Genomic DNA, 72,089 nt, shown 5'->3' on the forward strand with positions numbered 1-72,089 from the left:
TAAAATGAGAAGAATGATCTTTCCAAAACAAGAAAAAAAAAACTGTCTTTTTTTCTTGTAAAATCCTAAATGATTTCTAGCATGTTTTCATATCCAGGTATAAATGGAAATTATTATAACTGATTTCCTCAACCTACTTCTCTAAGAAAGTAAGATCTAAATAATCCCCATCTGCATGTCCATCTGACTGTGTCGTGTCTTTCTTTTTTTTTCCTTTCTCCCCTTAACCAGTAACCTATGAAATTCTTAAGCTATTTAAGAAATGCCTTAGAGAGGGGTGGAGAATTTGAGATATATTGTGTTCTTATAATTGCAATTAAAATAAGATGGTAAGAAGATTAGAGATCCCCATCCATGTTCTCCCTTAGGGAAAAGGGTAGGCATAGAAAAGAGGTAGTGGTTGGTAGGCCAGTCAGGAACGTCGTGTCTAAACTACTGACTTGGCATGCTGCCTCTTGCTCAGCTAGAGAGCAGAAGAATATGCTTAGGGGTTATGATACTAAGATGAAAGCATTGTGGGGGTGGTTGCTGGAATCACATGAGGAAGCTGACCGTTGTGTTGCAGGCTCTCGGAGAAGCAGGGAGAAGGGCTGGTAAGAGGGAAGGATGGTCCCACAGGAACCAGGTTTTCTTAGTTCTGCTACTCAGGCAGTCACTGGAGGATACTTGTAACTGGTTTTGTTTTCTTTTTTAATTAGCCTGACTTAACTGCATTCATGTTCAAGAACTGGTTTATTTCAGATAAGAGGACAAAATAACAGATAAAAGTGAAGAGGAAAAGTACATAAGTAAAATTACCATCTGATGGAAATAACTTCCAGGAACGTATTTGTCAAATGCTTAAAATTCTAGTAAATGCTGCCATTCTGGGCATTTTTTGTGCCTAAATTGTGTATCTACAACTGCCTGTGTATTTCACAAAGACATAAGAAAATTGTAATCTTAATTAGATCAAGAGTGCAAAATGAAAATCTAGTTGCAACTATGAATGTCGGGAAACAACTTGAGATACAGATCATGCTGAGATGATTCATTTGACAAGTTATCTAATTTAAATAAATATTGCTATGTTGCAAAAGTAATTTGAAGGAAAATACAGAGCTGTTAGTTATAGTCGCCTTAGGGAAAAGGTATATGAGTGATAACTGTCTTCATACTCCTACTCACTCTGCCCTCTGTGAAAATATTTACATTGTCTGTTTTGCAGTCTTGGTTCATATAATATATTTTTACTGTGTTTTGTTGAAAATCACATATTTTACACAATGTGAAATATATACACTTTTATATACAACATATATATATGTAGATATATATTTACACTGAGAGAGAAAGGAAGAAAAAGAGAGAATGTGTGTTACCAAAGCAAAGATAATCAGCTTTTCTGGCTTATGTAACGAAAACAATAGAAACATTTTTTATACTGAGGTCTGAAAAAATATCTTCTTTCAGTTATTAATGTCTCAGCTGGCTGTTTTCTGTGAATGAATGTCTAAACTGGGCAGAACCACAGGAAATTCAAACAGCTATTATAAACCATCATGTGTAAAAATAGTTCCAATTATACATGGGTGGAAGATTCGACTTGACTGCTATGTCACGGCTCATGCCTATCCTACAGAATCCATTTTGCAATGATTTTGTTTCTTTTCAAATGCTTATTTTTTTATTTACTGCTCATCCCCTTACCGTGTCTTCCATGAAAGCTGTTTTCCCTTGGTTTCAGGTGCTGCTCTGAATTAATGCAAGCAGACGTACAGTAGTTAAGATTTTAACACTTACAGTATTACAGTTTTGCATGCAACAGTGGAGGTTTCTTTGCCACTGGTGATATACAGAGCTAGACACCCTGTTAGGAGACCATCAAGGGGGAAATCCAGAGGTTGCTAGTCCTAGAACCCATACCACCTTAGAAAAGATTATTGGGGGAGAAAAAAAACCCCAAAACATTTAAAATGCTGAGTCACTGCTACTTTCAGCAGTTAAATACCAGAAACTGAAGAAAATGTCCATATATCTAAAAATCGTAACTAAGCTGTGAGTAGCATACAGTATTGTTGTGACCTAAGAGACAGAGTATTCATTTACATTGATATTTAGGATTTATCATGTCCCTTTTCAATCTCTAACTGAAAATGATACTTTTCTTCCTAAATTTGAGACTGAATCATCCAGCCCATTTCAGCAGCTGTATGGGAAACAAAGAACCTTTTATTCTGGTAGTTGTAATAGATTCATAAGTGAACAGCATATAACCCAAATGAATCTAATAGCATTTTTATTAGGTTTATTTGTTCTATGGAAGTTCTGGCTAGTCCAAAAAGACCTTTACTGAGTTATGCAAAGATGGAAAAGGTTGTGTCATAGTTCCCATTATAGAGCCTATTTTCATGAGTTTATAGTAAATTTATAATAAAGTTATAATTTTTTTTACAAATTAAACTGCAGTTATTTGTTTTCCTAAATATAATAATCTTCAGGCCAAGTGATAGGATTACTGTAAGATACTGTAAATAAAGTATCAAAAATTTCCAAGTTAATATGCATCTGAATCATTTGAAGTGGCACAAAATCTTCTACAGGAAATGAACATTAACTTCATTTAATTAAGAAATAATATTTGTATAATCAGCATGCCAAAGTATCTCAGACTGCTCTGTTGTGTGGGGCCCATGGTCTCTTTCCTTCTAGCTGGGTCAAAAAGCTATAAACCATCTCTGCAACATGTCCTTTTGCTAGATGAAAACTGTCCCAAAGGGAATTAAGGTCACAGCTTAGGAAGAAGCGTAACCAAAGATTGAAAAAGCAAAGGGGAAAAACAGAACTTACAGATCTGCCTTTTATGCCCATAAAATAGATAAAAGCTAACATGAATGAATGGCCCTCTGTAGCAAAGTAATCCTATTTGAGGAGATCCCCACAGCATAAAGGTAATTTATGTCGTGAAGACCACAAGTTCTGCCTACCTAGAGGACATGTGCCCAGATTGCCTAGTCTTAATTTGATTGTATAAATTTGGAAAATAACTGGGTTAGCATAGTGCCAGGCATGAGCTAACATGTACACAGGCTTTTAAATCCAGGATGTTCACATCTGGCTGTCCTAGAGCATGGGCGAAACAGATGCATAACTTCCTCCAGCTGTTCATGTACATATGCTGTATGTGAATAAATACATTTCAGTGAAGGAGGGAAAAAGGAGAACACACTCTTTGCAGCAAAATGTGGCTGTAACCAATTTGCTTTGATTGGCAGAACCCCATTTCAAAATAGCTACCTAACCAGGTCATCAGTCTGGCCAATAAAAATTTGGACGCCAGGCTAAGACCAGAAGTCTCAAGGGAGTGAGTGTTACCACAGACCCAAGCCCCAGAGAGGAGATGCCACCAAAACCTGCTTCTCATTAAAACTATGCAATATTGCATGCTGCCCGTTTCTATCATTCTTAAGCAAATAGATTAATATATTTAAAACATGTTTGTCTTTCCTGTCTTCCAAAAAATTGTATCCTGGAAGAGAAAAGGTTTAATGTTTGATCTGGGTGCATCCATCTCGGTTTCATTCCTCTTTCTGGGAAGACATTTGGCAGAAAAGTCATCACTGCGTGCATAATATAACTATGAACAGAAAAACTTGATTCTTTCTCATTTTCATTTTATTTTCTTTTTGCTTTTGGTAGCATCTAGCTTTGCAGATAATCACTGTTTTGTGGTGCTTTGTGTTCCTAAATATCAACTAGAAAAGACATACCACTGACAGTACTGGCCAAACTGAAAAGTAAAGTAAACTTCAAAGTCTACTCGTTAAGAAGGGAAGGGTGGTGTAGGACAGGGTAGGACAGGACAGGACAAGGTAGAGGAGGGTGGGGAAGGCAAGGCAAGGCAAGGCAAGGCAAGGCAAGGCAAGGCAGGGCAGGGCAAGGCATATTCTGTTCTTTAATGTTAGCTATATTAGATGCCTATTTCAAACATTATGGTGATATACCTTCTACCTTCTATTTGCTGTAAAACCTAAACTGCTTGGTTAGCTTCCTTCATATGAAATGCATTTTTATTGAAGAAAGAATTGGCAAGTTCATGGCTATGAATCTGACTTGCTTAAGTGGCTGATAATTGTGCCACTAACTTGAGTGGACACCATGCCAGGTCCTTATGTACATGTGCTTTCTTATGTACTCACTGCATTTAAATGATAATTATCTGTAAATGCCATCTATAAAGTTGTTTTGAGGGCATTTCGGGATGTTGTGTCATACTATTGCTTATAAATTGTTGCAAAAGTTATACTGCAAGAGTCACAACATCAGGAAACAGTAGTAATGTGTGCCTAATAAAATCCAGACAGTATTCTAGAGAAACACTTTTTCTTTGTGAGATTAGTCTTTCCTCCCAAGAAAACTGAAAAAAACCACAGTGGCCTAACCACAATGCGGTCCTCAAGGAAGTTATAACACATGAAGTTCATATATCTGGGAAGAAAGCAATGTGTAATTCTGCAATCCTGTTCATCACATCTAGATAATTCAACTCTCTGTCTGATGATAAAGGAATGACATCATGAATGACTAAGATGGCGAATTGCTTTGTAAGTAGTTAAATTCTGGTGTATTACCTCTAGATACTTGGGTGAAAAAATTATTTTACTGAAATTGGATTTTAAGCTGTTTCCCCAACTTTTCCATTACATTCGTCTGTTCCTTTCTGTGGGATAATGTTTTTTTCTTTATCTTCCATGAAGTTCTGTGTAATTTTTAAGGCCAGCCTTGATCTAAAACAGGGCGTACAGAGAGGGGGATTATTTGTTTAAATCAAAATGGAATACCTTATTTTGCATATAATGTAGATTCTTGCCACAACTAGTATCCAATTGCAATAGGACCCCAAAGCTTTACCTATATGGTTAGATGAAAAGAAGTTTTAAGACTAAGGATAACTATGCCAAGACCTGGGACCCATCCATTTCCAAACACTTGCCTAGCCCCCCACTCCACTTGAGTGGGGACTCGGAGCACCCAGTCTGTGTGCAGGAAAAAGTCACCCTTGGAAATCCGTTAGCGTAAAGCACAGCGTTGCATGGCCCACCTTTCCCAGATCCAGTGTACTCACAACGCAAGAACAAGAGTTTGATCCACCACCTAAGGTGCCAAGAATGCATAGGCCACAGCACAGGCTGTCCCCACCGCTGCTCAGCAGTGCATTGGATGCAATCTGAGCTGGGGAATGAACATGTGCTTGCATGTAAATATGGCAGGTAAGGTGAGTCTAGATTGCAAAAGAAAATTACAGGTTTTACAGCATTGTCCAAGCGCTGGCAGAAGTGGAAACCATGGAAGAAAGAATGCAAAATTCCAGTGTCATATTATCCAACAGGAAACTATGAGAAAGTAACTACTTGATATATGTCAAAAACTGCTTCAATTCTTCCACAGATTTCAACAATGTTCAATAAATACACAGTGACATCCTTAAACTTCACGATTCATGATACTTCACTTATATTTGGTTTCCATTAAATTTATGGACTATCCATCTTTACTATGCTGCCATTCCCTTGACAAAAAGTATTAAATGTTAAAAAATCACAGCTGCACCTCCTGTCATTCGTCATTTTCCTGTGTATGTGTTTGAAAGCAGCTTCCTCCCCTACACTTCAAATTGCTCAATTTCCTCTCAGATAACATATACTTCCTGAAAACATGAATCTGTACCTAACTAGAGAGAAAAAGGTAAAAGCAGCAGGTTGGACTGGATCCATCTGATCACTTATATTATACAGATCTGTATTGAATGCTGAATTTAATCACTGAGTACATTGCACATATGAGAACACTGTAGCGTTAAGCAATAGAAAAGATCAACAGGGAGAAGACCACTGAACAGATATACCACAAACACGGGTCTGCTGACAAGCTTAATCTTGCCAATTAGATCTGAACCATGTTCCTTTTTTGAAAGAGAAAACATGACAAAAACAGAAGGTGGGAGCTATTCTGTCATAACAGCCACAAACCCCTACTGAAGATGAGGCAATTCTGGATGTACTGAAGTCATAATGAAATTTTTGTTGACTTTAATGGGGACAAGATTTCACCAGCAAATGTTCAGAAATCTGTGAAGGTTTAAAAAAAAATCAAGACACTCAGTCTTCTTATATTCTGAGTGATAAATAAGAGCAAGCCATGTTGTTAATCAGGTTTGTCTTTCTAAAAGGCAGTGTTTGTTGGAATCCACAATGGAGACTGTTTAATCTAAAAGATTTCTATTATGCTCTTAATTACTTGGGGTTTGGCTTTGATTCTGTCTTTTTTCTCAAGACAGACAATGCAGACTCAGCTGAACTAGTAACGGGTGCAGACAGCTCCTTCACAGGATAAGGACCTGGAAATAGGGAATGAGTGATCTTTTCTATATCACAAAAATATTTTGGGTATTCTAAATACGACAGAGCATGAGTTTTTAGTTCTGTTTTATAATTCACTTCACAGCACTAAACCTGTTCTCCTAAATTGGAAGTTTTAGTCTTATTTCAGAATAGTCAAGCAACAGAGACTGTACAGAGAAGTTTAACCTAGCACTGCCACAACCTGAAAACACTGGTTTTGTAACAGTCAAACTATATCTGTTGAACAAAGAAGTGGTACTTGATGTGGCGGGAAAATGGACTTCCAAGTCCAAGAAAAATACTGATTTTTTTCATAACTTTTTCAGTCCCAACTTAGAGTAGCCAAAAGTTTTATATTGCAGGTGGACTGCCATAGGCCTGGGGATCCTTGGAGCCTTAATTGCTCTGAGAAACCCCAGAATCAAAAAGCCTGGCACGTTATCAAGTGAGCTGCAAGAAGCCAAGAAGGTTGGGGAGATCAGGCCTCTCAAGGCTTCCATGTTCTTGGCTCAGAAATATCCCTCCAGGTGGTCTGCTGATGATCCTGTAGCTTGGAGAGGAGGCTCTGCTAAGGAGCCAAGGAGGAAGATTTTCATCCATCAGACATGTCTACATTCCTGTAAAGAGTTTCAGCAAATCAACATTTTCCAGTGAAGCAATATTCCATTAAAAAAATTGCAGTCAGTCTGAATGCTGCCTTCATGCTGCAATATAAAGGTATATGGACACTCAGGGTCCTGTTTCTCTACACCTCTTTCTCCTGCCTTCCTATGGTCTTTTCCCAATGAGCTCAGTTTAAATTCATAACAAAGTGTACTCAGGATTTATACTCTGCTTATTCTGTTTGCCTCTTCACTGTGTCTTGTACTGACTCTTTAATCCAGTGTTTTGACTGAACAAATTCTACAAACTTGGAATTTTGTTCATGTTCACAGAATCACAGAATCACTAAGGTTGGAAAGGACCTTCAAGATCATCAAGTCCAACCATTAATCCAGCGCCACCATGTCCCCTAAACCATGTCCTGAAGTGCCACATCCACACGTTTTTTGAACACTTCCAGAGATGGCGACTCCACCACCTCCCTGGGCAGCCTGCTCCAATGCCTGATCACCCTCTCAGTGAAGAAATTTTTCCTAATATCTAATCTAAACCTCCCCTGGCGCAGCTTGAGGCCATTTCCTTTTGTCCTATCACTAGTTACTTGGGAGAAGAGGCCAACACCCTCATCGCCACAACCCCCTTTCAGGTAGTTGTAGAGAGCAATAAGGTCTCCCCTCAGCCTCCTCTTCTCCAGACTAAACAACCCCAGTTTCCTCAGCTGTTCCTCATAAGACTTGTGCTCCAGCCCCCTCACCAGCTTCGTTGCCCTTCTCTGGACATGCTCCAGCACCTCAACATCCTTCTTGAAGTGAGGGGCCCAAAACTGAACACAGTATTTGAGGTGCAGCCTCACCAGTGCTGAGTACAGGGGCACGATCACTTCCCTGCTCCTGCTGGCCACACGATTTCTGATACAGGCCAGGACACTGTTGGCCTTCTTGGCCACCTGGGCACACTGCCGGCTCATGTTCAGCCGGCTGTTAACCAGCACCCCCAGGTCCCTTTCCGCTGGGCAGCTCTCCAGCTACTCCTCCCCAAGCCTGTAGCATTGCATGGGGTTGTTGTGACCCAAGTGCAGGACCCAGCACTTGGTCTTATTAAACCTCATACAGCTGACCTCTGCCCATCGATCCAGCCTGTCCAGATCCCTCTGCAGAGCCCTCTTACCCTCCAGCAGATCAACACTCCCACCCAACTTGGTGTCGTCTGCAAACTTACTGAGGGAGCACTCGATTCCCTCATCTAGATCATCTATAAAGATATGGAACAAGACCGGCCCCAGAACCGAGCCCTGGGGAACACCATTTGTGACTGGCCGCCAGCCGGATTTAATGCCGTTCAGCACAACTCTCTGGGCTCGGCCATCCAGCCAGTTCTTCACCCAGCGAAGAGTAAACCTGTCTTAGCCACGAGCCGCCAGTTTCTCCAGGAGAATGCTGTGGGAGACGCTGTCAAAGGCTTTACTAAAGTCCAGGTAGACAACATCCACAGCCTTTCCCTCATTCACTAGGCAGGTCACCTGGTCATAGAAGGAGATCAGGTTGGTCAAGCAGGACCTGCCTTTCATGAACCCATGCTGGCTGGGCCTGAGCCCTTGGTTGTCCTGCACATGCCCTGTGAGTGGCCTAAAGATGAACTGCTCCATGATCTTCCCCAGCACGGAGGGCAGGCTGACAGGCCTGTAGTTCCCAGAATCCTCCTTCCGGCCTTTCTTGTAGACAGGCGTCACATTGGCAAGCCTCCAGTCTTCTGGGACCTCCTCTGTTAACCAGGACTGCTGATAAATGATGGAGAGTGGCTTGGCAAGCTCCTCTGCCAGCTCTCTCAGTACTCTCGGGTGGATCCCATCAGGCCCCATAGACTTGTGTGTGTCCAGGTGGTTTAAGCAGGTCCTTAACTGCTTCCTCCTGGATTATGAGGAGTTTATTGTGCTCTCCATCCCCATCTTCCAGCTCAGGGGGCTGAATACCCTGTGGATACCTGGAGTGGCTATTAAAGACTGAGGCAAAGAAGGCATTAAGTACTTCAGCCTTGTCCTCGTCCTTGGAGACAATGTTCCCCGCCATATCCAGTAGGGGATGGAGATTTTCCTTGCCTCTCTTTTTGTTGTTAATATATTTGTAAAAACATTTTTTATTATCCTTTACGACTGTAGCCATGTTCTAGTAAGGTTCCCAGTTTCAGTACCTGTGTAATACACTACCTCCTTACAGTTTTTCCTTTACACTCACTCTACTGGATAAAAATACCTGCTGTATTAAGCAGACTTGCGAGATAGTCTAATGGATGTTCAGCTAAGCTAAAATTCAAGAGACCATGTTCATTTCTTTGTATTGCCACTGGCCTGGCATTCACCTTGGACATCGGACATCTGTAAAATGGAAATAGCAGAGACTTTATAAAGAGCTTTGAGATTTATGGCTGAGAATTAGTACATAATCCATATTTATGGATGAAAAGTAACAGTTTTAAAATGTTACTGTTTCATTTTTTCATAATAAATACATTATTGATTTTCATCCTGTGCTTCATGAAACTATGGAGGTACTACTCCTGTGAAAGCTATTTACAAACAGCAAATCTATTGCTGGTTGGCCAAAATTGCTTTCCAGTTCTCTGAACATCCATGAGAAAATTGTTGAAATTTCAGAACAGGAAAATGTTTTAAAATTCTGAACAGCAGAAGGAATGATAATGTGTTCATTAATTCACAGACAGCTTCATTCAGACAGTCTCAGGTAGTTTACCAACTTAGAGATCACCTAATACCTACATCTTAGATGTTGCATTCCTGTTAAAATCCAAGGCAACCATGCACCTAAAAAATCACTTGTGAAAGAAAATCCACACTTTCAAACATTGATGGGGTGAAGCTCCTAATCCAGAATGTTGTGTACTTGGTTTTCAGAAGGGCTGAAGACCAAAGATTTCCATAGTTCAAAGTGGAAATAAACCTTAGAAAACTGGGTTTAACATTTATCTTAACACCTAAATAAGAGTTAAAAGCTTTGGCCAGCTTATTTTCCACTATGGAGACATCATAGCACATCTAACTTCTCATCATAATTTGCCAGAGACTATTTGATCCCTGGGAGGCAGCACGGTACTTCTTTCAAGTCACGCAAATTGGACTGCACTACTGCTACTCCAAGCAAGAATCTTTGATATCAGGTCAAAACCTATCAGCTCTTTACCAGTTCTTCCTTAAAGAAGACATTCATTAGAAAGAAGCAGTTCTTATGAAAATCTTAAAATACTGTGAGCCTGTTTGGCAACAGGTACTCTTTATAACTGACTCCTGTACTTGATAGCCACAATGCGTGAAGTCATCTTTCTTCAGAGCTAAAACTCATTGGGCCCACAGGCAAACCATGGAGTTAATTCCTGCCTGTCATAGATGATCATGTCAACTAGAAACAATCAAGGCAAAAGCTAATAGGGTAAAAAATGCTGAACAGATACAACCATGCTTATTGGTTGTAGTTTTTAGGCACTGGATTCGGTTTCCTAAACTTGAATGTCTGAGACACCAGGGCATAAGCCACTAGCCTCCAGCCACCACTCCAGAAGTCTGGAAGTCTCCTGTGTGGTGCCCCAGCCTAGGGAGACTCAGAGTTTGTTAAACACCTAGGTCTAGTCAAATGGTTCAGCATCGTCTACGGTGCGAAAACCCAGTAATAGAGCATAGGCTGGGACTGAGGTACCCAGAACCTGATCATATCGCCCAGATTGACAGAGGACAATTAATGTGTAAGGTGGAGTTCTTCTCATTTAACTAGGGATGCTATTATTTGACATTTACAGCTAAGAGTCATCTAGCTTCCTTTGCAAGAAATGGAGAGAAACAGGCACCCTGAGGATGTGATTCATCTTATTTTAAGGAACATTTAACCTCTAGATACCTCAGCCTCTCTATATTGGCTATAAAGTGAGTCTGGGCAATTAGCTTGTTTGTACATACACACCAGCACTACAAATGGCTTCATCTGGACTTTGCAATTTTACTCTTGATTCCCACTGACGTTGAGGGTTACCTGAGGGCTAAGAAATTCAAGATATAGCCACGTGCACCAGCTTTTTGTAAATGAAGATAGTGCGTAGTCATTAGTGCAGTTATGTATAGCATTTATGTATTCCTTTGATGTTCAATATCCTTTCAGTATCAGAACAGGTGTTTTCCTGCAAAGTAGGAAGAATTACAATCCTTTATCTCTTGCTGCTGTTAGGAAGTTTGTATTTTCAGAAGCAAAGATGGAAGTTTGAGCTTGTTCTCAATTTGGGTTTTTTTATTTTTTTTACGTGGAAAATCTTAAGTGGGCTTATGCATCTCCCCAGTCTTTGCCTTTAACAGTACTGGCCTTTTGGGTGATTACTGGTGGTTGTCTATTACAACATGAAGAATGATGGTCTTTAAACTCTCAACTCTTTCACCTACTAGCTGTGACTAGAAAATACTTTCTTCCAGATGCAAATTTAAGGCCAGAATATTCTTGTCGGCTCAGTCCTCAGTGTCAGAGTCCAATACTTGCTGTCCAGGTTCTTTTGGATATTCCATACATGGAGGATGTAATGTTTAATATCAAGTTTACTCATTTGAAGACAGTTGATGTTACATGGGATTTCTGATTTAGCAGCGATGCAAAATATACTGAAAACACAATACAGTTCAAGCACAATACCAATGTGATTCCCATTACTGGTCTCAATAATCTGCTCATCATCATGATGCTGGGCGTCCCCAGTTGCCATGAAGGAATATGTTGAAGCCAGCTTAGGCCCATTCCTTTCTTCAAAATGCTTTTGCTAGTTTTTATACTCTATTTTGGGCAGAGCTATCTACTCACTTCCCCCATGCTGGTCTGCCGGAGGGAAACATTCACACACTTTTAATGAACTTATGGAGCTTGATCCACTCAACTGTTCATAGCTGTTTATTTAAACCAAAGGCCACTCTCCAGTCCTACTTTGCAACAGTTGTGATCAGTCACACCCTGCATTATTCCCTGCGCTTCACAGGCACATCCTCCTCGCCCATGTCCTCTGAGCCTTCTTTCATTTTAGGCATTTATTGGTCAGTCACACTCAGTAATCTGGTTTTAGAGCATTTTTCTATTATTGTTTCAGTTTCTAGAGGTGACGAAATGCAGCAATACCAGAAAACTCCTTCTTTGCTCCAGGTGTAACTTGATTTGTGCCAGCATGAAGCACTTCAGCCGGCCAAGTGGGATTCACCACCTGCCTGACCCACCTTACTTAACTACCACTGTAAAAAGGAGTGATTCTGATTAAATTCATTGCATGTAGGGCTAATTCTGTACCCTTGTCAAAGAGCCAGTGCAATGCCCCTGGGTTGCTTAGGCTCTACAATACATAAAGGATCTTGGGCAGAGTTTTTGACAAAATTTTCACATTCCCCAAGTGCTGGGGAAGTTGTTCTTCCGTGCAGTCTTCAAACAAGCTGACACAAAAGAAGCCTGCTGGGGTTGGCTCAATTTATCTGTAGTGAGCCCAAAAAGACAGAAGCCAATATTCCACCCTATAGCTGGAATCAGCAGCTTATCTGATTAACTATTTACAGTGTAACTGATATGCTTGAGGAAGCTGGATTTTTTTCTTTAGGGGAAAACATGTTCACTTGAGCATTGTAAGGCTGCAATTTACCCTTAGTGCAAGGCTGTTATGAAGTTACTATACTCTTATTATTTAGAAAAATCTCAAGTGACCACTTAGGGTTTTTATGGCATTTTTAGCTAAAGATGCTGCTCTCATTCCACATCACAGTGTGATGATTTCCATTTGTTAGTCAAGGGTATATTAAATCTTTAAAATATCTGAAAACATGGATAAAACTCAGGACACATCTGTAAGTTCAAAAAGCCACACTGAAATCAAACTAGTAATAGATATTCTTTGGCTGATACCTTAGATGCCAAATAGTATTCTGGAAGCATTTTTCATAACCACATTCTGAACTCTGAAATAGGGGTTTATAACGGAAACAATTACAAAAACAAGGCCAAATCCCTGCATCTGGATTCAATGGGAGCACCGTAAGGCTCGGATGTTCTACATGTAAGACCGTACGAATAAATGTTAAAAACCTTAGTAGTGTAGATACAGTAATGTAAAAGACTGTGGATGTATACTGTTCTTTCTTGGGGAAAATAAGAAAGAGGTAGAAATAAGCAAGAAATATTTTTAAATATAGCTACCTTTCAGGTTAAAAAAAAATCTTTTTTTTTCCTAAGCATTTTTTCTAAATACAGTGACATAGTACTTTAAACTCAACTTTACATCTGTACTGATAGATTTAACCCCACTCCTAAACCCATATTTAGGCTTCTAAGTGTCATTTGGGGTGTATTGCAGGAGAAAGCCTGGACTTTTGCTATGTCTGCTTATTAAAGCATCCATACACTTTGTATGCTTCTCTCGTACCAGCAGGAAGACAAATCAAATACGGGGACCTTCCTAGAAGAACCCCTGGGTTGTATACTGCATGGGGTTGTTATGGAATGGGATCTTTAGGCTGCCTGAACTTGGACTGTTCTTATAACAGCATCTTACAACTAAGGATGTGGAGAAGTAAAGTGGAGTCAGGTAGCAAATTGGCCACTCACTTTGCTCTTTGTCCCTTACTCATAGAAATAATTTGCTTGTCCTCTGGTAAATACGTGCTTGTGATGTGCGCTACAAAAATACATAAATCACACATCGTATAGAAACTCTTATTTCTAATATTCTGCTCTGCTGGATTTTATTTAGCTGTTCATATCATCACAGCATGCAGATTTGTCTGATGCTACACTATTACAAACATCTTAAAACTGTGTTAAGATACAACAAAACATAATCTAAATCTGCACTTACCTGCCCTGACCTGCTGAGCATTATGAAAACATCTTTTGTCTTTGTTCACATTCTGTTACGGTATTTACACAGCTCCCACACAAAAAATCACAACTGTTCATTCTGTAAGACCATATGTAAGGAAATTTAAAAAGCTGTTAATTGCTAAAACCCTCTAACATCTAAACATTGGTTTTGCTGCCTTCAGTTCAGTTCTTATAGAGAGTATTAAGATATTTGTGGCCTATAGGAATCTTCCATTCCATAGGAATCCTGATGGAGCGGGACATATATTTCAGAGAGTCACTTCTGCAGGGTTTGTGCTTACTAAAGTGTCATTAATTACCTGGCACCAATTATTCAAAGCCGATTTCAGTATGGCTACTCTTAGTGCTGTAATAAATACATTCAGTGACAATGCTGCTGGGCATCACTTCAGGATTTCAGGTTTGCCTTCAGGCACATAAAATCCAGTGATTCTGAAGTGTTTCTCTGTTACCGTTCAATGGAGAAATACATGTGTGAGAATACCAAAAAGGGTAGGAGAGGCACTTGTTTAAATCAAGGGAGTGTTTGCAAAAGCAAGGATGGATAAAAAATAGGAGCTGGAAAATCGTTTCTGACTTAATATGTTGGAATAGCTGTTCAGTGAAAGTAAGAGGGGGAACATCTCTGACAGTTTTGTAAAGGAGCCTGTTAAGTTTCCAGAAAAGGCTGTACACCAGGATAGCCTATGTTAATAGCAGGCTAAGTTCATCGTCCTGAGTCATACGTGCTTGTTAGTGAGGTAACGAGAAGTGGCTGCAGACTGCAACGTGTTTCAAGCGTACATCAGAAAGGGTGTCAGCAAGACTTGGATCTTAAAGGGAGGCCCGCTGTTAGGAGTTGAGTATTTGGGTCTAGGTTTCATTGGCAGAAGGGATTTTCACAGCTGAGCAGTGGATTGGCAGCAGACTTAAAAGGATAGAATTTGTTCTTCAATTTGAAAAGTTGTTCAGTATCAAACCAACAACAGTGGCTTGGAAGGTTAAAACTGAGGAAGTAGGGGAACATTTCATAATTTTCAATGCCAAATAATACAATACAAACCACAGTCACCCCAGTAAAGTGAAGGAGACTCATGTGGAGAATGTTTACTGCACACTGCTACAGATTTTTCTTGCATTCTTTTTTTTATTATTATTATTTTTTTAAATACCTTAATAACCTTGAATTCTTGGCTAAGGAAGGAAAGCAAATGAAGGAAAGCTCTCATCACCTCTTTTATTTCAGCTTTTATTTTGAAAAGAGGGAAATATTTTTCTTTCCTTGGTTAATTCTTTAGCTCACAACATAAAAAAGTAAATGTGGCTCTGTTATGCTTCATTTCATAGATGTGGAAGTAGCATAGACAATGCCCGACAACAGTTTCCATGTTATTACTCCTAGGTTATTAACAGTGTGATAGAAGTATCCTATGCAGTTGAAAGAAAAACTTCCTCTTCACACCACTTCACTGGGGAAATAGAATGAAAGGAAAAAAGAGATAAGAGCATACAGTCAGAGGAAACTAAACCTACTTCTTCTAGTGGTATCTCTCATTATAGATTGCAGCAGATTCCTTCGTTCACCCTTCTCATCACAGTGTAGCTTTATATGCCTTCACTTGTTAGTACTTTCAGGTGCCACATCATTTACTGCCCTTTTGCTTCGTCATTTAGAGCACAAAGGTAAAGCAGCACGTATCCCTCAAGGTAACAAGGGGAATGAGCTTGCCCCCCAGGTTTTTATCCAGATCACGCCCCAGATAAGGCAGATACAAATGGGCCGCGTGGATTTGGGGTAAGCCAAAAAGCCCTGTGTAGCTGCAGCAGTGTAGATAACACTGGTCTGTCCTGTGCTCAAAGGTCTCCGGATGCGAGTCAGTCTGGAGGTGCGTGATGGGCAGAAGTGTCAGTGCAGCACTGTGCTCAAGCAAACAAACTCTGCGGAAAGGCAGACATGGGATCAAGCTAACACAGCTACACAATCCCCGTCTGGAGCTGGCCTGTATCCACAGCCAGTGGGCTCCAGCCACCCACCAGACATAACCAAAAGCACTGGAAGCAAGGACAGTCTTGTGACATCTTTGTTTGCACGGGCACAAGAAACGGTTCTGTGTTGCCGATGCCAGCTGAGGGCCACCAAGCTGCAGCAGACTCGTGATACGATCTATTGCTAATTCCCTGCCTTCCCTTGTTGCCTGGGTTTCCTGCATACCTTGGTGAGTCTTGGCCTGTCATTGCTTTCCCTCCCACACTGCTGACCCTCATTTTTCTTCATTTCTTGTTAATCAGCATTTACTCCAATTAGTTTGTGATACAACTTGTCAGGCACTACAGTACAAACACGTGAAATGTCAAAAGCAAATAAAGGAAACACTGGCACTAAAGTCAGCATGCTCTCCCAATAAAAATACCTGGCGCTTGAAGACAAGTAGAGAACAAGTCATGACAGCGCATGGGTATTATTTCTGTTAACAGTTTGTTTTTCTGCATCATAAAATTGAATGCAGTCCATCAACTTTTCTAGAACTCATTTTTCTGCTGGAAGTTAAACAAGGTCCTCATTCGTCTGCAGAAATTTATTCCCTATCCTCTGCCAAATGGCAAAAGCAAGAGTTAACTTATTACCAGCTCCAACAGAAGGCATTTAAAAAGTGCTGGTTTTCACATCTGCACCAGTCATTGGATTTTAGTCTTCTGGGCTCCATCCTCTGCTCTTTGAGACAGTTGGGAAAATCAACCAGTCCATCAGGTATATTTATCAGTGGAACTGTAATGGTCTATTCCTCTCTTTGTTGACCCACAACAAATAATTCGGCTTCAGCTTCAAAAAGTCTGTCCTCTTTAATAAACAGAAGCTCAGTGTCCTCCATCTCCCTCCCTCCCCCGTTCCTCCGTGAGGCTGCTTGACAAGGGAAATCAAGAGAGAAGCGCAGCTCATTGATGGATGGCTGAGGAGGACAACACTGGATGGAGCTAGCAGGGGAGGAGGGAAGGCTGAAAGTTTAATGCTGTGTGCTGCTACTCTTTCAGCAAGGACTGTGGGATAGAGCAGTACTCTTTGATATGTCAGGAAGCAGAAGCTTGGGCAAAAAGAAGAGTAGCTAAGCGATGGAATACAACCCCAAACAGGAAGGCCTAAGGGCAAGGAGGAGATAAGTTGTCTGAAGGAGGGCACAGGGAAGGGCATTTGCTGAGGGCGGTGATATACTGGCACTGCAGCTGCAAGGAGAGAGCAGAAATGATCCTCTTCTGGGAGGTTCAGAGAATAAAGATCAGTTGGTGAACCATGGAGTCGTGGAGACACAAATCTTCCTACGCAAGCATAACCACATGGATGTACGGACACCATCTCCCTCCTTTGACACTCTCACATGTTTCAAATGATATCAATCAGTAATGACGGTGGCTCTCAGGAACCAGTAGCATTTATCTCTGAATTCAAACAAAAAGCCTTGAAAATTCCCTTGATTTTTTTTTTTTTTAATTTGGCTGTACTGATCTATACCAGTCTAGAAGAGAACAAACAGTCCTTACAATTGTTATCTGCAGTCATAATTTACGATGATACTCAGATTTCAACCTATGAAAGCCTACTGATTTTTACTTGTATACAGTTAGCAGTTCGTGTACTCCCATTTCTGTGTAAGTTGTGGGCTTTTAATACTACACTACCTTGTAAAACACGATACTTGAGATTTGAGGGAAGACTTGAAGATTTGTAAGACTATGACTTAAGTAAATGAAAATTAATTTATATTAAATTCTGTAAAATCTGAATAATACTGCATTTCCCTACTTATCCTATGCTATTACAAATGTAGCTAGTGACTTTATTGAAATGTAAATACAGAATTCCTTTTTTTTTTAGTAAAGAAATTATTCTTCAAAATGCCCAGAACCTCAAACTACTCCACCCTCACTCCAGATGTTCAGACCTGATGTCTGCAGGCCACAATTGCCTCACGGTATATATGCACTTCCCACAAACTACTATGGCATAGCTTGCTAAGCTTTGTTCCAGTCCTTGATTTGGGCTTTGAATTTGGCTCTTACTGAGAGGAGGAGGTAACTTCTGAGGCTGTAAGTGATACTGATGGAAGACTAACGATACCGATGGAAGTTTCTCTCAAATGCTGCCTATCTAAAAAAAATCAAGGAATTTCACAGTTAGTGAAGGTCAGGGAAAATAAGAAAGATAGTTCTCTATTAATACCCTTTCTCAAACTGTTATCCTTGATTTCCCTTTCACTGCCTCCCAGTCTTGTCCAAAAGCATGTCATTAGTTGTTGGCATCTCCCTCTTACAACACACAGGTTCATGTGAATAGCCTTTTACCTTCATGTTATCTTTCAGAAATGGCTGTATCAGGAGCTCAGCTGGTGGTCCCTACAGTCCCCTGGTATTTCTACTCTGCTTCTCTTGTTTCTTTGAGGAATTTTCCTACCACTTTGTAAACACTGTGTAAGCAGCAGGTACCGCAGCTTATCAGTGACGTGGATGATTACTTTCACCATTTATTTGCTCTACCTGTCCCTATCCACTGCATAAAAATTTTCACCAACATAACTAGAGTTTATAAAGACATTTTCCAAGCATTTACTGCAATGGCTACCAGACAACCTAGCATCACTTGACTGACATCAGAGAAATTATACTAACATACAACAGCTGTTAATCTAGATACCAGTAAATGTCCCTTGTTGAAATACACTTGGAACCTCAAACTGCAGAAAATACTGTGACCTCAGTGCTGCCTAGGCCTATGTAGTATCTACAAGTTCCCTATCATGGACAATCTTTTGCTGCTACCTCCTTAACTGTATCTGCTACATATTAATTTACAAAAATCCCATCCTTAATACTCTTAATTCCCATAATGGATTCCATAAAGAAAAAATTGTAAAATTTTGCAATGAGGTAAACTTATATAATAGAGCTTGGATGTGCTTTGTTGTCGAAGTAGTGTGGTTTTAGTTTGTGAACTGTTGATGTATTTATTGTTAATAAACAGTTGATATAACAGTTTCGGTTGGTATTGACATTTGCTTGTCTGAAAAATTGTTTACACTGAAGATAGTGAACATTATGTGAGTCATGTTACTTTAAAATGTTGCTGTAATATCTTCTTCACATATTTATTTATAATGTAGTACAAAAACTTGCTCTCAAACTTTAGCACATCTTTTTGAATTAAATTTCTTCTCAAATTTCAAACTCCAACTAGTGAAGGATTTACTGCATGTATCTATCAGTCTGAGCTTCTGCATCTTTTTTTTCCAGTTATAGTTGTGCAGATTTCTACTTCTGCTTGGTCCTACTATGTGATTTATTTTAATATCACTAATTTTCAGAACAAACATACCATTATGTACATTAAGTGTGAAGGGCTACCACAACTAAGTCAGCTATAACTTTCTCTGTGTATCACTAGAGTATTTAAATAGCTCTCCTCCCACTAACACATAAACTGTGCACTTAGTAATAATATTTTTGTAGCTATGAGCTATGTTGAGGAGATATTAGAGGAAACTGATGTCTACCCAAAGGTAGTAGGGTCTTAATGAGAAAATAAAAATGTTAATGGTATTAACTACAATTTTAACTATAAGGAGTGGAAAGTAATGTTTTAAGAACTGCTTAAATGAATTCACCCTGAATAATAGTAAAAGTAATAGCAATAGTAATACACTCTTCACACAGCAGTTTAAGCTTGATAAAATACCTGAGTAAAGTATTATTAGCTATGAATTAATAAAAAAAGTTTTCTTCATTTTCCAAAGTTTTAAGTCCTATAATAGGCCATCTGCAAAAGTTTTTCTGTATTTACTATGTGAAATTTCTTCAAAAACTTACTTGCATTTGGGCAAAATAATTTCTTCCTACTGTCATTATAAGTGATCAGATTATGCGTGGGGATGAAATCTTGCCTTCAAATAGACACGAGACCACTAACTACTGCTGGCTTTAGTCAGACCTTAGCGAAGTCATATTCTTCTTGGCTGCATTTAAACTGGCTCTACACACTGTAATTTCTCAGAGATAGATCGGGGGATCAAATGATACACTAGTAGAAACCAAATGATAGCACACTGAGCAAAGATGCATGGTGGAAATGTTTTCTGTAGTGCAGAACTCAGAGAGTTCTACTCTTTAAGGTAATTAAACAAAAATCATCCAGTTGTCATCAAACTAAATGACAATTTTTTTCAAAATGTACTGGTTTTGGCAGGGGTGGAGTTCATTTTCTTCATAGCAGCCTGTATATGGTTATATTTTGGATTTGTGACCAAAACAGTGCTGATAACACAGAGATGTTTTCATTATTGCTGAGCGGTGCTTGCACAGAGTCAAGACCTTTTCTGCTTGTCACCCCACCTCACCAGCAAGCAGGCTGGGGGTGCACAGGGAGCTGGGAGGGGACACAGCTGGGACAGCTGACCCCAACTGACCAAAGGAATATTCCATACCATATGATGTCATGCTCAGCATGTAAAGCTGGGGGAAGAAGGTGAAAGGGGGGACGTTCGAAGTTACAGCGTCTGTCTTCCCAAGTAACCGTTACATGTGATGGAGCCCTGCTTCCCTGGAGATGGCTGAACACCTGCCTGCCCATGGGGAGTGGTGAATAAATTCCCTGTTTTGCTTTGCTTGCGTGCGCGGCTTTTGCTTTACCTATTAAGCTGTCTTTATCTCAACTCATGAGTTTTCTCATTTCTACCCTTCTGACTCTCTCCCCTGTCCCACCGTGGAGGAGTGAGTGAGCATCTGGGTGGGGCTGAGTTGCCCACCAGGGTTAAACCATGACATGAAACAAATTCCGTAGCTAAAAGCATGGATATGAGTTTTTTTCTGAAAGTGAATCTTTATTAGTCCATTTGGAAGATATGACTTGTGCAGATTCTGATGTTAACAGCTTATCACTAACCATTGAAGAGGTTTCCCCGTCCCCAACTTTTTTTATAATCACACCTCTAACAGGTTTCAAGGCCAAAAATGGTTCATTAACTCAGATTCCAATTCTTTCTGTTAATTTGGTGATGGTACGCTTGCCACAGCTTTATGGTCTAGAACATAATGCCATTTGCTATATTTACTTATCTTGGAGACGGAATTTGAAAGCTCCATGCTCAAACTCAGAGGGATTCTTATTGTTTAAGGTGCATCTATACTGATTTCTGCAGCTCTTTTGTTCTTAGTCTTAGTTCTTTGTTTTTCTAGAATAGATGACGTAACTGTCATGTTGAATATCTAGAGAACAGAAAATTGTGTGTATCCAAGCACCACACAGTGGAACTAAGTAGATTATAGCGTATGGTCTTCCATGATACATCTGAATGATGCATTTTTCACTGGACCAGAAGTAGGGTTACTTTTGTGTACTGAAAAAATTAGTAATACAGGAGGGAAAATGAGGAGAGGGATGTTAATGACTGAATGATTCTAAATGGAAGTTTGCTTCTCTGGTGGATTTTTAAGCTAAAAGGCAATTCATGCCTGAGTGTACATTCAGCCTGGTTCATTTTATTACTGGTTGCTGCTTTTTCCTGTATTGTTTAGTCGCTATCACAGGAACACAGTGGGATGACTCACATGACTGGAGTGTTGCAACAGATGGCTATAAGCTCTTCAGAAGGCATAGGCATGGAAGGAGAGGTGGTGGGTGGTTCTGTATGTTAAGGAGTGTTTTGAGTGTATAGAAATCAATGATTGCGATGACCAAGTCAAGTGCTTATAGGTAAGGAAGAGGGGGAAGGCGAACGAGGCAGATTCCTGATGAGTGTCTGTTACAGACCACCCAACCAGGATGAAGAGGCAGCTGAAGCATTCTACAAGCGATTGCATGTCTCACAATTGCTAGCCCTTGCTCTTGCGAGGGATTTGAATTTACCAGACGTCTGCTGGAAATACAACACAGCAGAGATGAAACAGTCTAGGAGACTCCTGGAGTGTGTGGAAGAGAACTTCCTGACTTCCGGGTCCTGCACTTTGGTCACGACAACCCCATGCAACGCTACAGGCTTGGGGAGGAGTGGCTGGAGAGCTGCCACGCGGAAAAGGACTTGGAGGTGCTGGTTGACAGCCAGCTCAATATGAGCCAGCAGTGTGCCCAGGTGGCCAAGAAGGCCAACAGCATCCTGGCCTGTATCAGAAATAGTGTGGCCAGCAGGAGTAGGGAAGTGATCGCCCCCGTGTACTCGGCACTGGTGAGGCCGCACCTTGAATCCTGTGTTCAGTTTTGGGCCCCTCACTACAAGAAGGACACTGACGTGTTGGAGCGTGTCCAGAGAAGGGCAACAAAGCTGGTGAGGGGTTTGGAGTACAAGTCTTACGAGGAGCAGCTGAGGGAACTGAGGTTGTTCAGTCTGGAGAAGAGGAGGCTGAGGGGAGACCTTATTGCTCTCTACAACTACCTGAAAGGGGGTTGTGGTGAGGTGGTTGGTGGTCTTTTCTCCCAAGTAACTAATGATAGGATGAGAGGAAATGGCCTCAAGTTGCACCAGGGGAGGTTTAGATTAGATATTAGGAAAAATTTCTTTACGGAGAGAGTGGTCAAGCATTGGAACAGGCTGCCCAGGGAGGTGGTGGAGTCACCGTCACTGGAAGTGTTCAAAAAACGTGTAGACATGGCCCTTCAGGACACAGTTTAATGGGCTTGGTGGTGTTGGGTTGATGGTTGGACTTGAAGGTCTTAAAGGTCTTTTCCAACCTCAGTTATTCTGTGATTCTGTGATTCTGTTGTCATTGACTCTCCATTCCAGCTTTGAGATTTTTCTGTTCACATGCATTTATTTGAGCAGCTCTCTTTTGGTATGATGCAGATCAAATTCTCACCTACAGACTGGATACAAGTCTCTGCAGGAATATAGTTTCTGTATGCACTAAGAGTGACGGTGAGGCTAGTTCTTTGTGTAGTGATGAGGCACCTATATCACGACCAGAAGAAGAAGGAATCCAGGCTGGTTAGTCCAGTTTTGGGGTTATACGCGGGACTGGGCGGGCGGGCGGGCGCACAACGCGGAGACCTCCACATCGCAGCGTTTCAAGAGTGCTGGGTGCGCCCAGGTACCAGAAAGAACTTTCCGTGAGCTTCAGCTCCCTGACTCAGGCGTGGGCTCGGCTTCCCCCGCGGCGGCCGCAGCTCCCCCGGCCCCCCCTTCGCCGGCTCCGGCGTCCCCCTCCCGCCCCCCTCCCGCCCCCTGGCGCGGTCCCGCCTGCAGCCCCCCCCCACCCGCGGAGGGGCCGCCCACCCCGCAAGAGGAGCCGCTCCGTCGCGCCCGCCTCCTGCACAGCGCCCGGCGCGGGGAGGCGGGTGGAGCGGTGGAGCGCGGAGCCCCGGCACCCCGTGCCCCTCGTCCCCATGCCGCGGCGGGCGGCGGGAGGCTGCCGCCGCGGGAGCTGTGCGCCCAGGCAGCCCAGCAAGCGGCGCGGAGCCGCCGGCATCGCCCGCCCGCCCGCTCGCCCGTCGAGTTCCCGCAGCGCCCGGAGCGACGCGCTCGGCTCCCGCCGGGGCTGAGGGATCCCGACGTTTCGCCGGGACGCGGGGCACGCAGAGAAGGCGAGCGCTCAGAGAAAATATCAGTAACTGAAAAAAACCACCACCACCCCAGACGTTGTCCTGCCCGGCTACCGCGCATCGCTTATGCTTATTCGGGGGAACGCAGCCAGGACGGCGGACCACGCAGGATGACGGGCGATGAGGAGTCCTAAGGCGGCGTCGAGGCGGGCTGCCGCGGGCTGCCATGAGCCTCGGCGAGCCGGTGCCGGAGGGGAGGCCGGGAGCCAGGTAGCCGCCGGCCGCTCCGCGTCGCCGGCCGCCCGCAGCTCCCCGGGGCAATGGCAGCGGCGGGCAGCGCCTGCTGAGGCCGCCGCGCCCGGCTGCAGGTAAGGAGCCCGCGCACGGCCGGTGGCGGCTGCCGGGGCCCGGTTGGGGGGTGGAGGCGGTTTGAGATGGGGGGTCCCTGGCGGGTCTGTGCGGGAGGAGGACGGGAGCGGCGCGGCTGCCTGGCTGGTGGCGGTCGGGCGCCCTGCGGGCCGTGCCGCCGTGTGTCGGCGCCCGCCCTCAGCCCGTCCGCTCCTGTGGCGGAGCCCGGCGGGGACATTCTGCCCTAATGGGAAGCATCTGCCCTCGGGACGGTAAAAAGAAACACGGGGATGGGGGGGACACGCACACACGACCGCGCCTCCACCATGGCCGCGGCTGGCGCACGGCCCGGCCCGGCGGGAGGGGCAGCGCCGCGCGGGACCCGCGCAAACCTCCCCGCGGGGTGGGCGCGGTCCCGCGAGGAGCCGTGCGGGGCCGCGCCGCGTCCCGACGCCCCGCCCCGCTCTGCGCGCGCCCCGCCTCCCGGCAGGCTGCCCCCCCTCCGCGGAGGCGGTGGCGGAGCCGCAGCCCATTGGCTGGCGCGCTGCGCGGCGGCGGTGGAGACAGCCAATGCCGTTCGGGGCGCGCGGGCCGCTCGAGGGCGCCCCCGGGCGGCAGGGCGCGGCAGCGCGGAGCCGGTCCCGTCTTGCCTGCGTTTCTCCTGCCAAATCTCTGGACCAGCGGCTTCGGCGTGGGTGCTGAGGGCCCTGCACTCGGGCGTCGCTGTTTCTCAGCTGGGAGAAGCACGGGTGAGTCCCCTTGGCCTGCTCATCCCCAACCCCTCACAAGTCACTGCAGTTTCCTCTTAACCTCGGCGAGCACCAGTGCAGTGCCCCCTCCGAAAAGGAATGGAAGTGGGTAGGATGTTTTTTAAAAGGAGTTTTCATTAAAGAGAACATTAAGGAAAACAGCACCTGAATATTCTTAAACAAATTAAAAGCTATTTGTCTCATAAAGAATGGTAAACGTCTCATTAACTTGACCACAGATATTTGAGAAACCTCTTCATCCCGATGAGCCTCTCCTTTGAACTGTAATGGTTTGCACATGATGGTCTTAGGGGAAAAAAAAAAGCATGCCTCGTTGCTAGCAGATCTGAGAAAATCTGACTTTTATACTAAAAGCAATAACTAATGGAACTCATAATATCTGGTAGAACTGAATGCCTTTCCATCGTTGTCACACAGTTATTCAAGAGCAGGAACACTAAATTTCTGCTACTAATAGTAGCCTGCATTCTTGTATGGCTTTAATCTGAAGCGCTCAAATTCTTCTGATGGTAAGGATAAGAATAGGGATATTTCAAATTCATTTCTCCAAAGTTGGGCTGTGTAATCTGTAATTAGACATCTACATAGATTATTTTATCTTCAGAAATGGTTAGTGCTCAAGGTCAATAACAGTTGTGTTTTCTTGTCTGTTCTAGTACAGTGTGGATCTTTAAATGACTCTCCATGAGTCTAGCCACCCAGTTTTAGACACAGAGTTCTAAAAATGTGAACTTGAGTGCTGATAGACATGGCAAGGTGATAAACTTCCTTGCTTACATTTCCTCTGAGGTCTGTGCTTATGCTTCTAAGTAAATTGACGAGTTTTATCAATTCTGATAATTCAGAGCTTTTGTTTGCTTAAGATTACAATGTAAAAGCACATTGCACAGTAAAATTGCACAGTAATGCGTGTCAAAGGATGACAGAGTCTAGATCCATGGCCAACCAATTCTTTCGTTCACTGACTTTCTCTCCCATTTCCCATATACATTATGAATGGGATTCATTCAGCCAAATTTTACTCTCCTGGATGTTAGTAGCCTGTCTAAAAATTAGTCAGCTAGGCTAGGTGAGTTAGCTGATTAGGGACCCAATGTGGCTGATTTGTATTGCTTCTAGGTATCTGATCAGGTAGATAGATACCTGATATTATTCACCTTCAAGTGAATATAGGTAGCTTTTTTTTCTTTCACTTGACTGTAGAGGGAGCCATGGCAATTTGCTTGAAGTAGATGCTTCCCTTGAAGTTTTCTGATTTTTAGGTGAGACAAGTACTTCCCTTGGCTACAGAACAAACCTACAAAATTTATAACCCTAGGGAGACAGCATAACTTTAGTAAACTAGGTATTTAGTAGAATAGTAGAAGTGAATTATGGGGGAAAAGTTAACTTTGAAGTAGCAAATGACTTGGAGGAAAGAAAACCTCTTTCTGATGGAACTTTGCTTTGGTTGTCTACAGACCTTCTGGGACGCTGCAGAGCATCGCTGGGTATATAAAGCTTTTTAAAAGGATTGCAAAATAATGCAATATCATCGTATCTTCTCTCTTCCCTCCTCCCCCCCCCCCATGTTTCCCCCGGCCGACCCAGGAGGAGCGAGGCGAGGGGAGGCGACAAGATGGGGGATGGCTCGGCGGCGGGGGCGCTCTCCGTGGTGCTGATCCTGGCTCTGGGGCTGCCACCGGGCGCCCTGGCCTGCCCCCACCCCTGCGCCTGCTACCTCCCCACCGAAGTCCACTGCACCTTTCGGTCCTTAGCAGCTGTGCCGGCAAGGATTTCGAAACATGTGGAAAGAATCAATTTTGGGTTTGTATGGCAGTTTGTAGCAAACAGTTTTATGTTCTTGGTGCGCAATCCTGGAACGTCTCTCACACATGCGGCGTACCGAGATCACTGTGTGTGTTTTTTAAGTAGAATTGCAGAGGTGGGTGGTTACGTGCAGGTGCTGTATTTCAAATGCTACAACTACTGGCATGGAGAAAGTTTTATTGTTAGCCCTCATGTTTCAAAGAAAAGTTACTACTATTTTCAAATAAATATTTATATCATGGTGTCAGTTCTTCTTGGTAAATGGTATATGTAGTCTTTTATAGTGTATAAAAAAAATATACTGAATTAGACCTATTAATCCCTAGTATGGGATTTCTACTAAATGTTGATTATTATACCTGTGGTAAAATAATATAGCAGGAGTAAAATTCGATAATGTAGCCAGGTAGCATTTTGGAGAACAATGAGACGTAGCATATCTTAAAGCAATAGCGTAAAACCAAAGTTATTCCATTGCCTTTGGAGTTTTGGTTTTGTTCCAAGAACTTAAGTGCATTATAAGCAGACATCAATGTTTTGGGGAGAGATTGCTCAGGCCCCAACTCACTTTCCTCTGCCAGGGTATTGCCAACTCACATCTACCTGTCAGATTGTAAGACGAGAAGGCAAGGACGGTTTGCAGGCTGCATATCACAAAAGTGCTGTGTCGTGTCATTATGTGACAAGGCATGGTGCAAGAGTCGCAGTCCTCTTCTGCTCAGTATCAGAGCTGCCTCACTACCTGGTATGAACTCACCCTGACCGCCCCAAAACGTGTAACCTGCGATTGATCATGCAATGACTGACAGTAGGGACCTTGATTTTTTTTTTTTATTCTTTTCTGTAGTTAAAATGTCTATTCACCAGCACTTTATCCACCTAAAGCCAATTTTAGTGTTACAGCAAGCTGTACTTTCATGCCATTCTTGAGTCAAAAATGCTTCCCTCTCCTCCCACATTCAAAACCACGCATATTCACAGTTACATTCCCCCATAAGTCAATATTCTATGGCAAAGTCTAGCCCTAAATGCTTTTGAAAATGTGATGTAGGCTTCTAAGTTATTTAGGTGTTTTGACATTTTTTTATTAACAGTACATGATTTGATACTGCTAACATAGAAAACCTTTCCTATCTTTGTGCTTCATCACTATAAATGACATTGTCTGAGTTGTGTCCTTTCCCAGGAAGAAACAGTCTTAACAATCTGTTGTTTCATTTTTTTTCACCTTGGAAAAAAGCTTTCACCATACCTCTATTTTAAGATGCTTTATATTTATGAGGTGAAGATTATTTTCCTAACTGGAAATAATTTAGGAAAATTTCTTATTTAGAGAAGTTTAGAAGGGCTGATGTTAAAATATGTAATTTTAATAAGAAGACTCCTATAAGCCTAGTAGATCTGTGGGACTAAGGATATCAAAACAGTAGTCTAAATTTTTAGATAGATGGCATGGTGAGGATCTGAAAGTATTTCCTCCATATTCAAAGTATTCTAATTTCTCGTTGTCTCTTCCCTTCCTTTCTAGAAAGTGTTAAAAAATAGGAAAAATCTTTAAAATTTGATGCTTACATTAGAGACTTCATGCCCAGATTAGCTCATATGTTTAATTTTATGTCTACATATGGAAAACCCAAAGGTAGACTAGGCTGCCAAAATTAAGGCTTCCATATTGGCGAATAAAACCTGTTCTATTTGTTCAAAGTGAAATTGAATTGTTTTCAAAAAGTAGATTTTCTGTATTCCTTCTGTAAAAAGGAGTTTCTAGGCTCAGATTAGATAATTGGAAGGTCAGATCCTAGATTTTATGTAATTAGTTGACGTAGCCAATTACACTTTGTAACAGTAAGTGAAGCATGATGTGACTTCCTGCTTCTCATGCTGTTTGGGAGATATCAATTTTTAATATATTGTCTCCAAAACTTTATTCATTTATTGTTAGATGCTGTTTTGGCAACACTGCAGCCCATCTAGTTTGCCAGACTTTATAGCATCATTGGCTGGCTACAGGCCATTAATTTATTACCATTCCATAAACTGAGCTGCATGGAAAAACATACTGACAACTATTAGAACTTAAACGCCTATTTATTACTCTTACTCCTAAATTATGGCTAAAGTGCCACAAATTGAGTTAAAAGAAATCTTAATGTAAACATGAACTAAGTATACTTGGCCTTGTAAAAATGTTTCAGTAACTTCTGGCCCTTTGACAATGCATTAAGATCCCTCCAATTTTTCCCGAAAGTTAGCTTATACTAATTTTACATTTGCAGTCCATGACAGTCAGTGCATAAAATGTAATTGCACATGTGATTTTTTTTTCCAGGTTTAACAGTATACAGTCTATATACGAAAACTCCTTTGCAGGACTTGCAAAACTGGAATTGCTCATGATACATGGAAATGACATTCAGAGTATACCTAATGGTGCTTTGAAAGATCTTGTGTCTCTACAGGTAATGCTCACATCTTCCTAAATTTCATAAACTGTAACTTTGATGACTAACAGAAGACAAAAATAAATGTTTTTTGTAGTGCCTTTCTTACGATTAAGATACCATTTCCCCCCACAAATACACTGGAGATTTGTTAACTATGCCCGTGTCATATTTGATAAAGCCAACTCATATTCAGCTGTATTCTCCCTCTTTGACCAGCATACAATTTTTCAGTGGTGCAAAGGGTATCTGAATGAGGGAGGAAAACTTCTGCATGCTTGCTATTCTGTTTGGATTTAGATAAAAAAACAAAATTATTCTTTTTTATTCTTTTTTTTTAGGTTTTCAAAATTAGTTACAATAAATTGAAAGTCATAACTGGCCAAACTCTCCAAGGACTTTCAAGTTTAATGAGACTGCACATGGACCACAACAGAATTGAGTTTATTCATCCGAATGCTTTTAATGGATTAGCTTCTCTGAGACTGGTCCACTTAGAAGGAAATTTGCTCCAGCAGCTTCACCCCAACACCTTTTCAACATTTATGGTCCTTGGTTATTTCAAACTGTCAACAGTAAAACATCTCTACCTATCTGAAAATGCTCTTATGACCTTGCCTGAAGGGATGTTTCAAGGCTTGCCACTGCTGGAGAATCTTTACCTTCATGGGAATCCATGGGCCTGTGACTGCAGCTTAAAATGGCTTCTTGAATGGAATGAAGTTTCTGGAGGTAAAGGCAGAAATACCAATGCCTCTTCAACTCATAATATTAGATAATTTATTTTCCTTTTCTGCATTGAAAAGTGAGGGACTTTTGGGCCAGTCACTACAAGAAGGACGTTGAGGTGCTTGAGTGTGTCCAAAGAAGGGCAATGAAGCTGGTGAGAGATCTGGAACACAATTCTTATGAGGAGCGGCTGAGGGAACTGGGGTTGTTTAGTCTGGAGAAAAGGAGGCTGAGGGGAGACCTTATCACTCTCTACAACTACCTGAAAGGGAGTTGCGGCGAGGTGGGTGTTGGTCTCTTCTTCCAAGTAACTAGTGATAGGGTGAGAGGGAATGGCCTCAAGTTGCACCAGGGTAGGTTTAGATTGGATATTAGGAAACATTTCTTTATGGAGAGAGTGGTCAAACATTGGAACAGGCTGCCCAGGCAGGTGGTGGAGTCATCATCACTGGAAGTGTTCAAAAAACATGTGGACGTGGCCCTTTGGGACATGGTTTAGTGGGCTTGGTGGTGTTGGGTTGATGGTTGGACTTGATGATCTTGAAGACCTTAATAATTCTGTGTGATTCTGTGATTTTTTTTTTCCTGAGTATTGTTACTTACATGATGTCTATGTACACTATTATGTTCCATTACCTTTCAACGAATGGTTGCATTAAAAAAGCAGTGTTAGGAGGAAGAAGTTGTGTATCACTAGCTAAAAATCTGTATTCAACAACAAAGGAATTAGTCATTACATTCAAGGCACAAAAAGTGATAGTAAAGTTTATAAATGGAAGGAGCAGATAGGTTATAACATTAGTGTGTTCATTTGCACAACACTGTGCCTTTGACTAAGGACTGATGAATGTCCTCAACTAACAAAGCTACTAACTATGTGCTCTCATGGCAGGTGGGAATGTTGGATTTGAACTTGTTTGGCTAAATAAGGAACAGAAATCAGGTTTCTAAATTCCTGGATGAGTCCTTTGATTCTCTTAACATTAAGACTGTTATGGAATATTCATGCATCCTTCATGTCTATCTGTGTTTCCTCATTGACCACAACTTTTATAGTATCATAGAACCATTTAGGTTGGCAAGGACCTTTAAGAACATCTAGTCCAACCGTTAACATAACACTGCCAAATCCACCACTAAACCATGTTTCTAAGCACCACATCTACATGTCTTTTAAATACCTCCAGGGATGGTGACTCAACCACTTCCCTGGGCAGCCTGTTCCAATGCTTGACAACTCTCTCCGTAAAGAAATGTTTCCTAATAACCAGTCTAAACCTCCCCTAGTGCAACTTGAGGACATTTTGTCTTGTCCTATTGCTTGTTATTTGGGAGAAGAGACCCACACTCACCTCACTACAACCTCCTTTCAGGTAGTTGTAGAGAGCAGTAAGGTCTCCCCTCAACCTCCTCTTCTTCAGACTGAACAACCCCAGTTCTCTCAGCCACTTCTCACAAGACTTGTTCTCTAGACCCTTCCCCAGCTTTGTTGCCCTTCTCTGGACATGCTCCAGCACCTCAATGTCCTTCTTGGAGTGACTGGCCCAAAACTGAACACAGGATTTGAGGTGCAGCCTCACCAGTGCCGAGTACAGGGGCACAATCACTTCCCTACTCCTGCTGGCCACACTATTTCTGATACAGGCCAGGATGCTGTTGGCCTTCTTGGCCACCTGGGCACACTGCCGGCTCATGTTCAGCCGGCTGTCAACCAACACCCCCAGGTCCTTTCTGCTGGGCAGCTCTCCAGCCACTCCTCCCCAAGCCTGTAGCGTTGCATGGGGTTGTTGTGACCCAAGTGCAGGACCCAGCACTTGGCCTTATTAAACCTCATACAGATGATCTCAGCCCATTGATCCAGCCTGACCAGATCCCTCTGCAGAGACTTCCTACCCTCCAGCAGATCAACACTCCCACCCAACTTGGTGTCGTCTGCAAATTTACTGAGGGTGCACTTGATCCCCTCGTCCAGATCATTGATAAAGTTCTTAAACAGATGTGGCCCCAATGCTGAGCCCTGGGGAACACCACTTGTGACCAGCCACCAATTGGATTTAACTCTGTTCACCACAACTCTCTGGGCTTGGCCATCCAGCCAATTTTTTACCCAGAGAACAGTACACCCATCCAAGCCATGAGCAGCCAGTTTCTCCAGGAAAATGCTGTGGAAGGTGAAAGGTGCTTCCATGCTGACTAAGCCTAATCACCTGTTTGTCCTGTATGTGCTATGTGATAGTGCTCAAGATAATGTGCTCCATAAACCTCCCTGGCTCCGAGGTCAACAATGGAGCAAATACTTTTTAAGTATTTTCAGAGAACACCTACAATCCGGCAATCTTTTTCCTAGAATAACTGTTCTATCCTTGTTCAGGCTTAGATGTAAGGTAAGTATCACGCTGTTTAGGCTGGAACACTTCAGGTCATGTGCAGAAGAAAAATACTAGAAGAAAAAAACCCAACAAACAAACAGTTTTAGAATGCCTCTGTATCAGGAATACAGTAAATGAGGGGTTTCTTGAATATCAGTTTTTGATTTGGACATCTCAGTTTACCAAGGCCCCGTCTCAGGTAACCAAATACTTACCATAGTAGGCCAGAGGGACTGGTGTTACACCAGAGCTGCTGCTAAAATATGAAGAGGGAATTGTCATTTAATTGCAGCTGAAGATGTCTCAAATGAGTGCTGGAGTCACAAGGTTTATATAATGATTTGGAGCATGTATGGTGGATGATGGTGGGTCTTGTAATCTTACAATATGTAAATAATTGCATTTTTGCACTTAGCTATAGGACAATACTTTTAAGGGTGTGTGATACTTGAATGGGTAATGTAAGTGTTCCTGACTGAATTGAGATGTAAATCATCTAACTTTGATATTATATTTCACTAACTTACATTTTAATATTCTTATATACTCTCCTTGATCCAAAAGAGTATGTGTATTAAATGTACTTAAGTTGCACTGTAAGTTATAACAATGAAATATTAGATGAACTTTCTTCCCTTACGCGGTGTTGGCTTGTTAGCATTTTTATTCAGTTAAATTCCCTTTTTACAGTACAACAGTAGTGATTACTGGAAAGGGAAAATAATTTTCATGTATGACAGATTTTGTATCTTTATACAACTATAACATTAATTTCTTTGGGAATTATGTCCAGATAGAGTTATAAAAGTGTTGCTTCATAGAGTACATTGAAGTTCTTCAGACCACTGTGCCCACTGCCAAGTTGATTGTGGGCCAGTTCTGTCATGAAGCAAGCTTCCTTTATCTTTGGAACATCATATTTGAATCTCTAAGTGATAGACTGGTTCAGTTAAATATTTCATTTGTAAGACATTCTCAAGAAAATTGATTTGTCAGACTGGCAAAGCATATACTTTACAATTAAAAATAGTATGAAATTTTGCCACTCTTCTCCGCTTCTAACATTTTACCTTGTATCCCACCATGGTTCATTCATTCAAAGATCCCTCATTCCTCAGGAGTGATCAACGTGATGCTTATTCTTATTCCTAGAATAACTGGAATACATTTTATTTACAACATATTTCCAAACTAAATATGTAAGGTGACGTTTGACATTCTAATGAGCAGAACAATGTAATAAACAGATGACTTATTTTGCAGACAAGGGTTTTTCTGGCATTGATAGAAGAGAGGAATCAAGGCTATCATTTCCTTTTTTAGAGCTCCTTCTCTGTTTTAGTTTTTATTTTATCTTTACAGAGTTTACAGTTATTTCAGAGATCAGGGAAGAAGTGGCACTTTCAATTTTTGTGGCTGCTGATTATTAGCTTGTAAGTACAGGAATTAGTCAACAGATTTTGTTAGCTACAGTAGAATGCTTTGTGTATTGCCAGAAATGTTGTTGGTGAATAGAGAAAAATAAAAAACTTCCTGGATTATTTAATGAGGAAGTCCAGCATTTCTCAGGTAAATGCTGAATGTTTTAAAGCTGAGAGGACCCAGTCCTCTTCACTTTAGATGCACAAGATAGATGGGTAGGCTGTCACTGTACAGATACAGACTTTTTGACACAGCGTAGATTTCCACTGATTTCTAAAAATGTTGCTCTGAACACTTCAATTTCTAGACATTTCATTCAGAGGCAGTGAATCTAATTTTCAGGAGGATGGAGTATTCAGTCCTCTCATTAAAGTCAGAAGAAGTTGTGGTCAGTTTGAGAATCACGCACCCATTTGACTGTGAAAACAGAGGTGCTATTTTAAAAGCCTTGCCTTATGTGTCATGTGCCAAACTGCGTACCTCATGCGGTCCATTTGGCAATCCTGAGAGTTCTCTAACTCTAGAACAGAGTTCTGCCGGTTACCTATCTTTTGTTTTCCCTTTTCTTTGCAGGTGTTTTGAAATGCAAAAAGGACAAAGCCTATGAAGGGGGACAGCTCTGTCCTAAGTGCAACAGCCCGAAACAGCTGCAGAAAGAAGATATTCAAAACTTGAAAGATATTTCCTGTAGGAAACCTGTCATTCAGTCCTCACTGAGGCAGAATAGCAGCACTCAAGATGAAGAAGATGGTGACAATTATGAACTCCCTCTGGAAGAGCTTTGGTCCTCTCCATGGAAAATTACTCTAAATATGACTGATGAGCATGGCAATGTAGTCCACCTGAACTGTGAAATCAAAAAACCAACAGACTCTACCAAAATTCAGTGGAGTCAAATCCAGACTCAGGAGATTGATATAAATGCTACAATTTCACTGGATTTTGAATGTCCAATGAATCGAGAAAACTATGAGAAATTATGGAAACTTATAGCTTATTACAGTGAAGTACCTGTCAAATTAGAGAGGGAACTTATGCTCAGCAAAGAGCCTAAAATAAGCTATCAGTATAGGCAAGGTTCAGATTATGATGCTCTTTACTACACAGGTGTAAAAGCTCAAATACTGGCTGAGCCTTCCTGGGTGATGCAACCTCTTATAAATATCCAATTAAACAGGCGTCAGAGTACAGGGAAAAAAGTGGTACTCTCTTTTTTTACTGTGTTTTCTCAGACAATTCATACCAAAGACACCAAGCAGCAGAGAAGCTGGGTAATGATAGAGCAAAACCAGAGCACAAGGACAGCACAGAGCGTGGTGGAAGGGTCAGAATGTCAGCTGAGCTGCAATGTGAAAGCCTCTGAGAGTCCCTCTGTTCAGTGGCTCTTTCCAGATGGGTCTAAACTGCAGGCACCATTTAATCAGAAAGACAGTAGGTTTTCCATTCTCAGTAGTGGCCAGCTAATAATCAAAGCAGTGAGTTACACTGATGGTGGTTTGTACCACTGCATTGCCCAAGTGAGAGACGATGTGGACATAATGGCTTACAGACTTCTAGTGCAGCCTCCAGCTATCCAGGTAGGTGATTCAGATGTAGTGAGAGTTGAAAAAAATGTTGGAGATCCAATAGTTTTGCCGTGCAGTGCAGTTGCCATCCCAGAGCCACAGCTGAGCTGGATTCTTCCAAGCAGCCAGGTACTTAATGATTTATCAAACTCTTCAAAAGGATATATGTTGGACAACGGTACTTTGCTTATTCCAAAAAGCCATGTCAGTGATAGTGGCCATTACAGATGTGTGGCAGTCAATCAGCAGGGATCAGATCAGTTTGTTGTAAGGGTCACAGTAAATAAAATGGTGTCTGACAGGTCATTTAAAAGGATAAAGCTAAAAAAGCGCCCGGGCTCAAAAAGTTCATCAAAAACAAGAGGGCGGGTCATAGACAATGGAGAGGGATCAGGGGCAGGAGGGGTGGATGAATTCCCACAAAGAAAGAACCACCTGAAAGACCGAGAAATATCCTTCAAACAAAAAAGTGACCAGGTGACAGAGGCTCAAATTAAAAAGGGAAAGAAGGGCAGAAGGAAAATGAAAATCTGGAAAAGTAGTGATAGAACCCAAGACAGCAATGTGGCAGAAGGCCGGAGAGTATTTGAATCTCGAAGGAGAATTAATATGGCGAACAAGCAGATTAATCCACAGCATTGGGCTGACATTTTGGCAAAGGTCCGTGGGAAGAATATTCCTAGAACAAAAACAGATACTGCCATTTCTTTAACAACTGCACTGCCATCAGTCATGCAGAAGACTACTCCAGTCCCTCATCCGGTAGCCAGCCCTCCACCTTCAGAGAAAGCAGCTGATGTGGTAGATTCCTCTGCTGATGCATCACCTGTGGGTGAAGATGAGCCATTCTCAGTCACTGTTTCCCACAACACTAAAGCATTTTCGGTCCAGTCCATATTAACAAGGTCAGAAACTGAACCCTTCTCCGACCACAGGGCTTTAGAAACACCTGCAAGTATATATGCTGTAGAAATCCCTGTATCGAGTCCATATTTGACTTCTGTGTCTGCAACTGTGCAACCTGAAGGCCAGCTGCATCTTGACGTCAGGACTGATGATTCAGTCGTAGTCAACAAAAATATCCATGCTTTCACTGAAGAACCTCTAACCAGACAAATTGTAACAAACTTTCCTAGTATTCAGAGCAGTTTATTCACAGTGGAAAATGTAGATAGAACTGTATCTTCCACATCAGAGGAAAATTCTGCTTTTGCTGAGCTACCACTTGATGCTACTGTCCTAGTTGAATCTCAGACTGTGGATCTTCATAGTGTCTTGGAGACAAGCGTGAAGATAAATGAAGTGGACCTCGTGAGTGTTGACACCATGAGTTTAACACCTTCTCAGTTGGATGAGGTCATCCCAACAGATTCTGTAGGCACTACTACCGTTTCTTCATCTGTTTCTCCATTTGTCACAGAAAAGGGCGATGACTTGATACATCAGCACAAAGAAGTATCCAAGCACAAAGAAGTATCCACAGGTCAGACAAAAATGACAGACTTAAATAGAAGTTTTCCAGCTGTCACACCCATCAGGGTTCAGAGCAGGGAAGAACCTGAGACCCACAGGAATACAATGACTCAAGAAAGCATGTCCAGCAGTTATGCAGAGAGTTTTCAGGGAGGAGAACATAGAAACCTGGCTACTCCAAAACCAGATCCCACATTCATTTTGCCAAGTACTAAAGCTCTTCATAAAACAGCAGATGGGATAAAAACGGTTTCTTCCGTCAGTAGATTGACCACTGTGGCCACAACAACAACTCCTTACAGAAAGACCATGCCTTCACTTGTTACTCAGCATGCTAGAAAAAGGCCTTATGGGAGAAGGAGATTGAGGCCAAACAAAATCCGACAAAGACCAAAGCCTTTCCCCCCTGTTGTTTTAACCACAGAGGCGATGCCTATCATTCCAAGGACAGCTGAAGTTGAAGGTGTGACCAAAACTCCTTCTGCAACTCTTGAAAGTCCTGATCTTAAAAACAATGTCAAAATACAGGTTAAGGAACAGAAGCATATGGGATTCATTCCTTCATTAGTTACTGATCCAGTTGTCTTAGAGAAAATTACCGAAACCAGAGAGGTGGTTACAACTTCCTTCTTTAGGCCTACTGCTTCTCCACCTGAAGCAAAACATATGACACTCTCTACTGCTCCTGAAACCTCGGCACTTCCAGTGACTGCACCTATCACAATTTTATCATCATATGTTGTACATGACGCAGTTCCCACAAAAGAATTAAGTGCACCTCTGAAACCAGAGCAAAGTGAACTGCCAACATACTACTCACTAGACAATGTATCTGAGGAGAAGAGCATTAAAGCAGATTCTAAAACTATAGATAGTAAGGCTGAACAATCAAGCACCGCTTCTCCTGAGCATATGAACAGCTTGATATTATCTACAAAACCGGAATCTCAAGAAGAGCCTATCCTTTTTGTCTCAGAAGTTGTGGTTGATGAAAAAACTGCTGGAACGTTCCAGCTGATATATCCCACTATGACAGACTTAAGTATTCCTGTTGGCACATTGGAAGTTTTTAAGGACCTTCCAGTTTCAAAGGAGTCATGGAAGCCCACAGTATCTTCAGAAACACCAGCAATAACTGATCCACCTCAGCAACATGAGACAATTACTTTGTCTTCCTCCTTCAGCACGACAGAAACTCAGACTTTTCCACTTAGAGAAACAAATGAATCTGTTGCTTCTCAGACTGGGACAAAGCCATCTTCCTTGGATAAAAAGGAAGCTAAGCCACATGTATTTCATCATGATGCCACTTTGCAGACAACTGAAATACCTCTGACTACATCCACTGCCTTTATTCCATTTATAAAACTTGCCACACTTCCCTCTTCCATTTTAAGCACTTCACACCCTTCTCTTCATTATACCACCAAAGAAAGTAATGTCTTCAATCAAGAAAGGTTCTCAGAAGCAAAACAAGTTGAAGCAGATGGTGACAAAATGGTGGTGAGCTCAAGACAGAATGTACAGTCTACTCCTTCCTCTAGCCAAAACAGAATTAGCATACAGTCAAAAGAAGAACAATTCAAAGATATCTATAGTAGCAAGTCAAACAACAGTTTACTGCTAAATCCAAACCTTCCCCATCCACCTGCTGGAATGATACCAAGCCTAAACCAAAGATTGCCTGTTGTGCCTCCAAAGCACGTTCCAGTAAGAGGCACAGTGAAGCCTCCATACGTTGTAACGCAAGGCTCCTTTCGCTATTTCATAACACACCAGCCTCTTCACTACACAAACAAACCAGAGATAACAGCATATGCAGCACATACTATCCAGGACAAAAAGTCTTTTGCTTCTCAGAGAGAAACAACTACCCCAACGCAAGCCTCTCCATTTCACAAAACAAATTCATTCACTGGAACCATGTTCAGTAATCAGGGTCAGAACAGATACCATATTAATTCAAGATTTTTTGGAAATAACTTTGTTCCAGATAACAGAGGCACAGCAGGGAGACTACCAAGTCAAGGCATCCCCTATTATCCCAGTTCCAGAATGCCATTCCTTTTCAACAGAACAAGGATATTCCCTCACTTAAATATGCATCCTAAACCAGTAGTCCCTAGTCAACTAGTCCCAAAAGACACAAATGAGAAGGTTGCCCAGGTCTCCCCTACTAGGATTACAGTGCAGAAAGCTACAGCTATTCCAGTGCCTCCAATGCCATATGCAACAACCACCACATCACCACCACTAGCAGTTTTGAAGATTACCCCTCCAGCTTTTCTCTCTCAGCGCACAAAACCACAGATATCCACTACAGTTCATCCTTTTAAAAATGTCCATCATCGTCATCAAAAAGTGCCATCTGTTCCTTATGTGGGAGGCATTATGCCACACAATTCAACTGTAATTCAATCTTTCACTAATTTCAGGATACATGGAGAAAGGCCTAAAATTATAACAAAAGGGTCTCAGAGCATATCCATCCTTGCTGAAACAGATGCTTTTATTCCTTGTGATGCAGTAGGGGAACCCAAGCCTTTTATTACTTGGACAAAAGTCTCTACAGGTAAGACAGAGAAAAATGTGTTCTTCCATCTAGTTTTTTAAGGGTACAGATACTTGAGTTGTTGCATAGACATGCAACATGATTGCAGGAATAGTCCAAAACACTGAAGAATAATTTCTGTCTCTTTTAATCAATATAGATAAAATGTGACAAATTGCAACTAATCATTACAAGTAAAAATAATTTTGCAATATTTCTTGTAGTAAAAGAAAACCTCTACCATTTAATGAGGTTTTTTTTGAAGGGGGAATAGCAGCCAACTTTGATTATTCACAGCAGTTAGAATTTGTGTTGACAACATTTACAAGTGTGGGTTTATTAACATTGCTGCCTTAAATATTGATGTATGTGTCATCTCCATAAGCAAAAGGAAAAGAGAAATTATGTAAAGATTTAAGAGGAATTCTAAAGCATAAAGCCCTTAAAAATTCCCACAATGTACAGGCTTGCAAGCTAGTATGATTAGCTCTGCAATAGAAACAAAGACTAATTTGAGCTATGGACAGTGTCAGAAGATGTCATGTGATCCATCTGAAGTTGTAGTTGATGTTAAGTAAATCTAAAATCTTACATAAGGCTTTTTCAATGCAATGATGTATGTCTTAAAGCCTTTGACTTTCCATTTCTTTCTTTCCTCTTACCTTACCAGGAGCTCTAATGACAGCCAACACCAGGTTACAAAGGTTTGAAGTCTGGAAAAATGGTACCCTCCTTATCCAAAATGTTCAACTGCAGGATCAGGGACAGTATTTGTGCACAGCTCAGAACCTGCATGGCATAGATAAAATGATCATTGTGCTCACAGTTGTAGCCCACCAGCCCAAAATTTTACTTTCCCGCTATCGAGATGTCACGGTCTATTTTGGAGAGACCATAGCAATGGAATGCCAGGCTAGTGGGACTCCAAGCCCACATATTTCATGGATTTTTCCAGATAGGAAGATTTTACAGACAGTCACCACCACAGAAAGTAGGATAATGCTTCATGAAAATCGAACCTTGTCTATCAAGCAAGCAACTTTTTCAGACCGAGGAGTTTACAAATGCGTAGCAAGCAATGCTGCAGGAGCTGACAGCATTGCAGTGAGGCTCCACATTGCAGCCTTACCCCCCATCATCCAGCAGAATAAGCAAGAGAACATTTCCTTGCCCCTTGGTAGCAGTATTAACATCCACTGCACTGCCAAAGCAGCACCTTCTCCCAGCATCCGCTGGGTGGTCTTTGATGGCACGCAAATCCGACCGTCTCAGTTTGTCAATGGGAATTTATTTGTTTTTCCGAATGGAACTCTTTATATTCGCAATGTCTCCCCCAAGGACAGTGGGACCTATGAGTGCATTGCTGCTAACATGGTGGGAGCTGCCAGGAGAACAGTACAACTCCATGTGAAGAAGAACTCATCTAATGCTAAGATCACTGGGAGCTCTCCTCAGAGGACAGATGTAACATACGGCAGTATCCTGCATTTGGACTGTAGTGCTTCTGGTGATCCCTGGCCTCGGATATTATGGAGATTGCCTTCCAAAAGGATTATTGATTCCCTGCACAGGTAAATTACTATTTGAGATGTCACAGCTAGATTACAGTTTAGATGAACTTAGAGAAAAGAACATTCATATCTGTACAAGTTTCATTCTTGACTTCTGTGAGTTTTAAATGAGGCCCCCAATCCTTAAGGAAGAATTTGAAATTATATCAAAAGATAGCCAAGTCATAACTTAACGTAATTTTCTTGTAAACAATAGTACTCTTGAAAAGTCAGCTTCAAGTGGTTAGGATAAGCTGCCACTATTTGTCTTTTACAGCCACTTGTCAAAGTGGTATAAAGTCCAGTGGCAACAGTTAAGATACACAGCTCGTGTATCTGCTTGTTTCAGTGTGCCTAGTTTGCATACAGTTGCATAGGTGCTTGCTTTTCCCCAGGAGAAATGGGATCACTGAATTTTGCTTGTCTGTTGTACAAATCATTATACACTGAAAATACGGGGCAAAGAAATCATCTTATAATGGTTAGTAAGCATGACCATTTTAACATTGTTGTAAAAATGAACGTTACCATACAATAAGGTCTGTGCAAACCCAGTTGCATGTAAATGCTTAAAACAATACATTCTCCAATGTATCAGGTAAAATATCACTTCTCCAAAACTACAATAACTGTCTTAAAACTTTGCTGAAAACATAATTTCTGCTCTATAAATTATTCATTACTCACTCTTTCAGCACTACAGACATATGAGAAATGTACTGAAATTAAAATGCACACTTATCAAAAACTCTCTTGATAGTTGAACGTAGTCATCATTTTTTTCATAGTGACAAAAAATATATTTAGGTAGCCTGTAGATCACACAAAATCCAGAGTTCATTTTATGCTTCATAGTGTTAGCAACAAAATACTGTTGGTTTGTTGTTTTGTTTTCATTTTCCCTCATGATTTTTATGTGGGCTGTTTTTCAAATACAGTAGATCTTTGGGGAGAAAGCTGGGACTACTGAGGAAATCAGTTTTGACCAAAATGCACCAATTCCATAATGAAGTGGAAAGGGATAATAGCTTTTTAGCACATTGAAAATATTTTTTTTCCATATTTCAAAGCTTAGCAATGTTGTACTTCTTTGTAATTGTTCTAAAGATTACCTGATGCCAGACAAAATTGCTTATCTTAATTTGTTTTTAGCTGAGGACCCAAGTGCCAGACTACATAGTTATGGTCCATATAGGTTTGTGTGGCATATATCATTCAGAGATCCCCTATTTCAATGTTACAGAATACTGTATGTGCAGCCAGAAAAGTAAAAAATACCACCATTTGGTATTTAATGGTTGTTTAGTGGTCAAAAACACCATTAAAGTAATTGAATGTAACAGTAGAATTGCTTGGTTACAAGTGAGTGAATTATTTTTTTCCATTTGCTTTTTGGTGGTAAATATCTTGAATGTTTCAGACCATGTAATTATCCAACAATAACAACGATCCTCTCATTTTTTTTCAGTATTGTTGAGTTGCTGCTTTTTCCCCCCAGATTTCTCTCAATAATTAATACCTAAAATGTGATTTTGCAGCTCATGTTCTGTTCATTTTTCTTTCTTTACAGTAGCTTGGAGACTAGAATCAAAGTATTCAGCAATGGGACTCTGGTTGTCCATTCAGTTACAGATAAAGATGCAGGAGACTATTTGTGTGTGGCCCGCAATAGGATCGGGGATGACTATGTGGTCCTCAAAGTGAATGTGATGATGAAACCAGCAAAAATAGAACATAAGAACGAGAATAACCACAAGGTTAAGTACGGAGGGGACCTGAAAGTTGACTGTGTAGCCACAGGTCTGCCAAATCCTGAGATCTCCTGGGGTCTTCCAGATGGCAGCATGATCAATACCTTCATGCAGTCAGATGACAGCGGCAGCCGGACAAAGCGATACGTGGTCTTCAATAATGGAACTCTGTATTTCAATGACGTTGGACTGAGAGAGGAAGGGGACTACACCTGCTATGCTGAGAACCAGATTGGGAAGGATGAGATGAAAGTACGTGTCAAAGTAGTGGCCGAGCCTGCAACTATCAGGAACAAAACATATGTCATTATTGATGTACCCTATGGTGATGTTGTCACAGTAGCATGTGAAGCCAAAGGAGAGCCCACACCCAAAGTGACCTGGCTCTCCCCAACCAACAGGCCCATTCCTGCCCTATCTGAGAAATATCAGGTATATAGGGATGGCACCCTCCTAATCCAAAAGGCCCAAAGATCTGACAGTGGTAACTATACTTGTGTAGTGCGGAACAGTGCTGGAGAAGATCGGAAAGTCGTCTGGATCCATGTTAACGTTCAGCCTCCCAGAATCAACGGACACCTCAGCGCAATAACATCTGTGAGAGAGACAGCCATCAGGGATAGCCGGAAACTTATTGACTGCAAAGCTGAAGGCATCCCTGCTCCACGGGTCTTATGGGCTTTTCCAGAAGGAGTAATCCTGCCAGCTCCCTACTATGGGAACAGGATCACTGTGCATCGTAATGGTACGTTAGACATCAGAGGGGTGAGGCAGACAGATGCGGTGCAACTCATATGCATTGGACGGAATGAAGGAGGGGAAGCAAGACTGATTGTGCAGCTCCTCATCTCAGACAATTTGGAGAAACCCTCCTTCAGAGACCCTGTCAATGAAAGGATCACTGCCATTGCTGGGCACAGCATCAATCTGAACTGCTCAGTCCAGGGGAACCCCAAGCCCAGCACAAGCTGGATCCTTCCCAACGGCACTGAAGTGCTGAGTGGCAGCCGCCTGCACAGATTTTACCATAAGAGGGATGGGATCTTACACATCAGCAACCTCTCTGCTGGGGATGCCGGGACTTACCGCTGTACTGCCAGAAACCCAGGAGGTTATATGGAACGGGTAGTCTTCCTGAAGGTGGGACTCAGGCCAGAAATCAGCAACCAGTACAACAACCTGGTGAGCATCATCAATGGAGAAACTCTGCAGCTCCATTGCATCACCCAGCCAAACCAACGGGCGCAGATCTCCTGGACGCTGCCCAATGGAATGGTCCTGGATGCCCCGCAAGCTGTGGGTCGCTTTTCCCTGCTGGAGAACGGCTCACTGATAGTGCGCGAGGCTTCTGTGTTTGACAGGGGCACTTACCTGTGCAAAGTGTCCACAGAGTATGGCACTTCTGTTATGAATGTGCCTGTCATCGTGATAGCCTATCCTCCCCGAATCACCAGTGAGCCGGCCCCCGTTATCTATGCCAGGCCTGGAAATTCAGTAAAACTGAACTGCATGGCCATTGGGATTCCTAAAGCAGAAATAACATGGGAGCTTCCAGACAAATCACATCTGACAACAGGAGCTCAGTCCCGTCTGTATGGAAACAAATTCCTCCACCCTCAGGGTTCATTAGTCATCCAGCAGTCTACTCAAAGGGATGCAGGCTTCTATAAATGCACTGCTAAAAATATACTAGGCAGTGATTCGAAAACAACCTACATACACATATTCTGACACTGAAACAAATGCCTTTGGCTGGATACTAGTGTTCAAGTCACTGCCAAGCGAGTGCAACAAGTACTGCTTGCAAAAAAGCCAGGAAGGCTGAGGGCAGAAAAAAAAAGAATTAATCCTATTTTCATGCAAAGTGTATTGCTTTTGTACTCAATATGGTAGTAGGTCCCTGCAATAAATGGAGGCAGTAGACATATTGAAATTGAGGAGACTAACACATTGGAAAAGGTCTTTAAATTGTTAAGAGAGTGTAGTGTGATTTTTCATGCTATCCAATAGCATCTGAGACCTAAAGTACTCTATTCTTGTCAATAGTCCAAAGCTCTTCCTTGTTTTAACAAGCACCTTAAAAGTACCAAAGAAGTATTAACTGTTAATAAATGAGCTGCAGTGATAGAAGTGCTTTAGTAAAACATATTTTTCTTTATACCCTGCAGTGTTTTTACATAATCTAGCCTTATAGAATATGATTACTAACCTTTCTGTTCATTTTTCTATCAGCTCTGCAAAATCAAAGACTAACTTAGCAACTAAGAGTGATCTATTTTAAAAAAATACGTGCAGACATTAGTTACCTTAACATATGAACAAACCTTTTCCAGCTACTAAGGACGCTACAGTCAAACCATTCATTATATATTTTATATATATTTTTAAATTAGACTATGAGACTAGAAAGAGTAACAATGAACTTGGTCTCATTTTATAAATTATTGGTCTTTACAAGACTCTGATACATTACAGTGTTTTATAATATTAAGGTCAATATACTGTACATTTTATAATAAAAAATATTTTCCAAAAAATGTATTCACTGTCGTTTTCATTGAGAAAATAGGGAACTCCAAACACTGAAAGTATAAAGATAAGTCAAAAAGCAGAAGTCATGTAGTGTTATACATACTCTTTATCTTTTCAAACATTATGTCCCAATAAAAATGTAACAATTCTGTTATGTTTATTTCAGGATACATTTACAAGTTCAATACTTTTTCTGCAATCAAAGATGGTTTATTGGATAATGTACATAATTTTAGTAAGATTTATCAATTACGCTACTGAAATAGTTGCTACAAAATGCTGGATATGCCCATGTTTCAAGAAACAACTCCCGTTAGAATCTTGCAAATGTTAATTTACCTTTAAAACATTTAAAACATATTCTCTGAGATATTCCTGAATTCTTAATGTTCTGGTTGTTCATAAAATTATGCTTCTGTTCTAGAATATGATGAGAATAAAAGCTTTATTTTTATTTTCTCTATTGATTAAAACATGGCAGAAAGTAATGTAAAGTGTTATTCTAATATTTACATTTTGTAAAAACTGTAAACAAATACTTCCTTAACCCACACATTCATCCAGTTGAGGAAAATTGTAAGCTGTTGCAAAATGCGTATTTATCATTATGGTAAACAGAAATTAACTACTTGAAGTAAAAAGTGTTTGATTAGAACAAGGATGTTGAATTAACTGATGAGGCCATGGACATTACTGAAGATACAAGGGGCATAATTTATGTGATAGAATATTTTATAAAACTTATTTTCTAAAAAGTCAGTGCAGGCTAAAAAGTTGTGGTTTGTACACAAGCATTTATTAAAGTTAAAGTTATGATACTTGCTTAATTAAATAGCACTTAATTATGCCATAGTTTCGCTTTTATGGTTTAAACCCTTGGGTCCTAAATCAGCAAATCAGTGCTCAGGGTGAAACAAGTGCCTAAACATGTGGCAGGAGTATAGCTGCTTGTAAGAGTAGTTAATGAGCGACAAGTATTCAAGATTTTTAACTAGATTGTTCTAGGTTATCTTTTCTAATCTGGCTATTTTCCTTGAACATGTCACAGATTAGATATGTCTTTAGTTCCTTTACTTAATTTTAGCACTTTTCAATTTTATAATAGTCCTGGGAAAACGGGAATACAATTTTTAATGGTAATATATCTCTTAAAAGAGTCTGAAGTTAGCATTTTGGCACTAGAGCAGGAGTCAAGCACCTTTATTCATTTATGTGAATTTAGAGATAATCTTGGATGCTGAATGATTTCTTTATATTTCCATTAAGCTGATATTTTTTTATGTTAAAGGAAGAAAGTAGAATCCAAAATCAAAACTTTGATCTCTTGAGATCAAACAAGGCATCTGATAATGTTTTATTCAACAATCCAGAATGTCCACTGCTGCCAATGGAAGTTTTGGAGGCACAAGAAATGGAAGATTTGGCTCAAGGCCTTTTCTTAATTCAATTCAAGACTTCGATGCTTGCAAAATTCCCTCAAAATTGGGCTTAGCATTTTTTTATGTATTATCATTTCCATGACGTTTGCCTTTACCCATTTTATGAAAACATACTGCCAATGAGAGGCCTATAAAATATAATTCTCTTCCAAAATAAATGTAACTATAGCTTAACAAATATCATATGAACACTTTTTACACTCAAGCACTGTTTAGTCGTATGTCCTGCCTGTCCTACACTCTTTCTCTGTTGAGATACCATTTGTCCAAGATATCCATCTTGAATTCCTTCTGTAGAAATAAAGAAGTTCATGGGGAAACCAAGTCTGTTCCAGGACTTCTATTCTTAGGCCTGAATCTACATGTCACTCCATGTACTGTATCATCCATCAAATGAAGGCAGTTATAGGGCTGTGAATTTAAATCATAACTTTTTCTTTTATTTCCATGGAATTATCTGCAAGTTGCATTAAGTAAATCAATGACAAATTCGCGTTACTTCAAGGACAGAACACATCATTAATTTTTTTTTTCAGAAGTTTTCTTTCAGACCAAGCAGGAGCCATGCATTCAAAGACAATGGAGTTTCTTCCTTTTCCGATTTTGAGAGGTACTGGGAAATGAAGTGCTTGCTCTTCCTGTGAGAAGAAGTTTTTACAAGTTTTACTTGATAAATCAAAGCAGTTCCTGGATAGTTTCCATGGAAAGAAAAACTTGCCATTCCTTGCTTTTTGCTTTGAAAATGGAGAAAAAAGGTTTGTTTGACGTCTCTTTTGGAGAAGCGGAGTGATGAGATGTCTCATTGCAACTGCATAGATTACAAATGACTGGAGTTGTATATACATTTTTTGCTTTGGCCTTCACAAAAAGAGGTTCACTGTGACCATATCCTTAACGCAACTGACAGCTAATAATAAAAAGTGGAGGTAGGAATATAGGCCAGAAAAGCAATAACCAGGGAATTAAATGGGGTATTCATGTCATCAAGATCTGATAAAATTCCTAAAAGACTAGCCAGTTCACTTACATGTTTTAGTGTTTATCTTCAAAAGCTCATGAAGGCCAACTGAGGTACAAGAAAACTGAAAAAGTGCTAAAGCTGCAGTTGAGGAAACATGAAACATCCAAACTCTGGCACCAGGAGAGGTACTTTGTTTAATTCATTACTAAACAATCAATCTAAAAACAACTGTAGAATAACACAGTGATACAAAGCAGCTGCTCTGGAAGTTTTCACAACAAATCATATAATCACAAACTAGTTACCTGCTCGCAAAAGTAATTAGCGCAGAGTATGGGAGGAGAGAATTCTCATGTCCAAACCAAAGAAATGTGATTTATCTATTATAAAGTGGGAGAACAGATGTTTTCAAACCTTTAAAGAGAAGTCATGAGTAACTGGTTGTTAGGAGGACATGTCAACTGAATCCAGCTTAGATTGCTTTGAGGTCTGGTACCTTTCTACATTTTCCTTAGTTGCTATCAGCTATACAGAAGATGCTTTGCAAACATGTGAATAATATGAAACTGAAAGAGATTAAAGCACGTAGGACTGAATTGCAATTCAGAATCATAGAACCATAGAATCATTTATGTTGGACCTTTAAGTCCAACCGTGAACTTAGCACTGCCAAGTCCACCACTAACCCACATTCCGAAGCATCACATCTACACATTTTACACGAATGATCTTTCCATATTGGTGAAATTATTGGAAATAAAAAAAAAATAATTCAGTAAATACAGATGCAAGAATTCTATTCAAAAGGAAGAAATTTAATACACATACAGCAAACACTTAGCGAAGAAAGACTAGGAGCTGCACAAGTTAGCAACACGATGCCATGTCAAACAAAACATTGTCACTTTGAAATCTATTCACATGAGGGTTGTGTAAAGCAACATAATGGAGAAAATTATTCTCTTTGCAGCCAGGCCCAAATACAAACAAATTGGAAAGAATCCAAGGAAGTGTTTTAGGAAAGATTACCTATAAGGATAAGTTGAAATAGGATGAGTTTGTTTTGCTAAAGATAAAAAGGTCAAGTATTAAATATAGCAGTTAAACAAATGCATAGAAAATCATCATGGGGACAGTGATTAGTTGTTTTTCAGGTTCACTGATATTAGTAAGAGAAATAATTGTGTTAACTTACTGAAAGCAAGCCGTAGGCTAGATACTAAGAAAACTTTATAACTGTACAAAAAGTTTAACATTGCATTATATTTGAGAGTATTTTTTAAATTCCCATCTTTGGAGACAGCTAAAAACAGTTTAGTCTGATATCTGTCACAGATGGTCAAGATCCTTGTTCAAAGGGGAAAGGAAACTGAGATGTTTTGGGGTTTCATCAATGCCTACATTCCTAGTTTTCCTAGATTTTCCTAGGACTATAATAAATACTAATTGTAAACACTGGTAAAGGAAAGATTTGTTTGCTAATTTTAGTCTATGCCTGTGATTTTTATCTGTCTAATCTCCATGATAATCTATCAGAGATTCTTAACTGTTTAGTACATGACAGATATGGACACCTGATAAATATGGGCACATGACAAATATGTCCACATCTTTATGGTGGAAATCTTGTGGAGGGATTTCTAGAAGCAGCTACGTAGCGTAGAAGCAGGATCACTTCATCATTCAAAGAATTTAGTTTATAAAGGCATCTCACACCAGACCATTCACAGAGTTGCACAGAGCAGAAATAAACAACTGCAAGGGCTTCAAGTATTTATTTTACCTAACCTGGGTTTTATTTATCCATAAGTTTTTAGATAAGCATTCACCATCTTTCAATGTAGCTAACTAACATGAAAATATCCTAAAAGCTGTACAAGCACACGTATGGCTTGTACTCTCATTCGCTCTCTTTTATTGTTTGCAACTTGACCACATGGTAGTTTGAATGATGAAAGGCAGTGTAAGTCCTTGCAGAGAACAATTAACACTCCATTAATCATCCCCCCAAAAAAGTTTCCTGAAAAATATAAACAGTAAGATAGAAGCCATTGCACACACTGAGGAAATGCATGAAGTAGATCATGGAGGATTATCATCTTGTGGTAGAAATAGTGGCTTGTTAGAGCTGTTGCCATTTCTTGATATTTCAAGTTGAAGGTTGGTTTGTGTGCCCTAAAGACTTGTGTAATTTTTGCAGCTATTCCTGTTGGCCTAACAAAAGCTACTCTTTTCCCTGCAAACCTTTTCTTGCTGGCTCAGTCCAGTAACACCAGCACTGAACAATTACTTAGCATAAATGTTACTAACTTTGGTAAATATCTGGGTTAGAATCTCACGTGCCATAAATTGACTGAGCATGGCTGAAGAGCCACCCAAAATACTCACCCATTCTGTGAGCATCCCCACCTCTTTCTACGGAAGGAGATTGAGTTTCATAGGTCATGTAACAGAAAGAGAGAGAGTGAGTGCAATCAGTAGAGAGACAGTGTGGTGGTATATGAGGAGATTCCTGTTTTTCAAGAGTCTTTTGCACATGGGAAGTTCTGACCCTCTACTTATTTTTTCTTTTGAATAAGCAAACTGTTCTTTGCCTGGGAGGTAGACCTCTCATGTTTCTTTCCTTCCCACAGGCAAAACCCACTGTTACTCTTCATATGGTGAAAGTGATGCACCTGACACCTGGGGTGATGTGACAGGGAAGATGCTATGACATTGGACTGCAGCTGCTGTGACATTGGACTGCAGCTGCTGTGACATTGGACTGCAGCTGTGTACCACCTACTAAGCACTTCTTTGAATGTGGGGCCTCCATAAAGGGAAATGCATGTTGGCAGCAGAACCGCACTATGGTTTCTGCCCTATTCCATGACCCCATTCATCAAGCACAGCTGGCCATAATATCAAAGAATTCCCAGACTGGCCACGTCTGATGTGCCAGATCACCGAGTGGGAAAGAGGCATAAAGACGTGATGTCCCCCAGCTGCCAGGGACTGGAGATGGCAGCCAGCAGTGTGGGTCTTGACAGGTGTGGGGGTGGAATGACATGGGATGGATAGTCAGATTATAAAATTAAAAGAATAAGTGGTGCTGTCACACCTAATTACCTCCTGTGGTGCTCTGTATCACTCAAAGCACACCTGACATCATATGCACATTCCGTAACCCCAGAATTAACAACACATGCATGGCCTTCACTGTTACCTTTAATCCCAGTGTTAGTTAAAAAATCATTAAGGCTCTGACTCAAAGATTTTTTTCCTTGTTTCTACCACAGATGGTCAAGGGACCAAGCCACTATACTGCTTACTAAGAACTGCTCTGTGCTTTTATGAGCTTCTCTGTAATATTACGATAACAGACCAAATGAGCAACATTTTCATATACCCATTTACTAACCTGGGGAAGGAGACTGGCAATCAAGGATGACAAATGCATGCAGATCCGGTAGAGCTAGCAAGCAAAACATCCCTCTGAAATCAATAAGAAAGTACTTGGAATCCAAATTGTCTATAAAAAGAAATTTTTAACTATTTCTTAACTGAATGATTTTTTTCAATAAAATGGGCCTGGGAACCGTTTAGGAAATTGAAGATCTGCGTATTTTGAAAGCAAAGGAAAAATATGGCAATTGGGACTTGGATATTTGATATAAGGGACCTTTGTTATATAAAACAGAAGTTGACATTTAATTTTGTTCTTTTAAAAAAATCACACCTTGTCAAAGTTTCTTCACACTGTGCGATATAGGTACTAGCCTGTTCAGTTTTTTTTTTTAATCCTGCTAGTATCTTGCTTAAAATCTGAATAAAATTCTTACTAGGCAGTCACAGTGACAGTATTACTGTGCCGTTATTACAGCATCCATGGAAGGTGTGTATACATAAATAAATGTACATAGTTGTTAAAAAACTGTAACAGGCATCTTATCACAATACATTCTTAGTATTGTAACCTGCAACATTGATATAATTAAAATGTATTTCTAACCATCTTTAGGTCTCACATCTATAACGTAATATGAGGGGTGTGTGGACAAGAAGATTGCTTACAATGCCGTCAGGCAGATCAACAAGCTGATCTATTAGGTTGCTGCTACAAAAAAACCCCGCACTCTGCTTTCCCTGTTCCAGCAGTAAATTTCTCCTAGGATCTCTTACACCAGCTCTTTTGTTAATGTGGGCTCCCCCTCACCCAGTTCAACTCATTAATTTGCTAAAAAAAATAAGGGGGTGGGGGGAGTGTATAGTTTCCTGCCTGGTTAGTGAGCTGAGGTGGCTCATCCAGGTAACTGGTGAAAGGCCCACAAGCGACAAAGGAAATACGCAGCGACCTGGAATGAAGTGAGGGGAAGCAGGAGCACCTCTTCCAACAGCAGTAAACTCTTAAGCTTGGCCTGACATTTCATCTGCCTTTGCCCTGGGAGTAACTGTGAAAAAAAAAACTTCCTAGAATATAATGAGATTTTTGTATTACACCTAAACTGTTCAATATACCTGCTTTTGTACAGTCTTCTGAGTGCTTTCCTGAAGCCTGTGTACGTGTCCGTTTCTAACTGTATGTAGTGACACCGACCAGGAGGCCGCTCTCGGCGGCGGAGTCAGTGACTGAGGAGGTGCAGGCCGCTGCGCAGCAGGGGTGCGTGCTGCTCGTGCGGCGCGGCCTGCAGGCCCACCTCGTGCCGCTCCCATGCCTCGGCCGCCGCAGGAACCCGGCCGGCGATTCCAACAGGGGAGCCTGCCGGCAGCTCCCGCTTGGCACCAGCGGTTACGCCGCCGGCGCAGCGTTGCCTTTATCTAACAGCGCAGCAACAAGTTCACACGTGAATATCTCCTTTGTTTGACAGTAGAAATTATAAGTAAAGCTGTTTGCTTTTGAAAAATAGCTCAAATGACCAAACTGGGGCAACCCGACCATGATGGGTTCTGCACAGTGTGCCATGCCCTGATTAGAGGCCCATTCCGTACTGCACGACTTGGGGTTTCCAGCACCTGAAGGGAGGCAAGTTTATCTATACCACCCTCTCCTTCTTTATAGCGCTGGCTCTAATAAATGCCATTTTAAGCAATACTTTAGAGCGCCTTTCTTACTGGGGTCATAATGAAGCAGTACCTCCTGGTGCAAGGCACAGTGCATTCATTCCTGTTGATAGCATGAAAGCTGTACAGTCTAATAATCATTTTAGTGAAGAAGTGTTATCTTTATAAGAGGCAGAGTTGGTAAGAAAGAGAACACTCAAGCAAATTATCTTTTACAATAGTTTTCATTGTTTTCCACAAACTATGACTTAATTTCACATTCTCTAGACTATAAAGGAGGAACTCTTTGAACTGAATTTGTAGCAGCTCTCCAAGGCCAGAGGAATTTATGCAGATTTTTCCCTGTATTCTGGATGACTTGAAGTGTTGCCCTCAAACAGACCATACCCCAACGTTTCTCATAATCTTGCACAACAAAAGAAACATTAATCTATACCCCAGTCACCTCAGCACTCTGAACACACAATTGTGCTTAATAACGGCAATGAAGCTAACAGTAATGAGAAAAACAATTGTCTCAGGAAAATTCCTTTTCCCCTCATTAATGAACATTTTGTGTACCCTGGGAAGCACTGTAAGGCACACACTTACAACAAAGGTCCAGTTAGCCCCATGAACGTATGCTGTATGTCATGCTGTTCCATCAGTCATAGTGTTTTGACTCATATAAATGGTTTCTTGCTGTGTCAAGAGAAAGCCATGTAAAAGGTTAAACAGAGAGGAGACATGAGATGAGACTCTGGGTACATGACCCCACAGTGTCAAAATTATCTGCAGTCAAAGGTTTGGGGGACTGAGTCTTGAGTTTTCTTCATTGTGACCTTTTTTTGATATTTCAGACTTCATTTTGAATGTATTTGGGCTATGTGGTGCCAAGCCGTTAAAACAAAGTGTATCCTGTTATGGTTTCCTCTTACAGCCTTCAGTACCATTCTTAAACTTTTAAACAACATTTAAAAGTTTTCAGCTTATCCAGTCCAACTTTTAGAAAAGAACTATTATTAGAATAAAAATAGTCCTTGTGATTCATGCAACATGTCAGTGAATCTGAGGGAGATTCCCAGCTCATAAAAAACAAAACAAATAAGAAACAGTCTCTTTTTGCATAACCACAAAAGGCATGATATTTGTTAGTTAAGGGGATCAGTAAACTTTTTTCTGCTTTCTGATTAACCTCACATAAAACAGGGTCACACAAGCATACATAACATATGAAAATATAGGAAGCAAAACTACTTGATCATGAGAGACTTATTCAGCAAAGATTGGCTTGAGCCCCTTCTCATTAGAGATTTCTTCATATTGGATGACATAGCCCATCAGCCAAATTCAGTTACGGAAGACTAGAACTGTGCTTCCTGATACTGTGTGGGTTTCCACCAAACTGACGAAAACAAAAGTTAGCAGTAATTAGAGATGTCAGACCATCCCTGAGAGCGAAATGCAGTTCACACTAATTTCTTATATTGTCATACTGACAATGTCCTAACTTTTGCCACCCTTGCTACGACCTTTCTGTAAAATTAAATTTAAGTTGATAAACCTATATATGCAGCAAGGTATTACTAAATATAGACTGAGATGTGAAAATCTGGTCCTGGGTATGGGAAAACAAAATGACTAAGGTCTGCCTCCCATTTAACAAGATTGAAACGGATTGTGCCACCCCCATCACTACAGATGTTCTGTGAGTCTAAGTGTCCTTGGAAAAAAAAAGAGGCTTATGGCCAGTTTCTAACATCCTGGGTCACAGTGACTTATTCCCAAAGTAATGTCATGCTATTCAGCATGGCTGTCTGTATCATAATCTGCTTCCAATCTTCACCCAGACCAAATGCCCAGATGGAAACCTCAGGATTAAGCCATTATATCAAGTTAATTATAAATTAAGGGTAACATGCTGCACTTAATATCCATTTTCTCCAAAGGTACACATCCTGGTATATGTACATGTGTTTTTATGACTCTTTCTTTCTTTAAACAGATATGTGTGTTTAAATGTGTCCTTCTGCATGGGCATATTTTATGTGGTTTTATACATACATTCTCTTTGCATATACAAGTATATATAGATGTGCATACCTACATTTTTGTTTACATACACTCCGGTATATCTGGCAAAGATACATTGTAGACATAGACTAAAGAAATTAAAAATGAAGTTTGTCTAAATGTATAAGAAAAAACATGTCCTTTTCCTTGACTGCAAAGCATGAACTACTGTACAGTACTACAGAATGAAATCTCAGATTTGAGGAAGACCAGTCAGTGCTCCAAATGCTGGATTACCACACTTGCCTCAGGCTAGCTGAGGGACCATTTCTGATGATTTTGGAAGTGTCTCGATATTCCACCTCACCCAGGGACTCAGTTATTGCTTTTCCTGGCAAAGGAGTATCTTCCAGTACATCTTTGGATAGCCTCTCTTTATTCCTCTCAGCCAGCACGAGATGCTTTGGAAATTGATGACCCAACTGCAGATGCTACAGTGAAACAGCAAATTTTGCAATGCTTTGATCATCTCAGGAAAACTCTCAGATCTGGAAGTCTTTTATCTTATATTCTGCCAGCATGATCCAGAGAAGATGCTAGCAGTAGCTAGCAGTAACTAGCATCTGCTAATCTTACTTTAATGAAATTTACTACCTATATAAAGAAAGATCTTTTTAAAAATCCAGCTTTATTTTCCTTGGTTTAAGAATAATACAAATGAGCTGGGAAAGATCACATTGTACATTTAAAAATGCATATTTTGAAAAGGTATTGATGAATTTTTTAATTGATTGATTGTTTTCTGGGTCTTGCTACATTTCTTTTAAAAGTGCAAATCTCGCCATTTTGAAGACTGCCAAAATCTATCTCTAACACAGCAGGGGAGAAACAGCGTCCGTTGAACTCAAGCATGCTTGGCTGATGGGGGATATTTATACAGTACTTCCTATTTAACCTTTCCCTCTACTTTTGTACTAATCTGCAAGACATGCTGATAAAGATAATAAGCAAGACTACAAGATACAACAGGCAAGATAAGCAGAAGTCATCAAAAAAATTATTGCTGTTATAACAGGCTGATAGAGAATAAAGGAAAGTGAATAAATACTGCTCTGTTTTGTGTTGGTGTAATTCTATTTACTTTGGTGAGATTAGATGGTTGAAAATTAGGAAAGATTTTAGCCTGTGGTCTCAGCTGATACATAAACATGACACGTTCAAACCCTGACAATGACTCTTCCGTGAAGAAAAATTAAAAGGATGCAGAAACCTAAGGACTCTCAGATATAAAGTAGAGAGATGCTCTTTTTGGAGGTTGCTTTTCATTATGATTATTATAGCATTGAGATTATCCTCCTAGTTTTTAGTTCAGGAAACATATAAAACAACCATTATGTTTGGCATCCATTTTCAAATCACAGGACAGTAGCTGGCAGATCTTTTTGTAAGAATAGTACATTAAAAACAAGCACTGAAAATGTTGGAAAGAATTATAAGAAAAAGAGAACTGAACACACAAGGTAAACAAGAATAGCACCAGAAACCACTGGATTGTTTAAGTCAAGTTAAACTTTGATTTATTTCCACAGTAGTTCAAAAGTGAACTGCCTAAACTGCCTGAACTCGCTAGTGTCTGATTATTTTATTCCATGTGTTCAGTAAATTAGAACAACATTCAGACACTGAGTCTTATTTCTACATTAACTACATAAAGACTCTGAAAGAGTTTAAGTATGAAACCATCAGCTAAGTAATCCAGTAACTGCAGCCTTTGCATTTGGAGGGGGGCAGAGGTGGGGGGATTGTGTTATAGGCATAGCAAACAGTAATGTCTAAATTAAGACTGCCTAACTCAATGGAAACGCTGAAAGCCTCAGTTTGCAGATATTTATAACTTTGCTAAGCTAATTGTTTGGATTGAAATTTTCCATGCTTGTCCTTTACTTTTGATTTATGTTTTTATTTTGTTTCTTTGTAATTGTTAAAGGGTATTGCTGAAAATGGCTCAGTTGTTTCTGAAAATGAAGTTAAGGAAAAAATTTCTGCCAATATTGCAAATTTTTTCCAACTATTTCATTGGTGAAGACTATGATGCTTGGAAGAACATAATTCTAGGATCAAAGAAGTGTTTGTATGTGTGTTCTGTTTTACAACCCAATCTCAATTGGCTCCTTCTTACCCCAAGTGATGTGTATAAGGGTAGAACAACACATTGACTAGTATGACTCTCAGCAAGAAAATACTGTGAACTAAGTTCTCAGTGGTGCCCCCACATCCTGAATGGATTCCAGATTCCAGTCTTTGGGGACAAGAACCTAAAATTAAGCTGCCACATGTACAGATGTTCAGCATCTTTCAGAATAGGCTGAACCTCCTCACTGTGCCCAAATAAACCTCAAGTTAAATTGAATAATTATTTGGTCTACTTACAAAGTATGGCAAACTTTGAAAATGCTGAACTAGATTATAAGGAAAGGAAAAAAAAAATCCACATGGGAAATCAAGATGAATCCATCATACCACAGGAATGTAGTTTTCAAATTACCATGTAAAAAAATCAAACAACTATCTAAATAAAACATAAAGATAAGCAAGTATCAGAAGACCATAACCTTCCAAAAAGTATCCCGCATTTACATGGGAATGAAGATAAAGGTGATTCAACAATTACAACTGTTCCAGGAACCTCAACCTGGGATAGTAAGAAGACGAAATGGAGGCCTCAGGTCCCCACATAATGTGCTAATTAATCATGAAACCATATTGCCAGGTTATAAAATTCTGGGTAAATGTGATAAGGAGATCTTCCCCTTCTGCCCCAGTTTGATTTCCAGTGGGACATAGGGCTTGGAAATGAAGTAGAACTGCTAGAGTGATCAAATCCCTCCTGCCTTATAATACAATGTGCAATTGAAAAAGAAATGCATTGTCTAGACTTAGCTGCTGGGATTCATTGCAGTGAAAACCAAGGTCCTGGTCTCCTGATCTTCCAGTTCAGACATCTATTGGAGCATGCCAGGCATCCCTGCAAGCTCACATGCCCAGGCCTCCTTTCTATAAAAGAAAATAAAATTGATTTTGGAACAGAAAGGTGGCTGACATGCCAATATCTTGCCTCGATATGAATACAGGGTACTGGAAATTTGGAACCCTTCCTGGGCTCAGTAATGTAAATAAATATGCTCGTTGTCAAACAGACTAAGAAGAAAATATTGTTGCTTTAGAAACTTTCTGTGTTCTTTTTTTTTCTTCCTTGATCTAAGACAGGACCTACTTGTCTTACAGGCAAACACAATAGGGCAGGAAGGATATCTGCTTCAAAAGATTAAGTTTACTAGGTGATGACTACAATAGTAGCCATACATTTTATTTCCTTTCTTTCAGGATTGTCTGCAGTGAAACCTAGCGGGAATTTAGCTGCCATTTACCTAAAGTGTAAAAGATGGGTGCGTGTTGTGTGCCCAGATCAATATCTAAATAAGCAAATGGACATCTCAGAGAGCAAAAACTGAAAAGAATATCATTACATAATAAATAAAAATTACTCATTCTTTGGGTGTTTTACATAGTAGCATTGAATCAAAACGAAATGAGATGTCAGTGCAAATACTTCTGTATGTCAAAAAAGACTTTATAGTTCACTTTGTTTAAAGATCCTTTGGGATAAGAGATGTATTACATGTCTTTACCAAAATAAAGCAGCCCTAAAACAGTATTTGCTACCGATAAGAACGAAGTTGGAAAAAAACTCACAAGTGTATTAGCAGAGTATATAGGTAAACACTGCCTTTGATTACCTTTTTTTTCCTAATTTAAACTTTTTATTAAGTTGTGGTATTGTTAGTGCTTTCTGCTTATTATTCCTCACCACATTGCATTTTCTTATGTTTCAAAATCTGCTTCTGCAAGGTAGTAATTATAGGCAAGATATTACACTGATTTATACTAACATAACACTGGCATTAGATCAGCTCATTGTGTATTTCCGAAACTTCAGGAATGCAGGTACCCAAAAGTGGATATAAGATATGACATGTCATTACTTCAGGAATGGCTTTTGCACTTAATATATCTTTCAGTTGTTCTGACTATATTAATTGGCCCTATAAAATGTATTCTCTCTTTCTCCTAACCTTGTCTTGCTTTTGTCAATAGACCGTTATGGTTACAGCATCATTCCCTCACACACTTTCTAAAACTGGACAAAATATATATGGATTGGGTTAATATCAGGAGAACTTGTATTAATCGCAAAAATTAAACACTCCTGAGTAAATCTGTCACGTTCTTTTTAAATTTCTCAGGACAGAGGATTTCAGGTTGTATTAATGATATTGAGTACACTGCTTTTTTTTTTTTTTTTTTCTCGATTTGGGACACCTCTAGAGGGAATCAGTTTAAGGAAGTTCATTCACGTTGCTCCCACCATTGTATTGCCAATCTCAGCTCCTAATTTGTAACTTGTCTAAGTGCTCTGAATTCAAAGTATGCTCTATATAAGGGAGTGGGGTGGAGACTGATAAGTATCCCTTATACTTTCTGTATGAGGATCATAAGAAATCTACTTTTTGTGGTTTTTCACTGGAAGGAGTTAGAAATATTAGGGGTACCTTGTATTCCAGTCGCTATGTACTGGATTCAATCAGTATAGCTTTTTGAGACTGTTTTAAACAATTAAACACCAGAATACCAGAATTTCTTTCAGTTCTGTATTACTATTGTTCCATTTATGGCTAGGAAGGTATTTCGCTACCTCTTTTAAACAAAAGTAACCTCAGGCACTATGGAGCTGTTCAGTGTTCACCTTGTAGGGATTCTTTCTTCAACTATGTTCTGACGCAGTCGAAATCTGACTGCCTACATGTGTCTCCTTGTCACTTATTCTCTCTCTTCACTTTGGGGTATTTTTACAGTGCTTCATGATGTTAAAATAAGTAATGGTTCTTAAATTATTATGACTTTTAAAATGTGCTACTATATATCTTGCAACACAAGACACTTTGTAACCTTACTTTCTTCAGTCTTTGCGTTTCTAGGATTCAGGGTTTCCTGTCTCCCCAGTCAGTAAAATCACACTTCTGCTGGGATTCCTTATGACGTATTTCTAATGTAGATCTTCATTTTGATATCTTAGCCACACAGTAATAATCTTCTTCTGAATGGGGCCAGTAATTACTGTATTTGGGCTTGCATTCTCACCAATCAATTTAAAAAGAATACTCAGCGAAAGAAATATTGCTGACCAGGTTCTTAATGCAGGCCACTTGTATTTTCCTTTGAGGTCTTGGTGTCTTTGAGACTGGAATATAATCAACCAGTTTGCCACCACTGAGACAGTACTAGACACAGGCAGCCAGAGGCTGAAATGACATGACATTGCTCTCAAAGTGTGGTCTCACTTGGATACTTAAAACATGCATTTGTTTATATTGTATAGCTTCCTGAGCATTCTTCACCTTAGCAGTCCAACCCTGCTGTCAGCAGTTTCGAAATATTTGTTATTTTATGTGCTGTGGACTCCTCTGTGCTTGTCCTCCATTTATTGTCAGTTGAAAAAAATCCTTGGAGCTTTCATTTAAACTTGTTTTGATTTCTCCTACTGTATCAGCTGAAATGGGCATCACATTCAGTAGCCAGTGTTTTTGTTTACTGCTATAAAAATATCCCTGACATTTTATGTCAAGGGGATTGATGTATTTTTTTACAAAACATTTTTTTTTTCCTTTTACAAAATAGGAAAGATTCTTAATAGTTTTTCTTATAATAATTTTATGTTTTCCCCTGCTAAGAGGAAGACTGGATTACATAAAAACAAACTTGGGTTTAAGATGGTACCACAAAGTATGATAACTAGAAGATGTGTTGTTCAGCCACTTTCTGCAGTTGCCTGTGCTTTTGCCTTCAGTCTAGTTCGGGGTAAAATTTTCAGATTATTGTCCTTGGGAAATATGTTCCAGTTATTGACTTATAATTTTAAGTAGGTGACTGGTCAACCATTGTCAAAGAGGGTACCCACACGCCTAAGTTCTTTGCTTGGTTGGGGCCTTGGGGCATTTTTTGAGTCATCTGTCAGGACTGTGTTTACTGCATTGAGATGCGATAGCCTTCCTAGCATGAGCTATCTTTTCCTGACTTGGAAAAAATCCCTTCCTTTCCAGCTTTTCTTGGCAGAAAGTCAAACTTTTTTGGTTCTTAGCTCTGTGAATCTCTCACAGGAAAACTAATGCGCTCCCCAGAACTTTTTTGCTTGGTTTGTGTCAGGTTTTGTTATCAGTTTACCAACCAATCAGTCCAATAGTTTTAACAAGACTGCAATACTTCTTTGAGCTTTGTTTCCTATCACTCCAAAATAAAAAGCATATCTGGTGAAGGAAATCAGACATTTTTTATTAAAAAAAATCTAAAGTAAACCCAGGCAAGAGACAGTTTAATTCTTAATGACCGGATATAGCTTTACCTATTAAGGCAAACGTTCTCAAAACTGCAAAGTAGATCTATTGAAGTATTTGGAAGAAAGTCCTGACTCATATTTTACATTACTTCAGGGCTAGGCTGCAAGTGGGAGGATGGAAAATTTGATACCAAAATCCATATCTGATTTATGTTTCACAAAGTAATTTTCCCTATCTGATTGAAATTCTGCCCAGAGAAAACTAAACCAGAGCAATGCTGTACAGTTACAGTGTCTCTCAATCCTAGTCCTAAAATAAAGACCAATGTGCTTGCTCGGAGGAGAGATATTCACTGATGTCTACACAAAGTTTAAGAAAAAGACATAGATGGATAAACATGGTATTCATGCATCTGTCTTTCCTTGTCTCCCTTTTACTCTCCAACCAAAACATCTGTAATTAATATTTTCATGGAGTGATTTCTCTGTCTCTCAAACACAATGCTTGGTTCAGTTGCCCACTCTTCCAAAAAAAAAATTAAAACTACATCTTACGGAAGTGCTCTAATTCAGGTCTTCTAGGGAAAGGTGACTTTCTGTGTCCCTTTTATAGCTACTCTACTTCAAATTTTAAAAAATCAGATATTTATGGAATCACAGATAGAGCAGGTGCAAGTGCTATATCCTATAACCTGTACCACTCTGTTTCTGACTCTCTTATTCCTAAATTATTTTCTCCATTGGCTTTTAAGCCAGTTCTGTCAAGAACTCTTCCCTAACAAAGTTTTCCTGTCATTTAAATATAACTTCAAATAGAACAGTTTGGGGTTTTTTTTTCTTTTTTAGAAAAAGTCACTGGTAGACAAGCTGTGACTTATCCCATACAGCTCCCTGATCTTTATGTTCTATCTGATTATATTAACTAGTTCTCACAGTTTACCAAGGTTTAATTTTTTAAAAACATTGAATGTTAAATTATTTATCCTAAATTATTTTAAACATTGAATGTTAAATATTTAAATATTGACTATTGAATCTTAGATACTTTTGCATTTGGGGGGGTTGGTCGTTTTGTTTAATTACTTTTGGTGGTTTTTTTTTCTGTTTAAACTCAGTTGGCTTGCTAGGACCACATCCAAAATTACTTTGTACATACAGTTTCTATATAGTGTCTTCACTATTTTCCAACAAATTTTAAATAGCTTAATTTCTTTCCTTCTGTATAACTGATGAAAGTATTAATTATTTCCTTCACAAACATTCTACCATTACTAGTATCATTTGCTTCTGAGAAATTAGTGTTTTACATATTTGTGTAATTCTCAACAGTATTGCTCTAATAATATCTGACAATCACATTGACTTCCAGCCCAGGGGAGGTAAAGCAGATTCCTATACCAAGCGTTGTTTTTACACAGCATTGAACCAATTAGTTCAGTTTTCCATGTTATTTCTTAATATCCCTATTTGAGACTGTCATGACATAAATGAAATTTTTTGTATTTTTTATCTTTTTTGAGAAGCTCTTGGGACTTCAATAAAGGCTGAACCTACACTGACTGTTACTTTTGTTTGTTTTAGTTTTATATCCTGAAGTATCTAAAACAGTATCTACTCTCTGATTCTTCTATAAATATCCCTTCATCAAAAGCCCTGACAATTTTTCTTCAAAAGGAGGTAGCTCCCATAAAGTAAGTAAACTTTTCCTGGTTTTGGCATAAATTTCACATTCTTTGTCTCTTCCACTTCTTCCTTCTAGATGTAGATTATGCTTTCTCTTGTTCCTGCTCAAGATAACCTAAATATCAGCCTCTCTCCTCTTGGGGTCCAGTCTCTACTATCTTTATGCCACAGCAATTCCTGCTTTCTTGTGGCAGTAGATGTCCTCTTTTTCTGCTTTACCGCTGCATCTTCCATTTCCTTTCTGTATCCTCCAGTGCGCCAGACCTTTTTTGGCGCTCAGTCCCCCACCATGAGTTCCTGTGCCCTGATAGTCCCACGCTTACATGTCAGTGTGCTTGTGCATATAATATAACCTCCTGCTCACCTCGTTCACGAGATGTCTGCAAGTCCTCCTGGTCATCAGATTTCTTTCAATTCTATCTCATTTTTTTGATGTCTTTATTCCATATGCTCTGTAAATGAGGCAAAACATGCAAATGTTGCTTGCAAGGTTTTCACACGTGCTCAGCACCAGCATCCAGTCCTTTTTGCTGTCTCTTTATTCTTCAGAATCTCTCACTGCTGCTCTTGGTTTTTACCTTTGAAAGGGTGGGAAAGGACTATGTTTCCTGCTCTCAGGATGCTGGCAGTTTCATTATTTGAGCCTTTACCTTTGGGTAGTCCTGCTGTCTGAATAGCTTTGGAATTAATTACAAAGCAGTAGTGAAACCAGAGGGCTTCACTCACATGTTGAGCTGCAGGATCTCTGTCCTCTAGGTAACATACAGCCCCCAAGCAGACAGCAAATAAACTGCTTGCAAACCTCATGCCTTGTAACATGCATCATACAAAATATCTTTGGATGGACAATTCATTTACCAACAAAATAACAACAAAAACTGTTGCCTTTCCCCTTGAAAAGTAGATATTACATAAACTTTTACTATTTTCTCTTCTCTATGTACAGGAGAGAAATACCTATGAATATTGCTTATGTAATTAGTTATATATTGATACTTGAACTGGACAACAGTACTTCCATCTCACCTTGCCTTCCCTATCCCCTGAAGTAAACATCCTAAGTTCTATGCTGACATCATGGTAAGGATGTCCAGGAAGTTTGGATTTGTTCAGGATAACTTTGCAGTCAGAGGCTTTAAGCTGCATCAGGGACCATCTGGCCATGCACACTAGAGCCGAGCTGGGACAAAAGCACACAGCCAGCCTGAGCTCCGTATCATGCACTCTAGCTCATTTGACAGGACAGAAATGTTGGCCTGTGCTTACAGCATGATCTGGATCCTGTTTGTACCCATGAGTGGTGCAGGGGGGCACAGACTGGAAAGCCCAAGCCTATTCATGCAAGGAGGAACAACTTCAGAGGGAGGGAAGGAGAATATTCTCCCTACCCCTCAAACATATTGGCTCGATTCAACAATCTTCCCAGAGCAGTTTGGCACATCACATTTTTCTCTCTCGGTGCTTGTGGGAACCAGAAGATGCCGTCTCCCAAGAAGCAAGACAGCAGCAGTCAGCAGCTGGAAACAGCTGGCTCTCACAAACGTGTCTCAGTGATCTACCAGCTGCTGGCTCTGCTGAATGTCATTCGAAAGCTGCTCTGTCTTTGGCCTCAGTGCCTTTGTTTTGACCCTGCTCTGTTTCAGTTAGTGCGCTTTCTCAGAACGAGGTATACATGGGTAGAGATACGACAAGGGAGAACTGGACCAAGTATTTCATACCTTCCTCCATGTGTTTTGTAAGGAGAGACAGAACATTACACCTCTCCAGTGTTTAAGCCTCTAACAGCAAACGATGGGTCAAGATGAATCCCAGGGGGAGGCAAGATAGAGGGAAACAACCAAGTTTCATACTTGGCGTGAGACTCAGAAAGCCCAGCTGTCTTCATCAGCATCTGTTGGTTGCGTTAGGAAAATTATCTTACTAGCTTTGGCAGTTCTCTAAATTTCTGTATTATACAGCGTTCCTAGTCACTGCACACAGGGCTTTAATTCTGCTGTGCAGGGTAAGTCCATTTATGCATGGGGGTCTGCGTGTCTAAAACAGTAACACAAAGAAAAGTGAACTTGTCTGCACTTGTTTATGCATCTCAAAAGTATTTGACTTGTCAGACTACTTAGCAATCATCAGAAATCATTGATGGATTATGATAAAACAAAACACTTCTCCCTCAGCATTGCTTTGCAAGTTTTCCTGTCATAGAAGCCTTGTTTTGCTTTGTGACACAGAAAAATAAATCTCTCTTTTTTTATAATTTAAACCTTTTGGACAAAATGCTTTGCAGATCTCAGTTTCCAGCATATATTGGACCAATTTCTTACTGTATGTGTATCTTTTCTACTAGGTGTATTTAATTAGCACCTCACATATCTGAATTTGATAGGTTACCTTAAAAATCATACAGTGATTACATAATTTCATTTGACATAGGTAACAGGTTTGGTATGTACAGTAAATCAGGCAATTCCCTACTTCCCTAAGAGCTAATGAAGTCATTCCATATTCTGGCCTTCACCAATGGACTCGCTGTCATATAACGAGCCAGCCTGCTTGCCACCACTTTTATAGGGCCATCAGTCAGTGGATTTCATCTGGTAATGTTTTAGGGCTAGGCTAGCCACCCAGAGCAGGAGAAGCTTTTACCCAAGTATAAAATAGACCTCTTCCCTCTTGCCCGTCTTCGACCCAGCCAAGTAGGGTAGAAAATAGTAGAAAAACACTTTGTCAGTTTGGGATTAGATGACAGAGAGAGAGCAAGAGAGAGAGACAGGAAAGCCTCTCAGAGGCAATCCCATCAAAATTTACATGAACACCTCCTGGGGCTGTGAAGAGTTTAGTTTCTTTCCTTTCATGTGGAAATACGTTTTTTTTTAATGTCTGTATAAATTTTCACCAACTTTATCTATTCCTTTCTCCAAAAACATTGTAGATTCATACTTGGTTATTTCCTTTGTTTTACATCCATGATCTGCTAAAGATTTAAAAAGCTTTATATGGTGCAAATCAAATTCTGGTCTCAGTTGTGCACATGCAATCCTAGTACTCAGAAATATTACCTCATTTTTCTTTCTATAAGTCAGGTAGTAATGTTTTACAATCTATTGACTAATTCTGAAAGCTGGGTGGAAAAAAGCAATTAAACAACATGGCTCTGAAATACAGAAGAGAGACCTTTTTGTTTGGGTTTTTGTTTTATATAGGAATGAATAGTTAATTGAATTGACATGGTGCTAAGCTTGAGCGTGTGGCATGCCAATCAAGTTAGCGCAACTGACCTTGCCCTTTTGTGAGCTACAGTGAATTCCAAAATGAAGTTATGGTCCGAGGCAGTAGATCAAAAACTTTTATCCAGGCTTCCTGTGGGAATTAGGTTGGATCTGACCCAAGATAATGCTCCAGCTGTGCCTCCCTGCTCCAATCAGATGGGAAACTCAGAAATCTGAGTTAATCTAGCCCAACCACTAAACTTTCACAGCTTTGTATTAAAAGCCATCTCTTTGCAAAGACGCTTCCTTTATTAATCAAACGAGATCAGTTAATCTCATATGAACAATTTTCCTGTTGTCTATCAAGTGTCTTTGTCTTCTGCAGAGCTGTGTAGTAGACATATGAACATAGGCTCTCCCTGAAGCTGCACTATGTAAAGGAACACATTTGTAATATGTTTGAAATAAATTAACTGTTAATCTTTTCTTTGGCTTGTCACACCTTTTTGTGTAAGCAGAAAAGGGAACTTTTGTAATTCTGTGCCTAATGGTTAAGAAAACCTTTCTCCCATTGCAAAACTAGCTGGGGTCATACCCAAGATCTGCCATCTGTAGGAGGCAACATCAACCACAGCAGTGCCAGCCTGAGCTAATATGATGTCTGAGGCAGGGTGTTTTTTGACAGATGGTCCAGAGCATGAAAAAAAGAAGCAGGGAATTAAACATTGTAGGAGAGGCTGTTTTAGCAGTAATTGGGTTTGGCAGGAACCACGGTTGTGTTACAAAGAAACTTTACTGGTGGCAAGATTCATCAGAAAAAAAAGACATGGGGATACTACAGATAAACATCCAAACCAAACGTTACAATCCTTGGAAGTTTCCTTTTCACAAGGATCCAAGGACACGGTCCTATTCTTATTTCCAGATGAACAACAGCCCTTCCACCTTAGACAAGCTGTACAAAAAAACCTACCCACTGAACACTTGCCAAAGAGCAATTACTACTTTATATGTGTAGCAGTGACACATTGTATGGTTCCTGATGGGTTTTACGTACTTACAATATATATTCCATTGGTGCATCTTCCTCCACTATAAAAGTTATAATCCCTCTGCTTCCAGCTGTTCTGCATTTCCATCCCTCTTTTCAGGGCTTAATAATACTGTCTCAAAAAGAGTCTTCACATGCTCAATTTTAGCAAATAAAGTCTCAACAGAAGTAAACACTGCAACATGAACTTTAAATTATCATCGTGTTTATCTTTCATTATTTGTATCAAGTTTTTCTTGCTTCTACTTTCCTGAAGAAGCAATCTACACAGTAAGTCGGAATTTTAAAGTGTGAGTATTACTTTTACAGAATGACCAGTGGTGGAGATGTAAAAAATAATATGAAGATCAGAATGAGCTCTTCTCATCTAGTGTTACAACCTCCTTCTATTTATTATGGGACTTATTATATACCTCACTATCTGAACAAAGTGTTTTCTCCTATTCCAAAGATCTATTCTGGTAGGGTCACTCACTCACAACGCCAGTGATATGACACCAAAACACATATTAGTGCGTGTAGGTTTGGGTTTATATGCACATTTCACCCTCATTCCTAAAATTCCTTCTGTTGCCCTAATTATCATCAAACTATCTATATTGCAGCATTACTATGGATACCATGGCCATCTCTCCATTGCCCATTATTCTTTGAATTGTTCTCTGGAAAAAAAAAAAAAAAGCACATTTCACAAGTCAGACTAGTAAATGTTTCATAAAACTCAGGTTTTAGACATTATAGCTGTTCTTTTTTGAATCATCTCTTACACATATCTTCAAAAACAGTTTTTATCTTCCCACATAACCCAGGAAGATACCTGTATGCTGTTCAAAAAAATCTTGCCAAAAGAAGAAATAAATTACAGGGAAATATTTCTGACGTCTCGTAATCCATAGAGAATGAATGCCTGATGCAAACATTGAACACTTAGCTGGTGATGTTAGGCTGCCTAGCAGGTTTATGTCTCTTGACAATTATCATGTGCCTGTTTCTTCTCTCTGGTTTTACTCTCACTTTGCTTTTTTTTTTTTTTTGAGTAGTTCAAGAGCCATATCACTGACCACTTTGTGAGATAGTCTTAAATCACACTTAAAGAAGAAAAGTTCCCTTCTTCCTGGAAACAGATGTTTTGCTATTTTATTGGGCTTTGTCCAGGAGGTTGACTTTTATGAAAAGCACTGATGTCCAGAAATGCCAATACACAAAAAAATACTTTTTTTCAGTTTTTCAAATATTTCTATAATGGATACCAATGGTATTTCAGATTACACAAGATTTATCTTCAAAATTTTGTTTTCCTCTCTAGAAATATAGATTTTTCAGACATGTAAGGAACAGAGTCAAGCACATTGAAACACAGAATAGAGATAGACCTGTTTTCCTGGCCAGACTAGTTGAACTGTAGGCTTCACTGAGTTCTCCAACAGGAGAAAAAAAAAAGTCTGTTTTCTCAAGAATGGAGGGAGCCACAAATCTAGACAACAAAAGCAACAAAAAAAAGAGCAAACATTGGAACAGAAAACACATCAAAAGGGAGAGTAAGCAAGAAACCATCCTCCCCATGCCAGCTGAATGGTTTGAATTGAAAAATCCTGGTTTTAATAGGACATTTACAAAACAGAGGACCTCAATTTAAGTTCCTCAGACAATCCAATTTTGGCCCTGAATTCCAATCTATAGGGACTAGGACTGTGTCAGGCATTTAATCCCCCACCAGTTCTGCTATATACTGCAAGAGAATTTCTCCCTTGACAGTGACGACGCAGTTGAAAATCTATATTCATTAAATTACCTGCAAGTTGACATGCCAGATGTAGTGGATTTATTTTTCTTTTTGTTTTGGTCATGTCCTTTCTCTGTTTTGTTTTTTTTTGTTTGTTTGGGGTTTTTTGGGGTTTTTTTTTAGTATGAACATTATCCTCCTAACATTATGCTAGTTCTCCCAAGTGACATTTCCTTTTAAAGACCGTGTTTGATAGTCATCATTTTTCAGGGCTACAAAAGGCTTTGATTGATCAGCATTATAGGTCATATATTTAAATATTTTAAAATAGATTTAACTTTATAAAATTTAGATGGTTTTATCTACTTAGGCCTGCATGCTTACATACATTGGCATTGTTTTTCAACTCTGATTCATTTAAATAAAAAATTTGTTTAAATTTTCTAGCTTTTGTTAATTGTATTGTGATTATGTTCCCAAAAGCCTCTAAAGAGAAGTAGAACTGGTATGTTTCGAAGTGCAGGCATAGGGATTTTAGTATACAGGAGAGCCAGTCTAGTCAATGATCGCATTATGCTTTTAGCAGGGTTCAACTGACTGGGTATTAAGGGAAAAGAAAAATAAGAACAATGTTGTCTGCATTTAACATTAATTTATTAATCACCAGAAATTATTATTACAAACAAGTTAGGTAAGCAAAATTAACAAGCAATTGTCTTTGCTGGTCTGTTTGAACTTATGACTTCAATATGTACACATAGACATCCTTTGAGTAAGGCCCTTGATATTTGCTCTCCAAGTGCCATGCCACAGGATTTTGGTTCTGCTCCCTGACGGGAAGAGCCAAGCTCTACAGCTGCTCCACCCACAGTGAAATTTGGTTCCCTGTTTATTGGAACACATTTGGAGACAAAACCATTACTTACAGATCTGGAATCTGTTGTCTGAAAACATTCATAGGAACAAAAGTTTTCTCAGATTATTCACAAATGTTACTGAACAATGAAATTCTCTTCACAGACTGAAGCCACACCCATCATCTAATTAGTTTGAAATGTTTTTTAACATTTTTTACACTGTTTCACCACTTCTATTCCAACATATTGGGTTTTTTTCTCTTTTTGTTGTACTTCCTTAATCCATGTGTTCTACTAAAATGGTTCATCTAACGGTTTCTACATTTGAGGTTTTATTTTTTATTTCTACCAAGTTTATGTATAAAAATAAATCAATGAGCTTGGCTAAAACATACGTAAGGAGAAGAGGGGTGATTCTTAGACTCATAGGTTCATAGGATGATTTAGGTTGGAAGGGAATCACATGTATCTTTCTTAGATAGTCTCCTGGCTGTATCGATGATTTCATATTCCATTAGCTAGTTTACATTCTGGAAGTCATACAACAAAAGAGGTAAACATTTGCTGCACTTCATACAGGTAGCCCACTAGTGAATTTCATAGATTATACCTCCAATATCACCGAGGATCATTTAAATTAAAATAAATTTAAATAAAATCAAAGTAATCACAAGATTTAAGAGCTTATATTATCAACATCTGGGTGGCATCAAGATGAGAGGAATTTTTCCTTTTAAAAAAATATTTAATATCAGCAGTATATAGAAAAAAGCACCCTAAGTTTTCTTGAATTGCCATTCAGACTGTAGATTTTACAGTTCTCTGTAAAATAGATGCTACATTTCATATTTCAGTTTATTTTTCAATGATCCATCTCCTCGATGAGGAATATAGAAAGCATTTAAGATAAAACTCAAATCTTTAAAGAGTAATGCAAATATGTATAAAAATGCAATACCTTTTGTCTCCTCAAGATATCTTTCAACTCATTAATTTTCTGGGTGTCTATTTTATTTCCAGAATACTCACTTTAAACAAAACATGCTCAGAGCTGAGTGCATCCTGAATTTTCCCTTTGGTACAAAGTACAAATCACAGCTATAGGCATAGATGCTTATTATTTTTGAGAGGTTGAGAATCATGTTTGAAAAACATCTTTTTTCTTTTTTTTTATTTCAGTCCCTCAAGAGAAGTTATGATTCCTTTTTTTTTCCTGTGCTCCACAGCATGCTTCAATTCATTTTACACTTCATTTTTCATGTAACTTTGCTCAATAAATAAGCATATATCCAAATTCCAATACTTGAGAGAAGGCTAGTAATTAGGAGATTAATTCCGTATTTGGTTCTGGCTGGCTAAGCATCTAAGGGTGGATAAGGGCCAGATACTAAACAGAAGATCCTTGGGGGTATATTCAAAGCATGATCATATATTGTATGCAGCATCTGCCATAACAGAGTCCTTGCCTTTTTTTAGGTGCCACAAAAATAAAACTATTCAACAGGTATCTCTTCCATGCAGTCAAAGAGCTGCATGGCAACTCAGTTGTATTGGACATGACTGTGTTCATTCATAGATGATAATTTAAGGTTATTGTCAGTTTCCCTGTTAGGGGAATAGGTGTGTTAGAAAGTTTTATTTAAAACCAGATGTCATGGCTATTCATCTCAAAAACTTACATTACTCTGCCAAAAAGGAAGAAAAAGATACAGATTAATCAGTGATCACATGGATATTAGGCTTCCAAGTGATAGCTTCCGAGACCTGGAATTTACTTATGAAACTTGCCTGCACTGTAATTTGCCTCTCCTGAAATGGAAAGTGAGGGAACCACAGAATTACTGTGACTGACAAACTGTGGAGTAAGGGAACCCCTATTTGAAGGATACTCATTAAATATGAGTGCATACATGCCAACGTGTTAAAGCCAAATTATGTGTGACCAGGACTAAAAAGAGGTAGGAGATACGCACAGAATGTTCATGTAAGATATCTAAAGTATTCTTGAGCTTCCTTTAACTTGTTAAGGCACCTTTCTTCACATTCCCAATGTCATTGTAGATCATTTGCCAGACTTTGTTAATAATTTTCAACAATAAGAAAGCAGTACCTGTTTAAGAGGAAGGTAAAGACTTTCAGTCTGAATAGGGCACCATTCCACAAAACAAAAATGTTGGCACTGGAGAAACACGGATGCATCTTTATTTACTTTGTCCAAGCATTTGTGTCTGCAAAACTGCCCTGAAAATTTGACAAGCAATGGGCTTGAGGAGGATGGCATCTAGGCATTTCTTGCTCCAGTTGGTCTGGAAGTACTGCCAGAAATATCATCGTCATCTTGTGTTTCCATTTCTATGTTAAAACTGATCCAGGAATTGCACCAGAAGAAAGAAAAAGAAAGACAGCTCAGCGTGGAGAGAAAGCACATAACCTGCAAATTCAGACTTGATCATTATATTTAACATTCATGTAAGTGTTATCTTTGGAGGCAAGACTAAATTATGATTAATCATCTTCCTCATTCTTTTGGTCTAAACCACATCTTCAGAATTTAGTTATCATCTTTTAATAAAAGGTAAACAGGAAAGTTACTGTCTTATGTAAGCAATATGAGAGATCAGATGTGAAAGATAAATGATTATACAAGAGCGCAAGAAGTATAAACTATGCTTTTTGAAATAAGTAGAAATCCTGTAAGCAATACTAGTGTTAATAATACAAAATTTTTAAAACAACAATTTGTTTCTAAACAGTTTATGTGAATTGAGCCAAATTTATTCCTTGTGTATGTCTACTCTCATGGATTTGTTCCAAAGACTAGTAAAGCCAGTGGTAGGAAAATCCCACAGAAGACTCCTGATCAGGACCATTAGTCAGTATAGTTTTGACTCCGTATGCTAACTGGTAGACTGGAGGCTTGATCATTACTTTTTTTTCACGAATGACTCTTCAAAGCAAAGGTTCTGTGCTATCAGTTCACAAATGTTACCCAGATCACACTGAAAAAAATTACAAAATAGGTTTTTTAGTGTAGTGATGAATTACATATGTCACTGTATGGTAATAT

General features: G+C 40.0%; 1 protein-coding gene across 1 annotated transcript; it reads left to right on the forward strand.

The window, feature by feature from the left end:
• Positions 1-23,552: 23,552 nt before the first annotated feature.
• MXRA5 (matrix remodeling associated 5) lies at positions 23,553-43,881 on the forward strand (the record flags this gene model as incomplete). The annotated part of the gene is made up of 7 exons (XM_082007358.1): positions 23,553-23,740; positions 26,081-26,296; positions 28,629-28,758; positions 29,082-29,472; positions 33,834-38,870; positions 39,520-40,420; positions 41,970-43,881. 7 exons carry the CDS (start codon positions 23,553-23,555, stop codon positions 43,879-43,881), a joined length of 8,775 nt encoding a protein of 2,924 aa, XP_081863484.1.
• Positions 43,882-72,089: the final 28,208 nt, after the last annotated feature.

Source organism: Phaethon aethereus (genome assembly GCF_964289735.1).
Source record: "Phaethon aethereus genome assembly, chromosome: 1".
Classification (NCBI taxonomy): Eukaryota; Metazoa; Chordata; class Aves; order Phaethontiformes; family Phaethontidae; genus Phaethon; species Phaethon aethereus.